General features: G+C 42.0%; 3 protein-coding genes across 6 annotated transcripts in view; 2 read left to right on the forward strand and 1 right to left on the reverse strand.

The window, feature by feature from the left end:
* The first annotated feature begins 11,793 nt into the window (after positions 1–11,793).
* On the forward strand, positions 11,794–17,771 carry LOC126986826 (uncharacterized). Of its 2 annotated transcripts, XM_050843211.1 has the most exons (5): positions 11,794–11,952; positions 12,948–13,199; positions 13,518–13,657; positions 15,153–15,419; positions 15,810–17,771. In XM_050843211.1, the coding sequence occupies exons 1-5, from the start codon at positions 11,917–11,919 to the stop codon at positions 16,675–16,677; spliced, it is 1,563 nt and encodes a 520-aa protein (XP_050699168.1). In that variant the 5' UTR covers positions 11,794–11,916; the 3' UTR covers positions 16,678–17,771. The 2 variants fall into 2 exon arrangements, with proteins under 2 accessions (XP_050699168.1, XP_050699169.1); XM_050843212.1 differs by lacking the exon at positions 15,153–15,419.
* A 1,961-nt stretch (positions 17,772–19,732) lies between these two features.
* Positions 19,733–44,268, forward strand: LOC126986825 (transmembrane protein 214-A-like). Of its 2 annotated transcripts, XM_050843210.1 has the most exons (14): positions 19,733–19,885; positions 21,760–21,902; positions 23,959–24,150; positions 27,006–27,134; positions 27,922–28,075; positions 30,435–30,664; positions 31,903–32,004; positions 34,766–34,877; positions 36,191–36,339; positions 38,737–38,860; positions 41,083–41,179; positions 41,710–41,866; positions 43,094–43,245; positions 43,411–44,268. In XM_050843210.1, the coding sequence occupies exons 1-14, from the start codon at positions 19,759–19,761 to the stop codon at positions 43,547–43,549; spliced, it is 2,007 nt and encodes a 668-aa protein (XP_050699167.1). In that variant the 5' UTR covers positions 19,733–19,758; the 3' UTR covers positions 43,550–44,268. The 2 variants fall into 2 exon arrangements, with proteins under 2 accessions (XP_050699167.1, XP_050699166.1); XM_050843209.1 differs by lacking the exons at positions 19,733–19,885; positions 21,760–21,902; positions 23,959–24,150; ... (4 more) ...; positions 34,766–34,877; positions 36,191–36,339 and adding an exon at positions 36,963–38,209.
* A 4,879-nt stretch (positions 44,269–49,147) lies between these two features.
* Positions 49,148–72,089, reverse strand: part of LOC126986827 (transmembrane protein 104-like) — a 53,570-nt gene continuing 30,628 nt past the window's right edge. For both annotated transcript variants that reach the window (XM_050843213.1, XM_050843214.1), the window contains 4 exons: positions 71,954–72,089; positions 66,467–66,625; positions 65,591–65,830; positions 49,148–54,399 (listed from right to left, as the gene is read on the reverse strand). The exon at positions 71,954–72,089 is cut by the window's right edge and continues 49 nt beyond it. In XM_050843213.1, coding sequence (XP_050699170.1) covers positions 54,214–54,399; positions 65,591–65,830; positions 66,467–66,625; positions 71,954–72,089 — 721 coding nt within the window. In that variant the 3' untranslated portion in view covers positions 49,148–54,213. The remainder of the gene's footprint in view (positions 54,400–65,590; positions 65,831–66,466; positions 66,626–71,953) is intronic.

Raw genomic sequence — 72,089 nt, forward strand, 5'->3', positions numbered from 1 at the left:
TTACACCAAAAAATCTGAATGCCGTACATTATTCATGTCATTATAATGAACGTTGTTGGCAAAATAAGAGCATTCATCGATATGTCCTACAACACTCCATCCCGTGGTTAATAGGAATGCATCAATGCGGACTCATAGGTAAATAATATTTCCTTCATGCAAGAAAAGAGAAGTCAAACAAGTCCAGCATGATGTCATGCTCTCAATCTCTTAATTAATTACAATTAGTGGTGGAAAAGGTTTACAGTTACACACTGCTGCTAATCATATTGTACTCTGCCAGCAGCAAGTACCAAACTTACTTTATATTTCTAATTTATATCATAATACATACATCTTTAGCATGTTATAATATTACATTTACTATATTGAACTTTAAAAGAATAACATATAGCATGTGACTATTGTTTAAGTGGGGAAAAAAATATATTAATTAATTTTCTATCCCTTGCGCTTCCCCGTTTTTTAAATACCGTATTTCCCATCACATATAATGCATTTTTTTTCAAAAAAAATTATTCGAATAATCACCCTGTGTCTTATACGCTGATGATTAAGTTTTGGTAGGCCGAGGGGCTATTTTTACTGGTACGAAACCAACACCCAAAACACTTCCATTTGACATAATAGTTCCCAGATGTCCCCAGAATGAAATATACCGTATTTTGCAGCATGTAAAGCGGCTCACACACATTCCAGGTCCCGGTCCCGATCGTCCCCGATCACTCCCGATAAGCTGATCGGGGCCTGACCAATGGCAAAATAGGCAATATTCCCAGGACCGGCGGCTGACCGCTGGTAAACCAGCGACCATATATGAGTTTCAAAATCTCCGACCAGCGACCCCAGCAGGTCAGCCAACGGTAGACCGCCAGTCTACCGGCAGCAGACCTGCGGCACATCGAAGATCAAGCACGTTCATTGCCACATCCAGTTGGAAGGGTATATAAACGCCCGTCCAGGTATTTTCTTATTATTCCTGCGTTTGACATCGCCATGGCTTTCCTCAGCTCTCGTGAACGTGAGATTGAACTCCTGAAATTGGACGTGGACAGTGACCAAAGTTTGCTGATGCTTGTATATTTAATGGGAAATAGACGGTTAAAAAGAATACAGAAAAAGACGTAGGGCAATGTGGGTGAGGGCATGGATGCAAAGAAGAGTTAATCTGGGTATGTTCGATACTCTCATGAAGGAACTAGAGGCTGAGGACTTGGCAGGGTTCATAAACCTAATGTGCATAGACAGAGACATGTTCCAGGAGATCCTGAACAGAGTGGCACCACACAACATCAAGACGGACACCTTTTGGCGGGAATCTATCTCACCTGCTATTCGGCTCGCCATCACTCTGAGGTTCCTTGCTACAGGTGAGAGCTACCTCAGTCTCCAGTACTCGATCCTTCAGAGTTGCAAACAATACCATCTGCAAGATAATCCCAGAGACATGTGAGACAATCATCGAGGAGTTCCAAGAAGTGCTTCAGTGCCCCACAACTCCAGAAGGATGGGAAACAATAGCCAGTCATTACTCAAACAGGTGGCAATTTCATCACTGCTTTGGTGCCATAGATGGCAAACACATTACCAACTACAAATGTTTCCATTCCATTGTACTCATAGCTGTGGTGGACGCGGATTACAAATTTACTTATACTGCCATCGGCTCCCCTGGTTCAGCTTCTGATGGAGGAGTATTCCTGACATGTTCCCTCCGAACTGGTTTGGAGAGCAAACAAGTCCAGCTGCCAAAACCAGAGCCCCTTCCACAAGGAAACACTCCGATCCCCTATTTTTTTGTCGGGGATGGTGCATTCCCTCTCAGGAATTGGATGATGAAGCCTTATCCCCACAGACAAGCAAGACTTGATCAGAGGTTGTTCAACTATACCATCTTTCAGGGGCACGAAGGACTGTTGAAGACGCTTTCGGGATTCTGAGCTCCAGGTGTGTTGGCAATTTTCATCTTCCTTGTTTCCTGGTCGTTTTTGCATTTTCATATGTTTATAATTACCTCATAAACAGTTTCATATCACCCATTCCTCTTCCTCCTTTCTCTCATCTCCCCTCCTCCTTTAATCCTCTCTCCCTTCCTTCCTCCCTCTCCTAGCTCCATCCCTCCCTCTCTCTCTTCATCCCTCGCTCCTACCTGTTCCTCCTATTTTTCCTCCTTCCTCCCTTGCCAATCTCCAGGTCAGACACAGGTGTTCACTCGCGGTCTACCGCCGGTCTGCCGTCGGTTGACCTCCGGTATTTTTCGACACCGCCGGTCGACCGGGAGCATCCCCGATATCTTTGAAAATTTTAAAGTTGACCGGCGGGTGTCGGCTGCGTCTACGGTCATCAGGGTCGACCGGCGGCTTACCGCCGGTCTACAGCAGGCAGACCGGCGGCCCACCGGCGGTTTACCGACGGTAAACCGGTGACCATATACGATTTTCGATTTCTCCGACCGGCGGCAAACTGCGGCGCATCGACGAGCAAACACTTTCGTTGCCATATAGTTATCCTGCGACCCTATCATCCATACATTTATTCATCCAGTCATCCAGACACTCATTTATCCAGTCATCCTGTCATTCAGCAATTTAGTTATCGAGTTATCCAGTTAGTCATACGTTGATCCAACCACTCAGCCATTCAGTCATCCATTCATTCACCCATCTATATAAATTAGCAAAGCAGTCATTTAGTCATCTATAACTCAACCATCCAACAATTAAGTCATCAGCCATGCATCTATAATCCAGCCATCCAGTCATTTATAAACCAGCCACTCAGCCATTCAGAACACTTGCTCCTTGTACCACTCAACCAACTCCTCCTCCTCTGTGAACAAGTTGATGTTGTTTCGCTCCCGCGAATCATTTAGTGATAGTGTAATCTGGTCCTCTCCCATAACCTCTACTATAACTGTGGGCTGGACATGTTGCTTGGGCGTAGAGAGACACGTACATAAAACTCTCTCTCTCTCTCTCTCTCTCTCTCTCTCTCTCTCTCTCTCTCTCTCTCTCTCTCTATATATATATATATATATATATATATATATATATATATATATATATATATATATATCTTCTCTCTCAGTGACGGTCCAGGGGTGAACGTAAGCCGGTACGCAGCTGTACGCCGTACCGGTAAGGCCGGGTCACACGAGCGTTTATTTCGGCAATGCAGTGACGTCACGAAATAGCGTCGTCTGCAAACCCGCTGGTGGTTACTGGTCACCTTCCCAGCAGAGTGAGCAGACGGACCACGCGTGCCCCATCCCCAAGTCACTACCTGCGGGCAAGTGGCAGGACCTTCAGCATCATTTGTGTTAAGTGATTACGCGAGATCGCTTGAGAATGCTGCGAAGCTAAGATACATCGAAAAAATCAGTGCTTTTGGAGGAGACTGGTAGACTGGCTGTCTAGCTGGCTGGTTGTCTGGTTGCCTGGTGGGTTGATTGGCTGGCTGATTGGTAAACCGACTGTCTGTCTAACTGACCGACTGGCTGGCTGACTAGATGACTGACTGGCTGATTGGTTGACTGGCTGGCTGGTTGACTGGCTGATTTTTTGGTTGGCTTGACTGTCTGGCTGGTCGGTTGACTGGCTGTCCCTCTGCCTGGCCGATCTCCTGTTGCTGACCAGTGATGCCCAGGTAGGCAAACAGGTGAGGACGTGACGACAGGTGAGGGGAGGTGACGGCAAGTCACTTAGCTTACACTACGCACTCTTGGTCACTTCCCTGCGTACACTTATATACTCCACCCAGCACTGAGCTCTGCTTCTGCCCCTCTGTGCACTTTGCCTCCACGAAATTTCCTTTCCTATTGTTGTGCTGGAAGCTTCCCTCGGCGACCATAGGCCTCTAGAAGGCTCCCGGAGAAACGAGCAAGGGGGCGGGGAGCAAGACGAGCCGTCCGCGCCCCGCGGGGCGCGGCCAGGCGCCAGGCGGGAAGTGTTGCCAACTCGCATATATTTTTGCTACATGTTCTTGTGTGATCTAAAATATACTGTAACATTCTAGACTGTACTGTTCTGGATATATATAGGAGAAGAGGGCGAGAGAGTCCAGTCCCAGTCATAGTAAGCTAGTGGTAAGTGAAGAGTCCGAGTGAAGTGTACTACTAAGGAAGAATATTAAAATATCAGAAGCTGTGCAAAGTGTTTACATATCTCCCTCCCACGGAGTCTCCTGACGGCGACACGGAACCCAAGTAATACGTCCGGCATAACACTGGTGTCAGGAGTGTAGCCATTTGTTTTTTCGCCATGGAGACTCGTTCCCAAGCTGCCCAGAGGGACGACATGTTGACTGAACTTTTGGAAGCCTTGAGACTACAGGGGGAGAAACAAGAAAGAGCACAGCAACAACAAGAAAGAACACTCCAAGAACTCAAAGAACAACAAGAAAGAGCACACCAAGAACTCAAAGAACAACAAGAAAGAGCACACCAAGAACTCAAAGAACAACAAGAAAGAGCACAGCAACAACAAGAAAGAGCACAGCAACAACAAGAAGGAACACGCCAAGAACTCAAAGAACAGCTAGAAGATCGCTTCACAGGATTACAGCTACAGCTTAAAGCAGTACAAGATGGAAGTGAGTCGGTGCGAAGAGAAATGACTGATGTGACCACGAACTTGGGACAACGCCTGATAGAAGTGGAGAAAGAACACACAAATCTTCAACAAGAGATGGAGGTGGTACGGGAGACGACACACAAAGAAATATTAGAAGTGCAGGGAAAAGTGAACCGTACTGAACAGGCAGTTTGTGACGTAAGTGACAGAGTGAAGGCCCTTGAAGACTGCTTGACTGGAAACGGACAGCCAGTGCCTGCAGGGGCTAGTTGTACCCAAGATGCTTCTCCTACGCAAGCCCTGTTTCGCCTGAGTTTATCCCCGCAAGAAGTTCCGCCAGCCCCATGAGTCTGCTGGGTTCGCCTGTTAGAAAGAAGCCTCAGGAGTTTGATGGCAAGGTCTCCTGGGAGGCTTACCGCGCTCAGTTTGAGCTGTTGGAAGCTCGGAACGGATGGGATGACCAAGAGTGCGCGGTACAGCTGGCCACTAGCCTGAAAGGGGCGGCGCTGGAGGTCCTTGCTCAGCTCGACAATGCGACAAAGGGCAGCTACAGCGGGCTGGCACAGGCGCTGGAGCAACGATATGGGACCAAGCACCAGAACGAGCTCTTCAGGGTTAGGTTCAGAACCCGCAACAGGAGGCGCGGCGAGTCTCTTCAGGAACTCGCTCAGGACCTTGAGAGCATGGCGCACAAGGCATACCCAGGTGCCACCCCTGACCTGCTGACGATTTTGCTGCGTGATCAATTCATCGATGCCCTGGACAGCCCTCAGCTGAAGATACAAGTGAACCAAGCTAAGCCAACATCAATGCAGGAAGCTCTGGCACGTGCCATGGAGTTTGAGTCCTTTGTTAGGTCTAGCTTGTCAAGCTTCAGGGACGACTCGATTTCTGGCTTTAGGGCACGAAAGGGCGCTGTCAGCGACACAGACAGGTTCCAAGGAACGTGCTGGTACTGCGAGAAGGTTGGGCACAAGGAGAACGAATGCTATAAGAGGAAGAAGGAATATGAAGGTGGCGCTAAGAAGAAGCCCAGGGAAGGACCCAAGTGCTGGACCTGTGGAGAAAAGGGCACTGGAAGAATGAGTGTCGGAAAATGTGCCCCAACGAGGGACCACCACTGGGAAACTAAGAAGGACTGGTTCACGGGGGAAACTACCAGTCTGTCCTGTACATGCCCCGAAGATATCAGTGTGCAGGAGAACCACCATGACAAGCTGCCAAGTGGAGGGCAAGGTTGACGGAGTGTTGTGGCCTGTGGTCGTCGACACAGGCTCGGAACGCACATTGGTGCGGCCTGACGTGGTGAGTCATCGTCGGCTTCTTAAGACGCCGCATCGACTGTGCGGAGTCACAGGACACTACGCAGAGCTCAGAGGCCCAGTGGACGTGAAGTTTGAGCTCGGAGGAAAGGAAGAGTTCCTCTCTGTGTACGTGGCCGACATGGATGACCCCTGCATCCGTATGGATTATCTTGTCTCCCACAGGTGCGAGCTGGACTTCCGCGCTAAGCAGCTGACTGTAGGAGGAAGGAGGGTGCCACTGACGACTGTGAACAAGGAAGACCTGCCAGTGACGGTCAAGCGCACCACCATTATTCCTCCGAGGTCGGAGATGCTGTTACCCTGTCAAATTACGGGTGCCCCCCCGGCTAGCCTGTGTGTGGTAGAGAGTGGAAGTCGATGCCCGGTAGAAAACGGGGTGATTCTAGGCAGTACTTTGGTAGACCCTGCTGCAGCGGAAGTGCCTGTCGTCGTGGCCAATGTCTCCTTCAGCCCAAAGAAAATAAAACAAGGGACCATGGTGGGGTTGTGCCAAGAGATCGACCAGAAACCAAGAACCTGTGTCTGCAGGAGAACCCTGACGAAGCCCCAGGAGGAGCTGCCTGACTACCTGCGCGACCTGTTTGACAGGAGCTCCAAGTGTCTAGAGGAACCCCAAGTGGAACAGCTCAGGGAGCTTCTCGTGAGGAATGCAGATGTGTTTTCCACAGGAGACCTGGACTTGGGATGTACGGACCTGGTAGAGCACCACATCGACACAGGTAGCCACCGCCCAGTGAAGCAAGCTCCTCGAAGGATGGCACCAGCCCGTCGCAAGGAGATAGATGAGGTGATGGATGATCTCCGGCAACAGGGGTTAATCGAGCGGTCCAGCAGCCCGTGGGCGTCTGCTGTAGTGCTCGTCAGGAAAAAGGACGGTTCCCTCAGGTGCTGCGTGGACTACCGAGCCCTCAACGATCTCACCATCAAGGATTCATACCCACTCCCACGGATCGACGACACGCTCGACGCTTTGGTGGGCTCCAAGTGGTTTTCAACACTGGATATGAAGTCTGGGTATCACCAAGTCAAAATGGCGGAACAGGACAAAGAGAAAACAGCCTTCTCCTACGGTCAAGGCCTGTGGCAGTTTAAGGTCATGCCCTTTGGCCTGTGCAACGCGCCGGCCACGTTCGAGCGGCTGATGGAGAGGGTGCTGGAGGGACTTCACTGGAAGACGGCACTCATCTACCTCGACGACGTGATTGTCTTTGGCCAGACCTTCGAGAAGGAGATGGCCGGAAAGGCTATCAGAGGTTTTCGCCCGGTTTAGAGCTGCACACCTTAAGCTCAGCCCGAAGAAATGCTGTCTGTTCCAAAAGGAGGTTACTTGGGACACATCGTGAGCGAGGCTGGAGTACGCACTGATCCTGAGAAGGTGGCTGCGGTAAGGGACTGGCCGACACCCACCAACGTGAAGGAGCTGCGGAGCTTCCTCGGGTTGTGCTCATACTACCGCAGGTTTGTGAAAGGCTTCGCTACGATTGCTGCACCACTGCACCTCCTGACGAAGAAGGGGCCCAAGTTTGAGTGGACAGCGGAAACTCAGGTTGCCTTTGAGAAGCTCAAGGAGGCCCTCATCAGCTCGCCCGTACTCACCTACCCAGACCCCTCTAAACCTTTTATACTGGATTGTGATGCCAGTGATGAGGGGATTGGTGAAGTGCTGTCCCAGGCATGTGCCGACATGGAACGGGTTGTGGCCTACTTCAGCAAGAAGCTCACCCCAGCCGAGAAAAACTATTGCGTGACCCGGAAAGAACTCCTGGCAGTAGTCAAGAGCCTTGACTTTTTCCATGCTTACCTGTACGGTGCAACTTTCACCATCCGCACGGATCACGCTGCATTGCGGTGGTTGAAGTCACTGAAAAACCCTGAGGGCCAGCTTGCTCGCTGGATAGGTAAACTAGAGCAACATCACTACACTATTGTGCATCGATCTGGGCTAACACACGGTAACGCGGACAGCTTGAGCCGGCGCCCCTGCCAACCTGATGAGTGTCAACATTGCCTCCAGAGGGAAAGCGTCCAGAATATGTGCCGCCGCACTACAGTGGAACAGACAGCGGAGGTGCCATGGGAAGACTTGGGAAAACTGCAGCGGGAGGACCGAGATTTGACACCAATTATGGAGTGGCTGAGTCAATCGTCAACGCGACCTGGGTGGGAAGTAATCTCGAGAGAAAGCCCTACCACCAAGAATTACTGGACTCAGTGGGACACTCTTCGGATGGACCGGGGTGTTGCAGCGACGCTGGGTCTCTCATGATGGTCTTGACCACTACTGGTCCACGGTGCTACCTGTGAAGTCCCGGGAAGGCGTCTTGAAAGAAATGCACGACAGCATCACCAGCGGACACCTTGGGGTAAAGAAGACACTGAGTCGCCTGCGCCAAAGGTTCTATTGGGTTGGCATGAGGAAGGACGTGGAAGAATGGTGTCACGCGTGTGAGGTGTGCTGTGCAAAGAAGGGCCCCAAGAAGCGTCACCGTGCCCCATTGCAACTATACCAGGTTGGAGCCCCCATGGAACGGGTGACAGTGGATATAGCAGGACCCTTGCCTCTGACGACGAACGGAAATAGGTACATCTGCGTCACAATGGATTACTTCACCAAGTGGCCGGAAGCCTACGCCATCCCTGACCAGGAAGCCACTACCATCGCCAAGGTTTTGGTGGAGGAGTTCTTCTGTCGCTTCGGTGTGCCTAACGAGCTCCATTCCGACCAGGGAAGGAATTTTGAGTCAACAGTCCTTGCTGAGTGCTGCAAGCTCCTGGGTATCAAGAAGACCCGGACCACCCCTCTGCACCCACAGTCAGATGGAATGGTGGAGAGGTTTAATTGGACGTTGGGCCAGGAGTTGGCCAAGCAGATGCAACAATGATCAGTCTTCATGGGATCAGAAGCTGCCTGCGCTTCTCATGGCCTGCAGGTCTGCCGCCCACGAGACTACGGGGTATTCACCGGCAAAGCTGATGTTTGGACGTGAGCTGCGATTGCCGGTGGACCTACTGACAGGAAGGCCTCCTGGGGAAAGCCTTCCAAGGGACGCCTCCAGTTTTGCCCGTCAACTAGAGGAACGGCTGGAAGAGGTGCACCATCAAGTCCGAGGTGCCTTGAAGTTCTCCGGGGAGGCCATGAAGCGCGGTTATAATATGAGGGCAAGCCACGTTGACTTCAAGGAAGGAGACCAAGTCTGGCTTTACAACCCGCAGAGGAAGAAAGGACAGTCTCCGAAGTTACAGAGCCCCTGGGAAGGCCCTTACACTGTGCTAGAACGCCTCTCCGACGTGACTTACCGAATCCGGAGAACGGAAAAGACCAAGCCGAAAGTTGTCCACGTCAACCGCCTATGGAGGTACCACGGTCCGGGAAACTACACCTGGAACAACTACAGACAACCAGCAGCCGACGAAAACGCAAGGGACGTCCAGGACCGAGAGGAGGTCGACGACGACATAAGCCTTCTGGACCTTTCAGCCGAGGGAGATAACCTCCCGGCTTCGGCAGATGTTCCAGGGACACCCCAAGAAGCGGACGACGACGAGGCGCACCAGGAGACAGACGTGCAGGAGGCACCGAGCAGAAGACAGAGACAACGCAGGCGTCCACAACGATACGACGATTATTATGTTTTTGATTAATTCTCTTACGTTTGTATATAGTTAAGTGTGTGATCGAGACGATCACAATTAAGAGGGGGGGATAGTGTTGTGCTGGAAGCTTCCCTCGGCGACCATAGGCCTCTAGAAGGCTCCCGGAGAAACGAGCAAGGGGGCGGGGAGCAAGGCGAGCCGTCCCGGCCAGGCGCCGGGCGGGAAGTGTTGCCAACTCGCACATATTTTATGCGAAATGTTCTTGTGTGATCTAAAATATACTGTAACATTCTAGACTGTACTGTTCTGGATATATATAGGAGAAGAGGGCGAGAGAGTCCAGTCCCAGTCATAGTAAGCTAGTGGTAAGTGAAGAGTCCGAGTGAAGTGTACTACTAAGGAAGAATATTAAACTACAGAAGCTGTGCAAAGTGTTTACATATCTCCCTCCCACGGAGTCTCCTGACGGCGACACGGAACCCAAATAATACGTCCGGCATAACACTATTTTCTTCCCCTGCTTGAGCGCCGCCATGCGTGTTTACCTCCGCCAGCTCATGTAAATCCCGTTCCAGAGTAATCCCCCGCCACACAGTAAGCTAGGGGACCCGGGGAATACCTAAATGAGTGTTACCTCATGTAATAATCTGATCAGCCTTGCCTTGCCCTCTGACAAAATGAGCACTGCAGAGTCGAGATGAAGCAGACGGCCGCCAGTTTTCCCTCCTCACAGCTGCTATCCACTTCCCCCGCTCTTCTGGTTTCGCTGTAAATCTATAAAATGACACAGCATCTCTCCCATGTCGGTTAGAACATCCAACCGCACAGCATACGTATCCCATGACGAACACACAGAGCATATGTGGAGTCGCCACCAAGGTTTGCTTTGATAAGTGACCACCACCACTGACCACCAAGATGGCCGTGCAGGCCCGCGCTACCCCCGCACCTCCACTAATGACGTCAGCTGCAAAACCTCGATCTATACAGCCGTCTACAGCCGGTACGCAGGAGTACGCTTTTGAAGACAACTTTCACCCCTGCATGGCTGTCTACCAGGCGATAGGATTTGTTTGTAAACATGAAACGCTCGTATTGCAAAGTATAGCTCATTATATTTGGCGGATTTCTAGCGGATTTGGGTACCCAATCTCGCGCATTTTCATCCGTTAGAGTTGGCAGAACTGCCTCAGTGGCTCGCGTTCTCAGTTTCTCACGGGTGCTGGACGATGCGAGTGGCGGTCAGTATCGCATGCACAGGGGTACGCCGTACCGGGAAGAGATATACAACCGTCTACAGCCGGTATGCAGGGGCCAGGGGTACGCTTTTGAAAACAGTACCGGCAAGTATCTAATCTTACTTTCACCCCTGTAGAGACTCACCCATATTCCTCTTCCTCCTTTTTCTCTCTCTTCATCCCTTGCTTCTATACCTGTTCCTCCTCTTTTTCCTCCTTCCTCCCTTGCTAATCCCCAGGTCAGACAGAGGTGATGCATGTTCACTCGCGGTCTGCCGTCGGTTGTCGGCGGTTGACCGCCGGTCTACCTCCGGTCAGCCGGCTATATTTTTCGACACCGCCGGACGACCGGGAGCATCCCCGATATCTTTGAAAATTTTAAAGTTGACCGGCGGTGGTCGGCTGCGTCTACGGTCATCAGGGTCGACTGGCGGTGCACCGGCGGTCTGCCGCCGACCATCCCTGATCTTACAGCCGGTCGACCGGCGACCGGCTTATCGGGAGTGATCGGGGACGATCGGGACCGGGACCGGGAATGTGTGAGAGCCCCTTAACGCGCACTCACTTTCACTCAGAAAATTCCAAAAATTTACTCCTGCGTGGTATATGCCGAAGGTGCAAATTTTGATTGATGTGACTACTTCATTAAACTCTGATTTCGTATGTTTGTTTTTACATTATTATTATAAATTTATTGTGATGCAGAATTTTCTCAGGAAGATGATGATGGTCTCAATTTTTCTTAATAATGAATGGTGGGGTCAGGACACCGGGTGGGAGTGAGGCGTGTGAAGTCGTCGGTTTTGAATGAACTGGGCACAGCCACGACTATATATATACGCGGTGGGCTGCGGTGCGGGCTTCACCCAGCACAGTGCAGGGAGATGGGAGACGCGCAGTCTAGTAAGAAGTCTGTGGTTCCAAGGTTCCACCCTACTTTTTCCCTCCCGATTTTTTTTTCATTCCATTGACAAATGTCAGCTATAAAAGTTAAATGTACCGAACTAAGGCATTTACTAGTAAAAGACTTATTAACAGCGACTCAATAAAAAAATATTAAAGAACAGCAATAAAAGTTCCGTTGCAAAGGTAGCGTCCAACGACGACAATAACAACAGTGGCGGCGAGCGGCGTGTCAGGCCAGGGTCAGCAACGAGGGGGGCGCCCGTGCTGCCGAGGGGCGTGGCGATGGCTGACCCACTCACCAACTACCCGCTGCTACAGGTAATGGCAGGGAGAACTGTACAGCGGCTCCACCCACCTAATTACCCGCTGTCAGAGTCGTGGTAATACTGAGTTCACGTTTTAGTGTCGTGTCTGTGTGTGTGTGTGTGATTTAAGGATGGAATACTCCGTATTCGGTAATCGTATTCGAATACCATATTTGGGTGTATTCGTATCGTATTCGAATACCATATTTGGGTGTTCGTATTCGTACTTGAATAATTGTTGATATAAATCAAAGTATTCTCGTTCGTATTCGAATACAAGGGAAAATTATTCGTATTCTGCAAATAATCTGACGAATACTTCAAAATTTATTTACAGAATTAACAGACGTTGCTCCTAATAACTCTAGCCACCTGGGCGGACGTATAATCGTCGTGTCTCAAGTACACTGCACCGCCACACTGACCACTCAGTCACTGCCTCCTTGATCTGTTATTTTTTAGTTTATGGTTCTAGACTTGCCTTCCCTCCTCACCAACTGAGCTTATGAGACGGGTTTCTAAAAAGGCTTAGCAAGTAACAAGAGTCAGTCTAGGATGACTGTGGGATGAGTCCAGGGACTCAGTCAGTTACACCCAGGCAGTCAGCGAGATGAGTTACAGCATGCATGTATTGGGAAAGAAGAGGACACTCCCAGACTTGAAGTTGTGATTCTTATACCGATGCAGGAATAAAGATCACCATTTGTCTCCACACTTTTTAATCAACACCACCTGCTGGCTAGTGTTGTCTGCAGAATGCAAAGCTGCAGTATCCACTTAAAGCTGACTTACTGTATTTATTTGACTAATGTTTTAAAGGGACAGTAGCCAAACTTCATCATCCTCATGATCAGTGACTATCCAACTCTTCTTTCCTCCATTTCTTTAAAATATTTTCCTTTAATCCTGACAAGTCACACATCTTTAGGTTTAGTTTCTTATGAACAGATTAATAGCCACACTAATGTTATGTTATCCATCTAAAAGCAAATTATCCTTTTATAACAGCAAATTCTGCCAGATGCCTATGAATACCGAATTTGCAAGTTCAAAGTGTATGGGAAAGAAGAAAATCTTGTCCTGCTCAACAAGTTTGAGGTGCCAGTCACTAAATTTGAGGCAACACTACGTCTTAAGATCAAGACCAAGGCAGAGGCAAGGCTGTGGATCAAGGAACTGGAGAGGACGTCTGCAGTCACATGGAGGGTTGACAAAACATACCCAATATGCGGAGGCAAAAAGACACAAAACATTTATCGGGTAAGCTCCAAACAGCTATGGCATACTTTTCATACTTAAAATTACCTTACAAAACTTAACTTTGTTTATAATAACAAGACAACAGAGATTGGTAAGTGATTTTTTTTATGTGTTTGAATGATAATTGTTACTTGTACAAGTAAGAATAATTTAATTAGTATTTAGCTTGTGACTTTATTGACTTAGCTGTACTCCTTTATATACAGTTATATGTAAGTGGTAAAATATGAAAGGTTGATGAGGCATGTGAAGATCAAGAAATTATACGTGCTATTATACCATTGTACTGGATTTAGCTCACAGTGCTGTTTGTTTCAGGTGGACATGAGGTGTCAGCACAGAACTTACTCAAGGTCATCAACTGCTGACAAGAGAGCATCTTCCAAAAATACTTGTTGTCCAGCCAAGATGTTCTTAGTGGTGAAGAGAACACACATGGCAAGTGGAAAAGTGTCACAGTAAGTAAAACAAAGTGATAAACTAGATTCAAAAGAAAGTATGTCGGACAACTAGACAATACACAGAGGTCTCACAGAACATAAGGGCAAGTAAGTAAAGCTTTCTTGGAAAAATGGATTTTCATATTTATAGAAAATTTCACACAAGCTTTGTAAGCTATCTTGTGCTCTCTCTCTCTCTCTCTCTCTCTCTCTCTCTCTCTCTCTCTCTCTCTCTCTCTCTCTTTTTTTTTAAACATCAAGATACTGCAGCATACATAGGACAAAGGGACAGTGAAATTGTCTTCAGGCTAAAGACGACCTCTGTCTTGAGGTCTCCTATCTTAAAGCACTGTCGCCCAATGTCACTAGTGTTGTGTTCAGGCCTCTCTCTCTCTCTCTCTCTCTCTCTCTAACTCACTCTCTCTCCCTCTCTCTCTCACTCTCTCTCTCTCTCTCTCTCTCTCTCTCTCTCTCTCTCTCTCTCTCTCTCTCTCTCTCTCTCTCTCTCTCTCTCTCTCTCTCTCTCTCTCTCTCTCTCTCTCTCTCTCTCTCTCTCTCTCTCTCTCTTTTTCCAATTTATTTATTACTTGCTTTGGATTTGGAATAAACAATCTATTAGACCACACACACACACACGCACGCATGCACACACACCCTAAGCCCTAAGCCAGGATCTCGACAGAATGAGCGAGTGGTCATGCAAATGGGAAATGACATTCAATACAAAGCAGTGCAGTGTGATGGAGTTTGGTAAGAGCAGTAGACAAATATCGGGGAACTACTTTCTGAGTAATGAAAGAAACATGAAAAAAACAGGAAAAAGATCTGGGAGTGACAATAACAGACAAGTTATCCTTTGGAAAGCATATAAATAGGATAACTGGGGAAACATACAATCTTCTTAGAAACATAAAAGCAGCATTTAGATATCTAGACGAAGAAATGGTGAAGAAACTAATGACATCGATGATACGTCCGAGACTGGAGTATGCAGCATTAGTGTGGTCGCCTAGATTGAAGAAAGAAATTAGAAAGTTGGAAAGAATACATAAAGCAGTGACCAAACTACTGGAAACTCTGAGAGAACATACTTATGAAGAAAGCGTGGAGAAATTGGGACTAACAACACTGGAGAGAAGGAGAGAGAGAGGGGACCTAATAGCATTATACAGGATACAAGAGGGATTGGAGAAATTGGACAGGGAAGACCTAGTGGTACGTGATAGGAGTGTGACAAGAGGCAATGGTAAGAAATTGAAGAAGAGCGACTGTAGGAGAGACGGCAAGAAATAGTTTTCCATGCAGAAGCATAACAACATGGAACGGACTTGACAAGGAGACTGTGTGTGCAAAAACGATTCATGAATTTAAAGCCAAACTGGATAATAAGTGTTATGGAGATGGGACAGCACGAGCCTAGTACGGCTCTTTTCCTGTATTTCACAACTAGGTAAATACTCACACACACACACACACTGTTTCATAAGGCATTAGTTGGTCTTTTCCTCTTCAGGTCAAGTGATCAGTATCTACAGGAATTCCCTACCCGAGTGTGCTTGGACTTTCGACACAACCATCACCTGCTTTCCCCAGAATCCTTAAAGAGGCGAGATGTGTCAGAAGAGACAGTTCAGAAGCTGACAGCACTGTATAAAGCTGGCCACACTCCTTTGACGGCCCTGGAAGTGATCAAACGTGAACTCCAGGCTGACTATGGGGATCAGTACGACTTTGTATCATCAGATAGATCCAAGTGCCCTGACAAGCAGTTCTGTTATCGGTAAGGTAGCTTAGTCTGGTTTGTGAGTGTGATTCATCTGATGGAGGTAGAATGATGTGTAAAAATGCTTGTGTTTTATGGCACTGTTCCAGTAAGCAGATGTGTTGAATTTGTGAGTAGGGAGAAGCTAAGGGGATGGTGGTATGAGTAAACATGTGTGACTCAGAGCTGCCAGGAGTAGGAGAGGAGATGGAAGCTGGGTAACTTAAGGTTAGGTGGAACTATAGAGAGAGGAATTGTATAGGAAGAAATGAATGAAGGAGGTGGGATTGATGGTTGGACATGATACAGAGGCAGTTCGTGGCCAGCCTCGTATGAAATCAGGGGTCAGATAATTGATAATTGACCAAGGTGTTTGCTTAATGTGAGATGCATTTGCCTTTTTTCCAGTCTCTACTACAAGCTCTTCTGCCCCAAATCTAAGAAGCCACCAGGGAAAAAAATGTTGTTGGATCTTCAGAGTCACCTCAAGCCTTTCTGTGAGAAGTATGCATCTCAATGTGCAAGTATTGAAAAGACAGAAGAAGACAATGTCATAATTGCCATTTGTTCTCCATCATCAAAGAAAATGCAAAACCATGACAATGAAGAAAACTTAAAAAATGCTAACAATAGTAGCTTTTCAGTGCCTCAAGGAATTCAAACATTAAATGTAGAAAGTTACACAAATCAGCCACAACTCATGAGTGAGTTACACAGTCAATCTGTCAGACACTGCCAGGAAGGCCTTAAGGCTGTCTTTGATGACCTAGTGAGTAAGGTGGAGTGTGAGCCACTTACTTTCTTAAGACCTGTTAACGAGTTTATACATAATTACCAGAGCACTAAGAAAGATGAGTTAGTGAATGCACTCAGGACATTTAGTCAGTGTTCTGAAATAGCCATGGCTGTTGCAAGATCATTGAAATATCAGCAGGGTGGAGAAGGAGGAGGAGGGAAAAATGAACGGACCACAATCATCTGCCCCAAAAAGAGGAAAGGAAATCGTCGGAAGCTAATAAGGGCTCGACCACTCCTTCAGTCGGCAATGCAGGAGCTCAACAATGACTTTGACAGTGAACTTCCTGCCCTGCAGATTGTCACGGAGGACGTAGCATCTCATGAACTCTCCCACCATGAAATATCTGCCATGCATGACATTTCTGAGCATGGCATATCAGTGGTGCATGATGTCACGGCCCACACGCCCTCCCACCCAGACCTCCGCCTCCACCCTGCACACTTGACCATGTGTGCTGACCAGCAGAGAAGAATGTAGCCTATAGGATACAGTATTCTTATATTATCATCATACCTGGTTCCTTTTACCTTTTCCCTTAAATAAGAGTAAGAGGATTCAGGGAAAAAAATGTTGAAATGTTAAAGTTAAAGGTCAAGTTGTGTGTCAACACTATAGCTGCACTTTACATCAGTGTTCATCTTGGTCACCTCTGCCTTTAGCTTGTGGGGGTTAAGAACCACAGGGCCAGTGAGACTTCTGGATTATCACAGTTTACCTTCCCCAAGTTTCCCTGTGTACCCATTTACTGGCCAACCCAAAAGGGGGATGAACAACTGGGCGGGTTGGGTGCCAGTTGCCCGGCCCTGGATCGAACTTGGGCCTATGATCTCATAGCTAGGCATGCTAACCATGGAGGTGCTATGAAAAATCAGGTCACTTTCTATTCTGAATGTTATGTATCACTTGAAGATATCCAACTCACAACAGTTTGATGCAAAGTTTGCCTTTGTGTGCTTGTTCAATATGTTTATTATTCTGGATACTCAAAAGTAATTCTTAGTGCAAATTCACCTTTGAAGACCATCTGTTCCCATGAGTGCCAAAGACAAAAAAACAAACGGGGAACATAATTTTGAAGATTTGGTGACAGTAACATTTTGTCAAATTTCTAGATAATAGGTATAATGGTTTTAATCATAATCTTAATCATGATAAGATATGCATCAAAAGACTATGCACATAATGTATGCTTCAAAGTTTCTTTTGCCTTGGTAGTAGTTTATCATTACTAACACTAACCGGACAGGAACATGAGAAACATTAACCACTTCCTCTTTTGTACTCAGTGGCACTAAACCGGTGGAGGTCTGATGACTTAGAGTTTAGGAAGTAGATGAACTTTCTCATGAGTTTTGTGGCTGTTTTGTGCTGCTCATCGGGGACCAAGCTGAATGGCAGTCACTACCTCAGAGTCAGCCATTACCATGTTTGATGACTCAAATGTTACCTCTTGCTAGTGGTCAGCAAGAGGCAGCACCAGTGTTTCATAATGAAACAAGACTTGTGTAGTATGTAATTTCATATGCAGATCTGATAATATAATAGCATTATTTAAATGCTCATAATCAGAGTGACTGACTTTAATTAGTTATTACCCCTGAAGCTGATAACTACTGATGGCTATGAGTTGTTGTTGTTGTTGGTGGTGGTGATGATGATGATGATGATGGAAGAGATGGAGCTGGGTTCTAGGATGCATTAAAAAAAAGTTCCTGATGTGTGTGGCAATGACAGGAATAAACAGGACAGTTTTAGTACATATAAATATGTCCCTTCATTATGATGTAGGAAGTAGCAAAATTATTCCTGGAGCCACAGACATACTTTTGAAAGAAAAAAAAAGAATAGATAATATGCATTAATATTCCTGTTATAATTTTGGCAAGTTTCTTAGTGACATTGCTTGTTATGCACAGCGTTTTTGTGTTAAGACGAAATGGTAACATAGCGAATGATGGCGCCAGTGAGAGGATGGAAAGACAATTGTGAGTTGGTGAAGGCCTGACGCTGGGCTGTCTGAACAGAGGTTGACGAGGACTAATTGCAACAAGGTAAGAAGAGTACACTAACCAGGTGCATAACTGCGTAAAAGTTGGATGTATGAATCTGAAAGGACGGGGCACTGGAAATTTTGAGGATGTATGCAAGGAACTGAATGAATGGAATCTTATTGTTGTTGGTATAACTGAAACACATTTAAAAGAGTGTAGTGGGTTCATGGTGTTGGTTTGTGGTGGCTGTGGCAAGAATTTGTGTGCATCTCATGTCAAGGTGATCCTTTACTTTGAGGACTTTTGTTTCATGGTGTAGAAGAGTCTGAAGGTGTGGAAGATGGGCAGCCTATATGATCTTTAGAGCTTTGTTTTGTATGAGTTATTAGGTGTTGGGGTGAATTTCAGCAAGGTCAGGAGCCCACGCGAAGTCTGGCATAATCAGTCACTGAGTGTATAAATTATTATAGACTATTATTTGCTTATTAGTAAGTTTTCTCCTTCCTGCCTCAATACTTACTTCTGTTTACTCGTAGTGAGCTTTGATGAAATCTGAGACGCTCTACATAGAAGGCTGTACATGCCTCTGCATTTAAAGTAAGATCGACCATGGTCAATATATAATGAACGTTATACAGAGGAAGTGTGAGGGATCAAGGCGGGTGTTGAGCATTTCAGCTTCTACGGATAAAGACAAGGAAATGCTGGTGTTTTTCTATTAAAACCTGCACATACATCCTTAGTGCATATATGCTGCGCAGCAGTTGAATAACTAAAAACATGATATGTGGAAGAAATAAGGCAGACAAGCTCATTTACGCCGGCATTCTGGGAGCGAGAAATGCAATGTTTTGGGTGGAATTGCTGGCTCCGCCCACCGGCTAAGCTCCGCCCTCCTTACCCCCCCTTGCCTTGCTTCACCTCACAGTGAAGAGCGACCCGCTGAGGGTCACTCCATGTATTATTCCTCCAAGGTTTGGCTAGCGCTGCCAACTTGGCAAAACTTATTAGTCCCGGTGCGTAACGTTTCATAATGTTGCGTAGGTATAACGGGTCACCTTAACGCAGGGAACTACAGATGATCCGACTCCGACAGCAGTCTACCAGTCAGCAGCAGCGGCATATGTGTGATATGGGGAGGAAATTTTTGTTTTGTTTTTAACAGAGGAAGAATACATTATTCCTTCAAGGAAGGGAAGACAATCAAAAAGATGAAAAGTGTGGAAAAATTCGGATTTTTTTTTTTTTTTTTCATTGTAGAGAAAGATATTGTATGCCTGGTATTGTTTTTTTTTTGTGTTCCTATCACATGAGCTGAGCTGCCGATATCGAAGCCTGACCCAATAGGTCACCTGTAAAATTAAAATCAAAAAAGTTGGCGATGATTGAAAGACGAGCCTAAATTAATTATTAAAATTAGCAGTTACAAGAAAATTTATTACACCATTTAATATTTCAATGATAAAACTGCTTTTTTTGGAACATCTCTACTTCATGTGAAATACTGGAAATTATTTAGGTTAGTTTCCTTCCGCCAACAGCCGCGGCCGCCAGTCCACAGGTCAACATGGCTGCCACCGGGGAGTGGGAGCTCGTCAAGAATTCACGGAAAAAAGGTTCTTCTGTCCCTAATGGAAAGCTTAGCAAAGAAGAAAAGAAGAGCTTCATTGAGAAAGCCCCCAAGGTTAATACTGGCATTGTGTTGTCTTTTCAGTATTTAATCCCTTTATTGACACTTCCTATTTTTTGGTGTTTCATCCATTTGGTAGTTTTTGGTTCATTTGAGTGTTTTGAGGCATAATTTGTTGTGCAGATGATTAATAACGGTTAAGATTCGTTTTAGTACCGTGCCTGTATTTCATTACTACCTACCTTATGAAACATCACTTGCTCTTCATATATCTTTTGTACAAACGTTCAACAATCATGGAAACGCTTTCAAAATCCAATTTAAGGACTATTTATGGACAATTTACCGTTTCACCCAACCAACGATTTTCTGACATGGTTCATGTTTTTCTGGTGATAGATGTAGTGAATTGCACGATTTTGTACCTCATTTCCGTCGCAATTGTCTACTTTTCAAGTTTTGCCTCATTTCAAGTTATGCCTATCCCCTGCCCTAATCGATCTTGGGGACCTGTGGGAACACGGGGTTTTGGGGGCGATGTAGAGGGTGGATAGGGAGGATTGTAGGAGTGAAGGTGGCGACTACTGCAAAGCAGTGGTGTGAGATGGTATAGTGATGCCAGATGGCCGCACCACGATGTCAACACAGCGGAAAGGGGAGATACAGACTGCTGATGTGGGGGTTCCACGGGGCCAAGTTCCTCCCTCTGACTGGGTTGTTTGACTTGAGGGCAGAGAGGAGGGCGCAGCGGAGAGGTGAAGAGCTATTCCTGCAGTGTGGTTAAGGTTCACACAACAAAGAACCCACAAGTGATTAATAGACCCGACACGCGAGTTATAGTTGTGTTTTTTTTTAATGATCTGAATGATACCTCTTGCCATTGCCATATTCTGATTTGTGAGTTAAATGAAGAGTTGATTGTTCAACGGTTCTTATTGCTCTTTGATGTAAAACGTAGTGGCTTTCGTATTCTTGATTCCGTGCTTCTGATGGTGTGTTCGTGTTAACAGATTTTGACCAAAAATATATTAATCGAGTCAACATGAAGGGTTTTCTTATTTACCACCTTACCGTCCCCCACGTGCTCGTGGGGCGGATGGCGGTAACACTAATAGCTTCAAAAAAACACTAAAGAAACTTCAAAATATGCTGCTGCCATTGTGCTCAGAAAGTGGTCAAGCAGAAGTGTACCATGCCAAGCCGCTGCAGTCTGTGGGGCAAAGTTACTAATTTAGTGGCAATGGGTTACCAATTTTGCAGTGGTGTGATTCTAATTTACCAGCAATAGGTTACACTAGGCAAGTAGGGTTGACTGGTTAGCTCAGGTGGCTGAGGAGCAGGAAACATAAAATAAAGGTACGGTAATTTGTGCAAAAGAGGTAAGTAAATTGTCTAGTTAAGGTGATATGGATTATAACATTTACCACATCTTGACTTTTAATAGGGCTTGAGTTAACATTTAGTAATATTTTTGTTAAGCATGTGCATGAAGGTATTAAGGATGGGTGAGTAGCATCTCCAATGTCTTGGCCTTGTAGTACATAGGGCAGTATGAACAAAGGTATAGGTGAGATCAAACTCAGGTAAGCATCATCAGAGCTGCTAGTCCCAAAAAAGTTCAGAGAATTGAAAGATAAAGTGTAATTCCACATTATTCATTTAAATTGCTCATGGAGCAGAGGTTACATTGGTTAGGCTGAATGTAGCCTGAGGTGGGTAATGAAGATTTCGGTCACTTAGTCATGATTTTTTTCATATTGTCCAGTTACATTAACATAATCCAACACTATATTGTTGCCATGATTATAGATTGGAAGAGTAACATTAGTCAAATTAAGATTTTTTCTATCATTTTTATTGAAAATATATTTTGTCATGAAACATCATATACATCATAGCTAGCTATGCATATTTATAAGGCTAATAATTTTTCATCAGGTCGTATAGAATCTCCTGCAACTGGGAAAGAGAACCGCAAGCCAAAGGTTACCAAAAATGCCAAGGAGGGGAAAAAGAAGCCTGAGAAGAAACAAAATGATGCCCCACACCAGCCGGGCACCCTGCAGGAGGCCATCGGCAGGGTAAGCACACCAGGACAAGCGTTAGCTGTATCATGGCCCAGTCTGTATCACTTTTTTATTTGTTTTTTCACTTAACAGTGATATTGCCTAGATGTAAACTGTAAACTATGAAGATTTTAATGGGTAGTAATTACATGTTTTGCTGTACTATTTCAGCCTCTATGCTGCATGGTGGTGACAAATAATGTCCCTAGTATATTTCTATTAAAAAATTTCAAGAGATAACGTAAAGATAGTTCTACTAGATGACTGACTTTCTAAAAAAATAATTTTACAAATGAATTTTGGTTCTTTTTTGTAGTTTTTTGACAAGTGAATGATGCATGTTGTGGCAGCAATGATCACAGCTTCTGCTGTCCTTTTATATCCATCAACACCTCATTCACTCAAGGACTCAATTGGGGCATTGTTGTGGCAGAAAGTCATCAGTTTACCTTGGCAGTTGGGGTGCCTTAGCAGGACTGTTACAGTGATTTCCATCAATCCATTTATTCCTATATATCCTATGTATGTTTATGGAGTGTTTCTTGTGGCAAAGTTTCATATTGGTATGGATTGAACATACAGGTTTTGAGAAAGTGAAAGAAAACAATTCAAAACATAAATGTGGTAAGCTTTGTTATTTATTTATTTATTTTTTTTCAATATGCATTACATTTTGCTGATATATACTTTCAATTATTTCTTTTTCTTTTTACACAAAACTAGTTTAATATTGTTTTTCATTGAAACTTGCTTGCTTTTTTTTTTTATTTTTTTTTTTTTTAATGAAAAGAAATCATTTTCAATGCCCTTTTGATAGGTTTGTCATGTGTGGCAGTCACTAAAAATAATTTTAGAAGAGATTGGGTTCAAGAAAACATTTTTAAATACGGGGTCTTAAAGGAAAGAGAAAGTTTTCCTCATTCTTCTCATAGTCTATTGCCCCCTTTCCCAACCCTGGGGTCGCGACCCCGAGTGGGGTCGCCAAGACCTCAAAATATCAAACATGGTGTTATTACATTATAATAACACATATACAACTAAACTAGTGGGGTCGCGGTCATGTCTAGAGGTGCATGATTTGGGTCGCCTGAAAAAAAGATTGGGAACCACTGGTCTATTGTTTTCTCAAATGATTTTTCTCTAATTTTTTAATGTTCAAAGGTATGAACATGCACTGAGGATCTGTTTTATGCATTTTACTGTCAATTTAGGGCTTAAATATGGCAACTGGTCCCCTTGAGGATCAGGGAGATTGTGCATTTGTGTGGTAAAATGCAAATCATGCATCCTCCTTCCTCAAAAGCTGGAGCACCACTGGTTCCATCTGTAGTTCTCAGTGACCCAGTCATCAGTCTGGAAGTCATACACAAATTCTTACAGATGCAAAATAATCCTTAAAATTTTTTTTTAATATGATGCATTATGGTCAGTTTGCTGATTTTGACAGCCTTTCACATGAGAGAGGAAAGTATTTAAATTTCCAGTCCTTTGATTAATGCATGTTTTCAAAATAATTCTCTAGGAAGTGCTTGCTACAGGGATGCTGAGTTTAGTATATATAATTTACACAACCTAATATGTCAAGAGTTTTGCAGAAGGGCAGAAGGAGGGAGATAATTTTACATAGTGACTATGTAGTATGTAGGTATCATGTAAATTTGTATAAGTATGTATGTATGTACTGTGTAATAGTACTGCATGTACCATACTATATGTAATATTTCGTAAGTATGAAGGGAAGCAGCCTGGCTGGCAAGGAGAGAATAGTAAAACTTTAAAATTACAAAATGCAGTATTGTGCAACAAAAGCAGCTACCAGCTGGCAATAATTGGTCCTATATAGTGAATTACCAAAATTCTGGACGCATACGCATCTGTGAGGAAGTCATAATTTGATATCCGCATCCGCAGTTTGGTAGAAACTGATCTGCAAAATATATATATGTGTATGTGTGTGTTTTGAAAAATATTTGTCCTAAAATAGTAGTAACAGTCCCCTTAAAACATGTGGTGGTGCATGCTTGGCATGCTACAACTGGTGAGGAATACTTATCAAACTTTCCTCTTTCAGCTAAATGTGGGACAAATGGAAAACCTTCTGGATGTTGTGAAGTCTCGGTTCCAAGACTCTCCATTAATATGGCTCAAGGACTTGGCATCATACCTTAATGTGCGGGTGAACCCTATCCATGCACCTGACCCCGCATTCCGTGGCCACCCTCCTCTCTACCCCACCTCCATGCTCAGTAGCAGTGTGAAGAATGTAAGTGCTGCATTGCCCCGTTGTTTATTTTATATTACCATATTTCCAGGTCTTGTAAATGCTACATCATCATAGACACATTGCAGCTTATTTTGAGGGGATTTTTTAGAAGAAAGTTCTTGGTAAGCAGTGCTTGATTGGAACAGAAGGTTTATTATTTTCTTATGCACCCACCTTTCTGTTAAAGTAACACCAGAAAATAAAATTTTATTTATTTAATCAGGATAATCCTTGTTACTTTCATTTATCTTTGCAAAGATCAGACCAAAAATTTTCTTTGCTTTGCAAAGGAGATGGGGATTTCAGCAGAGTAGGATTTCAATTTAGTACTAATCATGTTAAGATTATTCAGATAGAGATATTAATTCTTCACAATTTTCTAAAATTTGGCACATAATAAGGAGCTGCTCTATGCAACAGTGAGACAAGTTAGTTAAACAATATTCTGAAAAAAAACGAGCATGAACACAAGAATTTAGAGTGCTTCCGATAAATGTGCAGCAGTTGGAGAGAAAAAACAGTGAAGGGCAGACAGATAAAATGTGCTTTGGGGAGAGCTATTAAAGAATATAGTGTAATCATTGGGGTAAAGAGAGGTATAAGAAGTAGTATCATCCTCCTAATTCTCTCATATGCATCAGAGAATTGGTTGTAGTATGTAGCACAGCAGTTGGAAAATATACACAGAGGAAATGAGCAATATAAAAGATGCATATAGTGTGTCAGGATGGGATGCAGAAATTAATGAAAGCATGCATGAGAGGTTTGGTATGGATGTGACAGGAAAGGGTGTGGATTGTGGTTTGGTTATATAGGTTAAATTGGACATGTGTTTAGAATGAATGAGGATGACTTTGTGAAAAGAGTATATGAGGACTGGATTGAGGGAAGGGGTGTACAGGGAAGACCACCAGTGAAATGAACCAATAGTGTGGTTGAGCATTAGAGAGAAAAAGTTGGGGGGCAAGGGATTGAGTGTACTGAGAGTGCTGGAACAGGGAGGGTTGGAGATGCTTCTGTTGTTGTCACCCCTTGAGGGAAGCTTCCATTAGGGAACAGGATGTTGGAGAAGTAGATATAGTTTCAGCGAAGTCCACTAGAGTTTGTCCTCTTTTATTTTGTGAATATGCCATGGCTTCTCCAGTTACTTTTTTCCTTACTCTCCCATTAAAATCATCCATGATAACATTATAGTCATAGGTCCTCTATTCATACATGACTGATCTTCATAGAACTTCTCAATATTTTCATCAGTATAGCCAAGTGTACACCTTAATTACCTTCAGTTAGTATCTGTAATTCAAATACAATCAATGCCATTTATACTATTTCAGCAAGATCTTTTCTAGATTTTTGTGAAGTAAAAATCTTACTTACTTTCAGCACATGATGCAGACGTCGGCATTAAGAGGAAATGGAAGAGGATTAATCCTCTTCTAAACCTCCTCATCCTCTTCCATTTCCTCTTAATCCTCTTCTAAACCTCTTAAGATGAAATGGAAGAGGTTTAGAAGAGGATTAATCCTCTTCCATTTCCTCTTAACCCTTTCCATACTGTGACGTGTCACCATATTGAAAGGGTTAATGCTCCTGTTTGCTATCCATGGCCTTGCCTCGTCAGTAAAATGCATGATTGCTCTTAAGCACATTTTGTCCCTCCCCAAGCCTCCTTACCTCTTTGAGACCCACAACATTCCATTTGATATTTAACTGCTCCTCCATCAGTACTTACAGATCAGTTTCTATTCTAAAAGTCTGTGTATTGTAAATACAAAAATTTCATTCATTCATCTTTAACAACTGCTCCTAGGAGCTCCCACCAGGGTGTGGCCATGGCAGAAGAGTTTCCATCTCTCTATCCAGACACTCCCTCCTTGCATGCTCAAAGTTTCTCAAGGATCTTTCACCCTCTCCCTGATATACTCTTGCATCCTATCTCTCCATTTCACTGGAGGTTATCCTCTAACATTCCCTCCCTCTATCTCACTCACATACACCCTCCTGGTCATCTTACTCTCCTCCATTCACTCCATGTTGCCAAACCACTTTAAAATCTGTCACTTCACTTCTTCCACCACCACTGAACACTTCTTCCCTTCACCCACGTGACACATTCCAAAACGCTCATACACACTTTCATTACTCATTCCATCCATTCTGCTCACACCACAAGCACTCCTCAAAACTCATTTCCACAGCCTGCACTCTAGACCTCTGACTTTCATTCCAGGCCCATGTTTCACTTGCATATGTGAGGGTTGGTACTATTACTGTATTTCTCAAATCCCTCTTTACCTCCATGCTCACACTTCTGCCATTCATGATACGTCCCAAAGACCCTACCACCTTTCTTCCTTGCAATGCCCTTTTTCTTGTCTCTCCTTCTCTACCACCATGCTTACACATAACTGATCCAAGGTACTAAACTCATTAACCTCCTCCATTTCTTCACAAAGATTTCAATAATCATTTATTGTGGCCTGGTTAATTACATAAGATATTCTTTGCAGCACATGTTCAGCCCTGATTACCCTGATGACCCTAATTACCACTTTAACCAGACACTCCTTTACCTCCGGGTATTAGGGGCCATTGCTTGACAAATCTGGTATTGTTGAGAGGAGACAGCCAATACCCCACATCTGACTTACGGCATTGGGAGGGGGGTGAGGAGCTTTGTCTGGCAACCACACATAGGTCCATACAGTATGGTTGCACCTATTTATAATGACCCTACTAGATCACTGTAGAATGCAAACTTGTTCACCATATCAAGGTGTTGCTTCATAACTTTTTAGTTTTGGCTAATTAATTTTTCCTTGATCCAATTAATTAAAGAATGTTAATCCTTCTAGTTGCTCATCGAGACCTTCTCATGCTGCAGCGACAGTGTGCTGGCATCATTCCACAAGCACTGTGTCACTTCCATGGTACAAGAGCAAGTGAAGGGACTCAGTGTAATTGGGTACAAACTGTTCATACAAGTGAGTCATGATTGTTCCTTTCCCCAATGAATTTTCATCTTGTCATTTTGAGAAAGTAGAGTGAATGATGACATATTATGGAAAAGATAGATGTGTCAAACTTTGTTGTTTGCAAGAAATAAGTTCCAGAACACCATCACCAAGCATGAATTCACAGTTGGTGAATTTTGTTTTCTATGAAAAAAAAAGTTAAATTCATAGACCATATATCCCCGCGTACATACACATTTGTCTTTTTTACCTTTTGATATTAAAACCAATACAAAACACTGCAATTACTCAGATAAAATTTATTTGATCTAATTGGTCCAAATGTGGGTTTGCAATAATAACTTTCTGAACATGTGAAGTGCAGGCTTCCCTTCCCATAAGGTTGGGTTTCCTTCCCCAAATTTGATTGTACAATAACTGACCATTAACCAATATTATTATAAAATTAGATTAACAGACCTGTTTATATTCTTAGCCACTAGAAAATATTGAAATATTAATTATATTAAAACCCCTGACAAACTTATAAGTATTCTTTTTCAATAATTATTTATGAAAAAATATAAAATCAAGAAAAGAGAAAATTACATACAGAAATACAAATTAAATGATAAAAATGTCAGTCAGTAAAAATATTTAAAATATGAAGTTTAAATGTAAAAGGAACATATTTCATGATATGTATAGGCATTTTAATGGAAAGAGTAAGTATTTTTTGCATTTTCATATTTGGTTTTGTTTGTTTGAAAAGGATTGCTGATGATGAAATTAAATGGACTTGTCACCATCATTCCAGATCCTATCCATCCAACACCCAGAAGCAGGCTTAGTCAACCTTCCATTTTACTGTGAACTGCGGCATAGCATTCAGAATCAGACACCAGCCTGCCTTTCCCTGCTGTGGGCTGTGGGGCAACTGGGACATTACGATTTCATCACCGGCCTAAAAGGTATTTGTATATGCTTGCATAACAGTATGAGAGTGTGAAAAATAATGTTTTGGTGTGCATCTGAGTGTTGATGTTCTTAACTCCTTCAACCCCATTTCATAATCTTAGTGTATCAGGTTGTGTAATACAGAAAGTATTACAGAATGTCAATATTCCTCAGCCAACCACGACATCCTGTGTATGTCATGGTGTAGTGCCCTCGATAAGGCATGAAGTCTCATGCGTCATGGTACAGTGCCCACAGTAAGACATGACTTATACAGAAATTCATGGAGCTAAAGGGGTTGAAGTACTTGTTGTGCCATTCTCATTATATGATATTGGGGGAATATTTCCACTTGAAGCACATGAGAAATTATCTATTCAGAAGAATAAAGCATTTTCCCGACAATCCACCCAGGATTCAAACCTGGGCCCCCAAAACACTGGCAAAAGCTTTATCTTTAAGCTTGAATGTATCCAAAGGCTCAACTCTAAACATGGCAAACATCAGACCTGCCTGGACTGGGCAGGTCTGATGCTTGCCATGCTCACCGTTTGAACATTTTTGTTCTAACTGATGCATTTTCTATTTTGAATTAAATGAAAACTACTGAAGCAGTGTAGATATAAAACACATCATTGTTTACTTGAATCCTCCTTCTGCATTATTCAGAAAGAACTAGGTTTCTAAGTGTATTTGTTACATCACAGTGAGTTGATAAAATAAAGTATTTTATGCCTTGCCGCAACCTGGATCAACATACGTTCAAGTGTGTGCCCAGCCAAGACTCCAAGCTCAAAATTCTGATGACATACAAGACACAAATGAAGGTTCCAAAAGGCCATAGGCCTTTTGGAATCCTCATTTGTGTCCTGGACCATTCAATGTTTTTTTTTTTTTTTTTTTTTTTTTTTTTTCCCAAATCAGAACCCCATGAGAGATGTGAGGATCCAATCTCCTGCTCCTACACGGGGAAATCCAACATAAATGGATCCACTGCCAGCCACCAGTGTAGTGGGGGATTTCCACTTCCCAAAGCACATGAGAAATTTATCTTTTCGAGATAAAAAAAATTCTTACAATCCACCCAAGATTTGAGCCTTTACCCCTGAGGCAGGAAGCAGACACTGGTGTTGAGCCAAATGGCATCCTGAGGCTTAAGGCCTTTTTGAATCTTTATTCACATATCAGGTCATTACAATATTACTTATTAGTTATGTTGATAGAAACAGTGACAAAAATCACACACACACAAAAAAAAAATACCATGAAAGCAAAAACAATATAATCATAAATAATGAACAGCTACACGAGCCTGTTTCCTGCAAACATTTCCTTTCAACTTTATTTTCTTATCTGGTCAGATTCTTTCACGGTCCTATGCAGCATCCTTTCACTCTTTTGCCAACAGCAGTATGGCACCTGCAAATAGACCTGCCACCAGACTGTTCCATAGTTCTCACTTTCAGCCTTGCACCCAAATTTCCTAAAATGGAATTCATTTCTTTCATGGATGACACCACATACCTCTGCCTGTCACCTATCCCAACACCAAAACTCTCACTCAACTCCACATTCACATGAACAGAGGTACTTTTATCTTTGTATAAAGATCTGATTCTTTCTAGTAAGTCCCCTCTCATACCATATATCCTCAGGACATTCCAGGATCCCTTCCTGTTAACTCTGCCACAGGCCTTCTCTGGTTCCATAAAGGCAGAAAACACCTTTCTATCCTCTGGGTACATACATTTCAACTATTATTTACATTGCTGAGATCTAATCCACACATTCCCTTCCTTTCCTAAAATTCCCTTGTTCATTGTCTGCACTTTTATTGGTTATTTTAAACATCCTCTTTTTTCATACTTCCATATACCTTTCCTGGCACACTGAATAAGTTAATTTCCTCTAACTGTTACAATCATCCCTACTTCCTACAGTAGCAAAATCATAGCCTTTCTTCAGTGTTCTGTCACCTCACCCTGCCACACACTAGATTACATATCCATGACATCTACTTGACATCTACATCTCCAGCTTTCAGGATTTCTGCTGTTATGCCATCAATTCCATCATACATGACTGACATAGTTGTGATTATGAGCTTAAGCTTGAGGGTCAGGTTCAAACCTTGCTATTTCTTTTAACATTATGTGGGTATCATAGTTAGTTTTTGCAATATCTAAACTTCTTAATGATCTGCCTTTGCCAATATGTTTAAGGAAGTGCTTGTTGTTGCTCCTTTCAACACAGTAAGACACTTCAGGTATAATGGCTGACTTTATGAATATAAATTTTCAACAGAAAATGGTGTAGGACTAAGTTAAATTAGGAAAAAAAAATTCTACTTGACTTTAATGGCACATCTTTCAGTGTGGCTGCAGCTGATGGTACCACTCATTGGGCTGAAGCACTACTCAGCACATGTTGTGGAGTATGGCAGCACGGTGTTTGGTAGTGGCGGGGGTGATGGCGCCCAGGCCTGTGGTGACGTGCTGGGTGTCAGGGAGTTCTTTACCATCCTTGACTTCACCTGGTGCTCCTCGGGCTCACTCACCAAGCCTGTCCAAAGGCAACTCTTTGCTCTCTATCCCAAAGTGAAGGTATAACCAGGTTGATTTTAAGTCAAGTTTCTTATTGATTTAGTTTTTTTGTGTGCGTGGGATAAGGAGAGTCTACTGGCTACAGGAAAGAAGTAAAATAAATCCTGTCACAATACAGGAGTTACCAAAACTGTAAATTTCAGTTTAGTTCCAAAGTATCTATACTTTTCTTGTGAAGGAGTAAGTCTTAAAAAGGAATGAATGCTGAAAGGTAAATTATTTCACAGCTTACCATTAAAAGGAATGAAAGACTTATACATTGGTTGCTTTTTGTGTTAGCAAAAGTGACAGCACAAGGATTAGTTTGAGTAGACTGCTACAGTGGGGCCAAGAGTGGGGCCAAGGAATGCAGTTAATGAGTTTAGAATAGAAGTGAGCATAAGAGTAGCAGGAAAGAATAACAGTAAAGCGGGGGGCGCATGCTATAGCTATGTGTGGCTTCGGTGCTCATCTCCAACACATTGACCCTTGAGTCTGTGGTGGGTTAGAATTCATTACTCCGGGTTACCATAGTTTGCCTTCCCCAGGCACCCTTTTATCAACCAGCCGAAAGAAGGATGAACAGCTGAGTGGGCTGCACACAAGCTGCTCAGGCCAGATTTGAACCTGGGCCCGTGGATTCATAGCTAGGCGTGGTAACCACTAGATCTTGGAGGCAGAAAGTTTAGCAAAGGACAAACATTGTTGCAGATCATGAGAAGCTGAAGACAGTTAAATTAATGAGATTGTATACACACAGGGCCGTATTTTTAAACATTCCCTCGCCCAAGTACACACATTTGACAAGGCTTTTGTAGGAGTTTCAGGCATTTCCAGGGTATTTTATGACCCTGGTAATATTGTGATCCTTCTCTGTACCATGAACCTAAAAGAACACTCATTCTAACCCAATTGATCCTCTCTTTGACCTTTAGAAAGAGTTGATGTGAGAAGCGAGAGTGTTTTATAGTACCGACCATGGTTGTAACTAGCAGAACTGTTGAAGTGGAATCCCCCACACATAATGGAAACAGGCATGGACAAAGCCTTTGTGCATAGTATCTGTGAGGGAAGAAAGAATTAGGAGATCAAACAATGTTCTACCTTGAGGAACAGGTTGAAAATGCTATATGTGGAAGAGAGAGACAGTTGACATTTAGCAGAGATTCAAAGTGAGGATATTTGTCCAGTGTTGTGACTAGTTGATTAGCAGAGAAAGTGGGTGTTTGTCAGTTAATTATCTTCCCTTATAATTCCAGACTGCAGCCTTTAGTTCCAATCCAGAGGTCACGTTAAGAAACTTCTTTCCTTCCTTTCTTCGACGCCTGGATGTAAACATAACCCATTTGTTGAGAGTTGAGGTAAGTACTGCATCATCTTGAATGGTTACCCTTCAGCTCTTTCAGTGAAATATTTGAGGTGGGAGGGTTTCCATTTGCTCTTGTTTATACAATATCATTAAATATTTCTTTTTTTCCCCATTCTTAGGATCCACTCTTTGAATTGCTCTTAATATCTCTTCTTTAATTTAGCTGTAAGTCTGCACTCCCTGGTTTATAAAATGTGAAATTGATGAAGGAGAAAGGAAGTGTTACCCATTGATACTACCCTCGTGCCTTACTGTCCATTTGTGTTTTACGTAAAGTTAGGTTAGTGAAAAGGTTACTTAAACTGAGCTTTACATTTTCATAATAAAAAATCATACAGTTGGGTGTTTACATGAGAGGCACCAGTGAAACTTTTGCTGAGATAACTTTGTGTGAATTAAAGTATTATTTTGATGGAATACAATAGTTTGGTTCTTGAATATCATTTATAGTAGCATTCATTCATCCTAACATACATTGAAATAAGTGTATTTATGGGTAATCCATTCCAGGACCACAGCCAAGACTAAAGTTGCCCCCCAACACAGTAAAGATTGGTTTAATTAATGTGCCCATACCTCATTTCTTATCTTATGATTTACACTTCTGTTGTCATTTGTCTTCTACTAACCTTCAAACCTCATGGAACACCATACGAAACACATTATAGAGATAATAACAGTAATGAAATTGTAATGAAATGTGCAAATCCACACAGTGCCAAGAGATGTAATAACCCATTGTGTGTCCAGTGGCAGCCTAAACTATCTCATTTCTAACCACAGCTAAAATTCAAAATGAGTGTTTACTCTCTTTCCTATGGGAGGGCTTTGATTCCTTGACCCCCATTTGGATCACTGATTAGAAAAGTTATGTCATGTGTTGCAAATTTAAGAGTTTCATACAAGAGTAATAAGTCTTGTACAAGAAAGTGAAGGATGATGAGTAAATTCTGTATATTTGGATAGGAGGAAAGCATTGGGTTTACCATACATCCCAGAATAACTGGAACAATCCTGATTTTCGCTTCATGTCTTGAGGTCCCAGACAGTTGGTAACATTGTCATGGAAGGCCAAGGATTACACACAAGTTGCAAACCACACAAACTGTTTGGTACAGAGAGAGAGAAAGAGAACCATCCTTTCCTCCTCCCACTTTTCTGATGTGATTAGCATATAATAAAGTTAGTAAATTTATGGGGAGACGGTGGCTGAGTGGATAGCGTGACGGTGCCACAAGCTGGGATTTTTCAGTCACTGCCGAGTGGCCTAAGACTACCCACATGCTGTCCAGAAGACCACCTATCAACCTGGACTTTAGATTCTAGGATCAAAGATGATCTCCAGGAGGCAGCATGAGCCAATGCAAGATGGCACCACTTTAAACACTTGCCTTCGCCACAACAGGCTGGGGCTGACCATCAGGCCCCATCAAGAAAGCCTAACAGCACCATAGGCGAATACAAAAGAAAAAAAAAATGATTGCCCATGGTTTATTGTCAGTTCAACCAACAGTACATGTTACTGAAAGTACTACTGAGTGAGAAGTGTGGGTGGAGAAAAAAGAAAAAAAGTGTCATGGTCAATTATATTAATTGTAGTGTATTGAAAATTATTTATCAAGATATTTTCTGTTATTTCTATGATATGCTATAACACAAAGGAATTTAAGTTTAGCTTATATATACCTCCCATTATTATGATCCCTATAAGGTAAAGTTGGGGGCATATGCTATGCTGCATATGACCTTGGTGCTTATCTGTCTCATTGGCTCTTGAGCTTGTGGTGAGTGAGAACTCCCAACTTCATGACTCAGGGCAAGTGATATCTGGGTTACCACAGTTTACCTTCCCCAGGTTTCCCCAGGTACACATGTGTTGATCAGTCTGCAAAGCAGGGTGATCAGTTAGGTGGGCTGTATTCTGACTGCCAAGACTGGCATTGAAATCCAGATCCACTAATTCATAGGTTGGCATGCTGACCACTAAACCATGGAGGTACCATCCTCTTAGTCATAATTTATATGTTTTACATGTATTGTCAAAGATAGATTTATTTATTATAAATTTATATCCCACATGGCCCTATCACATTTACCTTTGCCTCAGTGTGGGCTCAAAATATTAGGGTAAGCTGACTGCATGTCTCCATGGTGTATTGGTGTTAACACTCCCCTTGGCCAGAGCAGTCGAAGCACACCTAACTGCCTCTCCTACATAACTTGTTCATCTTCCCCTTTGGGTACCTGGGTAAACAAGGGAAAGGTAAACTGTGGTAACCTGGAAGTAGCACTTGCCTTGTGTCTCATTGTGATTGGTTCTTACCCACCAGAGGCTCAAGGGCCGAAGAGGCTGAGATGAACATCAGTGCAAATTTCAGCTTTGCATATGTACCCAACTTTACCTTATCTGGAATGCATCTTCATTGAACCCATATTTCAGCCACATCAATGTATGTTATTCATATTTTGCCTAAATCAGGTTTTTCCGTATTCCAGCCACATTCATTAGTGAGACTATCTATTTCATTAGTGTTTCATTCCCTTGTCTGGAAAAGATTATTGTTACAGTTACAGTAATATAACATCCACCTGGCTGCTAGTGTGCCTAGTTTTTGCTTCCAAACTGTTTGATGATGAAAATTAGAGGAGCAAAACTGGATGAAAAAATAATCTTTTTTGTTGTAGTATGAGTAATTTCACTAGATTAACAAGGTTATTAATGAAAAGCAATAATTTTTATTTCACTCTACCAGCTGCTGACATGCTTGGTGCAATGCCTGATGCAGGACCCACAGTGCTGGATTGTGTGGTCACAGCTCTATCTTAAACACCTGGTACAGTCGGCTGTGTTGCTGGATCACTTAGGTCAGTATTAGGGACTGTGGGGATGTGTCTCATAGTTCATTTGTAGGACAGTAGAAGTGGCTATAATCAGATCTAAAGGAGATATTTTTTTCCAGTAATCATATGAAGTTTATACAACCTTAATGTATCATTCATTCATTCATTAATTCATTCATCTTTAATGCCTGCTCCTAGGAGCTCCCACCAGGGGATGGCCATGGCAGAAGAGTCTCCAACTCTCTATCCAGACACACCCTCCTTGCCTGCTCAAAGTTTCTCAAAGATCTTTCACCCCTCTACCTGACATACTCCTGCACCCTATCTCTCCATTTCACTGGAGGTCATCCTCTAACATTCCCTCCCTCTTTCTTACTCATATACACCCTCCTGGTCATCTTACTCTCCTCCATTCGCTCCATGTGGCCAAACCACTTTAAAGTCTGTCGCTGCACTTCTTCCACCACTCCACACTTCTTCCCTTCACCCCTGTGACACATTCCAAAATGCTCATACACACTTTCATTACTCATTCCATCCATTCTACTCACACCACAAGCACTCCTCAAATAACTTGTTTCCACTGCCTGCACTCTAGACCTCTGACTTTCATTCCAGGCCCATGTTTCGCTTGCATATGTGAGGGTTGGTACTATTACTGTATTTCTCAAATCCCTCTTTACCTCCATGCTCACACTTCTGCCATTCATGATATGTCCCAAAGACCCTACCACCCTTCTTCCTTGCAATGCCCTTTCTCTTGTCTCCTCCTTTACCACCATGCTTGCACATAACTGATCCAAGGTACTTAAACTCATTAACCTCCTCCATTTCTTCACCATTCAAAATTATTTTGCATTCTTTTTCACATTCAATTCCCACTCTATATGGGCATAAAAAATCCACGACCTCACTTCTACTCCGCTCACAAACCATCACTTTACTTTTGTTGACATTTACTTTCAGCTTTCTCCTTTTACATACACTATCAAAAACACTTGACCAAATTTTGTAAGTCACTTTCACTTTCTGCAATGAGCACTGTGTCATCAGCAAATAAGATTGAATTCAGCACCCACTTCCTTCCCTCAGTGTACATTTTTAGTCCAACTTCCCCAACTTTGCCCTTCGTTTCTCTCATAACACCATCCATATAAATATTGAAGAACCATTGTGACATGACACACCCCTGCCTCAAGCCCACTTTTATCTCAAAATGTATCACTGTATCACATTCAAGATGTTCATCTGTAGACCTTGTTTAGGGTGGTTACAAGTAGAATGTGTTCTGATGTGAAGCATTGCACTGGTAAGGCTTACCATTCATTTCTTTGCAGGGAGGGAGTGGAAGGTTCTGAGCCAGTCATTAAAAGTCAAGAGAAAGGAAGTGAAGGAGACGATAGAGAAGTTTGCCCAGAGCAACCAGCAAATGTCCCACAAGGCTGCTGCCGTGCCGGGTGTCCTTGAGGCCACACAAGCCACAGAGGTAACTGTCCCACTTTTTTTTTTTTTTTTTTTTTTTATTTTATTTTTTTTTTTATTGATGTTTCATTATAGTGTGCTACTGCTAATGCATTATTGGTCCATATATTTATTTATTTATTTATTTTCATAATGGGAGCAAGTCTTTCAATCTGCATATAGCTCATGTTTATTGGCCTTCAGATTCTCTTTTTACAACCTTAAACATAACAGAATATCAAACATGCATAGTTTTATAGAAGGAACTAGTGAATTTATTGGAGATTCCTTGAGGAGAAATGAGCATCAATCACAATTATTGATAATAATCATAGCACTGGCTACAGGGAGTGTTAGGTAATGTCTATTCATTATTGATTAATTCAATTAGTTACTGCCATAATGATGAAGTTCGTTTACATGTTGAGCATGAAATAGAGGTCACCTACTTGAAGAATGGATCAATTTAGTGGGTAAGGTTGGTACAGAAAGACTTGTGTGGCTTGCTTACCTTGTGGGGCTTCCGTCCCTGTAGCCAAGACATTTTCAGAGCACTAGTAGCTGCTACTCTGACTCCTTCCACACCTGCATTTTCTGTCCCCGATGTGGAAACTGTCTGGTTGTTGTTGAGTGCTTCTATGAAAAGACTAAAAAAGTGCAAGCTGAAAAATATGTATCAAAAGGCTAAGAGAATGTTCTCCTTTGATTCAGAAAGGAAGAATGATTCTCACTCTTTGCCTAAATCTGGAAGAAGGAAAGAAGAGGCAGTGTATACTGATGAGTCTGAAGATGCCCCTATGAGATTCTCATATGTCAGAACACCCAACTCCTTGCGCGGTTACAACGCTATGCCTAAAAGAGCAAATTCTGCAGGTGAAAGCAGCCTAGGAAGTAGCAGAGAGGACTTGCTAGATGTCCCTCTTGTTTTGGCAAGAAGAAAACGGCCAAATGTCTCCAAGCAGCCATCTAGAGAATACAAAAATGGCAACAGTAGTTCAGAAGATTTTCTGTATTATGATTCCGATTACACTGAAGAACCTTTGAGCACTGCAGTAGTAGAAACAGAGGGAAGTGTGTTCAGCAGCCAAGAGAATCTCTCTGATTCTGCACCGAAGTGCTCTGAAAATGTGTCCAAATTCTTACGCCGGCAGAGTACCCCCGATATTAAGAGTAGGAGGACTTCAGGCAGCCAAGCAAGTCTGAACAACCCTTTAGTCCTGGAAAACAGTGTTGAGTTCCACCAGTTCCAAGATAAAGGGAAGGATAAATTAGATCATTTTATGCCAGTGTGTCCCACCAAGAATGAGAAGAGAAACTATGGCAGTTCAAACCACCTTCAGGAGATATTGGAGCCTTCATCAACTGCAGACGAAGGAATAGTGTCTGAAAGCTCACTGTGTCCCATTATTCAGCCTGTCTTATCTGATAACATGTGGCCTATCATGTACAGGGTTCAGATGGCTGTCACCAAAACAATCCGCAGATTAGCAGACCACATAGAAACCGTGAAGGACCACGTTGATATTCTGGAGAAAAAATGCAATAATTTAAAAGTTACTCTATTTTACCTTCAGGAAGATCATAATGCACTGAAGGTTAAGATCATAAAATTAGAAGAACTGATTGAGGAAAGAGGGGGAAAACAGTCTGAGAGTGATGATGATGAGTATTTAGATTGTATAGATTTCATCCCTGTACAAAATGTGAATGCAGAGAGCCTTCCTACAGTTGAGCATACTTTTGAAAACTCAACTGTTGGCAAGGCATTTGGAGGCACAACAAGCATTCACTTATCAGCGGCAGACCCATCTGCCTCCTCAGTGGACTGTGCACAAGATAACAAATTATTCTCAGCAGTCTTCAGTAGTGTCTACAGTGTTGCTGATCAAATTTCTGTAAGTCATAAGTGAACCCAATTCAGTGAATGGTTTCAGATATATTTATGTAAGGGAAATGAGAAAAAGGTTTTGTTAAAAGATGTGATAAATTAAGTTTATTATGTTTTGTTAGTGTGTCTTGACTTTGTAGCTATTTCATAAAGGGTTGATGTTTTGAAGTGTTGTATATTAGACTGCTTTTACTAGATTGTGTAGACTTCATGGAACAGGCTGTTATTGGAGGAAGTGAATAGCTATTGCCACAACAGTGTTATGTTCTAGACCTAACTAGCACAACATGTCATGAAATAGATAAATTTATTCATGTTTCCCATTCACTCTTTCCTTAGCTGGCCATTCTTAGGTAGCTAATAGCTGGTTAATCCCAATCATAGCTAGAACAGTTTCTTGATGATGGTGGTGCTCTATGTTTAATTTGTAAGAGGTAAGCTTTGTTCATGTGTGAGTTAGAGGACTGCAGGAAACCAGGACACTGCAGGGAAAAACAGTGGGATTATTTTTATCAAATTCTTCTTTCTTTCCAGGCACTCTTGAACCAAATGAAGACTGTAAAGGAAAAGTCGCATAGACCAAGCTTGTTTAATTTTGTGGCAGTACTTACTCTGACAGCTGTTGTGTGGGATATCAGAAGTGCTGGCTCTTTTAAAGGTAACAATGATTTATTTGATCTATTTATTTATTCTATTTATTATTATTATTATTATTATTATTTTATTTATTTATTTATTTATTTTTATTTATTTATTATTATTATTATTATTATTATTATTATTTTTTTTTTTTTTTTGTGTGTGTGTGTGTGTTTACCTATTTGTAGTATACAGGGCCTAGCTCAACCTTGGACATTTGTCTCCCAATCTATATTTGTCCAGTTTTTCCTTCATTATATGGACACTGCCCGCTTCAACAATGTCTTTGTTTGATCTATTCCATGTATCCACATTCCTGTATGGAAAACTGTACTCCAGATCCAGATTTATGTCTTTCAAACAAGTTCCCTTTCTCAATTTCTTGCTGTGTCCTCTTAGTTGCCTCCTCCCTTCCATCCCAATTAAATCATTTATATCCAACATGTCCATTCCACTTTTATTCCTGTACAACGTTATCAGGTTTCCTCTTCCTCTTCTTTCTTCCAGTGTTGGTAGGCCCAGTTCTCCAATCTAGTATTGTATGACAGACTTGATAGTTCTGGTACCATCTTAGTTGCAATCCTTTGCATCCCTTTGAGATTCCTCATATCCTTTTCTTGTGTGGTGACCAAACAACCACTGCATACTCTAACCTTGGTCTAATCAATGTTGTTATTATTTTCTTTATTGTAGCCCCATCTAAGTAGTGAAATGCCACGCTAATATTTTGCAGCAAACTATGTGTTTCTCCGAATATTTTATTTAAGTGCTTCTCAGGTGTCGGTGTATTTTGTATTATGATTCCTAAGTCTTTTCCTTCATTCACTGTGTCGATGATTGTCCCTTCCATCCTATACAATCCACATGGTCTATTTTTTGCTTTTTCCCATTTTCAATGTGTGACATTTCATTAAACTCCATTTCCCATTCATTACTTTATTCATGTATCTCATTTAAACCTTCCTGCACCTTATTACAGTCATCATCATCTCTTATTTTTCTAAGCAGTTTGGCGTCATCTGCAAAAATACTCATAAGAACATAAGAAGAACATAAGAACATAAGGAAACTGCAAGAGGCCGGGTGGCCTACACAGGGCAGCTCCAGAATCCCTCCCACTACTCACGATGGGTGAGGTGCAGTTTCAGGGATTACAGGTAGAGGCTTGATCCTCGTTTACCTTCGGTACGGGCGTACGCTCCAGTACCCTGTCTCCGTATTGCATCCACACCTCACTGCCATCGGTCGTCCTCGTCCATGTAGCTATCCAGTCTACTCTTAAAACAAGCTTTTGTCCCTGCACTAACTATGTGATTGCTGAGTCTATTCCATTCCATATCATTCATGTCTTTGTCATGTTACTGCACTGCATTCAGGAACCAAAAAAAGAACCTATGTTCTAAGTATTAACTTTGCAAGAGGTGGCTACCCTCTGTTCAATATTATCCAAAAATATTGTCGACCACCTGAGTGGAGGCGGTGAAAGACTGGAAATGGGGCCAGCAGGACCCCGCTGTGGCCATAACTACTTTTTCTGGTATATCATTTATATATATTAAAAACATTATAGGCACCTACACTGATCCCTGTGGCACTCCACCTGTGACCTTTCTTCAATCCGATTTTTCATCTTTTAACATGGTTCTCATTTCTCTGTCAGGTAATTTTTCACCGATTCTGTCATTTTTCTCCCTAATTCTCTATATTCTAGTTTCTGTAGCAGTCTTTTATGTGGAACTTTATCGAATGCCTTTCTTAGGTCCAAAAATATGCAGTCTGCCCATCCTTGATATTAGATTTGTGATACAAGATTTACCTTGTCTGAATCCAAATTGACTTTCATTTATTATCTTCTCTCTTTCCAGATGGTCCACCCACTGTCTTTTAATTACCTTCTGACACAGTTTACATATTACACTTGTTAGGGAAACCAGTCCTTAATTCAATGTCTCTTGTTTATTTCCACTCTTATATAGTGGGACCACATGCGCCCTCTTCCATTGCACTGGGACTACTTCAGTCTTGATCGAATAACTTATAATGTCATGAAATGTTTCTATTAACTGTTCACACACTCTTGCAGTACTTGGCCAGATATTTCATCTGGACCCATCGGCATAAATCAACTCCCATGGACCATCCCCTCTTGCCAATTTAGTAGCCTCCTCCATTACTGTGCTGGAAAAAAAAAAAAAAAAAAAAAACTGTTTGACCTTTCACATGCACGGTTCTTTCTTACAGGATCAAAGTTGGGGCAGACAATAGAAGGGCTGGGATTGACTCCATACCTGCAGGTCGCTGGAGAATATGCTAGAGCAGCATTCATTCACATATACAGGCAAGGGTAACCTAAATCATAGCCTTTATATATATATATATATATATATATATATATATATATATATATATATATATATATATATATATATATATATATATATATATATATATATATATATATATATATATATATATATATATATCCACCTGATTGGCTAACTGCGATTGGAAATGTATGAATGAGATGTATCCAGTATCAAATATATTATTATGATAGAGATTATTCAATGCAGTAGTTATGAAATAAGTATATATATATATATATATATATATATATATATATATATATATATATATATATATATATATATATATATATATATATATATATATATATATATATATATATATATATATATATATATATATATATATATATATATATATATATATATATATATATATATATATATATATATATATATATATATATATATATTCATACATTTAATGCCTTGTGAATTTGATTTGTAGTTTATAATAGGCAAAGCTAAAAACTTCTTAATGATATTCATGTTTTGCCTGTAGGTGGTGCATGACAAATGTGCCAGTGTACTACAGCCGAGGGTGTGAGCTGGCTGGGCCATACCTCCTCCTCATGCTGGAAAAACTTGACTGGGTGCTTGCCAGCTGCTGGACAGCAATGGACTCAGCAGCCCAGTACATCCCTCCACTGAAGGAAAAGGTATTCTTGTCCTCAAAGTTTGCTATTTTCATTTGTAAGTTTATATATAACAGTTTTATTTCATAACTAAATTAACTTCCTTTACAGTCCTCAATTAATTTATTCATCTTTGGTACTCTTTTTTTTTATTGCCAACTATGAGTATGGTACTTCATAGTAATTTTAAAACATTTGAATCCCAAACAGTATGACTTTGGAGTTTATTTACATTAGCCACACATACATATTCATTGTGTAGTAAATATGGTAAACATATATCGCTGTTAAATCAGGAAAATATCCATGTGGATGCTGTGGGAAGGGAGTAGGTGTAAATTCAGTCTTGTGCACATGTTGCAGGCAGTGGTGCCACCATAGATGCTCAGGCATCTATGGTGGCAGAAATGTAAGCGGAGTGGAGAATTTTACATGCCCAGCTTGTGTAAGGAGACAGCAAGGACAAGAAACTGAGAGGGATGAACTATAGGTGAATGGAAGAAAGCTGGATGAGGTAGAACATTTCTGTTATTTGGGAGATGTTCTGGACTGTGGAAGGGGAGAGTGGAGAGGACAGTGAGAGCAAGAGTGGCACCAGCGTGGGTAAAGTTGAGGGAGGTGCCTAGTCTACTTGTGAATCGTAGCATCCCTCTAAAGAGCAGAGCAGGGGTGTACCAAGCACGTATTAGATCAGTGATGTTGTATGGAGCAGAAACATGGGCTCTAACTTGAAAATTGATGGAGGCATTGAGAGCAAGTGATCGCAGAATGCTGAGGTATATGGCGGGGATCAGGTGACAAGACAGGGTGTCCAGTGCAGATGTAGCTAACAGATGTGGAGTAGAGGACCTGGAAACAGTGTTCAGAAGGGAAAGACTCCGATGGTTTGGACATGTAAAGAGAGCAGGGGATGATACAGTGCTGGGAGTTTTGGAGAGATTGAAGGTAGAAGGAAGGAGACCAGTTGGTAGACCTAGCAAAACATGGAGAAGGTATATACAGGAAGACTTGGGATTGGATGAGCATCGGGCAGAAGACAGAGTAGAATGGAGGAGAGCCATAAAGCATCCAACCGCTCAGGAAGAGTGAAAACGGACGTTAAATGAAATGATGATGATGATTTGTTTGGAATGCATGCCAAATTTGACACATGGCCTTTCTTCACTCTGCCTCTGTGGCAAGGTGGTCACCTGTAATGATGATTGTGCAACTGATAGGAGAATAATATTATATTTACTCTATACATTGCAGATAGAAACTATGCTTCCTGGAGTAACTTCTAATGCAAGTTATTATGGCAGTGTTGCACTACAGTCATTGGAGAATGGGTTCTATTATGTACAGAATGCATCATCACCATACCTGGCACAAGCTCATACCTTTTTATCTACAAGAGTTTTTGTGTAAGTAAATTTTTCTGTGTCAGAAAAAAAATAAAACGAAGTGAATGAACATAAGATATAGGATTGTGGATGAAAACATTGTGAAAAAATCATTGATCATAGTCTGCCTTGTTTTCTCTATTATAGGTGATATGTTTGTTCAGGCTAATGTAAAGTCTATTTCAGGGGTCCCCTTGCACCGGAGAAACTGCAGGAGTATGTGTTTAGCGCAGCAGAGTACATAAGCCAGCTGTACAAGCAGCTGCAAAGCATCATTGTGCAGGCCCTGGAGGAGGCCAACAATGCTACTAAGGCTACTAGCTAAGTCATATATGAGTGTTCTCTTATGATGTCTTCACAATGGGCTTGCCAGGTCACCTTTATTGTGTGGTCCACATCACATTCATAGTTGGACATGTTACCACTACACATTGTAGCTCTAAGTGGGTGACTTCAGTTATTTTGCATTCCAAGAATGAAATCATTCATTTTATTTAATATAAAAGTTTATGACCGTGTTAATCACTGACATTCAGAATCTTCTATTTGGGTTCAAGGTTTACTAATCTTAATTTAAGCAAACTGTTGAAGAAACTTTGCTCAAAACTTTGTATATTTTCTTTTCATTTCCTAAACTGCACAATTCCAGTCTTCATGTGTGTAAGACCTTGCCTCTTGACATGATGTGCTGGAGTGTGTGACATGTGCCTTACTGCCTGCTAGTGTTAGCCATGCCTTCTGCAACCATATATATAATATATATATATATATATATATATATATATATATATATATATATATATATATATATATATATATATATATATATATATATATATATATATATATATATATATATATATATATATATATATATATATATATATACTGCTTTTATTTAAGGTGGGAATGTGATTCTTATTGGTCATAAAGGTTTATAATTTTAAATAATACTTTTTTGTTGTTAATAATGGTATATACCAAAAATAAGTTATTGTATGTAACCGAGTTTTGTTTTATTCTTGTAATAAATGGTCATTACCAGTGGCAGAGTTTTACACCAGGGCGTTGTGTTGTCAGTTTCACAGACCAGCTGAAGGTCATTTGTTGTGATGGAGAGTGTAAGACATGGCCACCAGGCATCCAGGATTAATTGCTGTGTTGTCCACCTTGGTTATTGCTAGACTGTTTGACAGTGCAGACCTTCAGCAGTCCATTGGATATAGAGGCCTGAGCAGTGCAGGACTTTTTAAGGTATGTGAATTGAACATTCTCAGGGTTTTCTTTGAGCAAGTCATTTTACTCTCTAAACTGCACATTTTTACCCTTCTTATCATCTCGTTTATAATTATTTAGTCAGTGCATGCTATTGCTGCTTTTGTTAAAAGAATATATTTTGGGGCACTTTCAAAGCATCAAAACTATTCCAAGGGTGTCAGCCCTTTCAAAACATCAAAAAAATGATCTTTTCAAACCATCCAAAAAGCTGGATCGTATCAATGTATCAAGAAGCTGAAACTGACTGGATGTTATCAAATCATCAAAAACACTAGAAGGCTTCAAAGATTCAAAAATGGATAAAATCCAATCAATACATCCAAAATTTGATATCTTTGCAAAATGTTAAAAACATCTTCAGATCTTAGCAAAAAATCAAAACACATTATGTACAGGCACAGCAGATGAACCACGAGGCAGCACAATAAGAACACAAGATGCATATCAATATCAGTCTTTATTTCAATTGATTTACTTGAACAATAACGTAAGAACAATTAAATTGAAATAAAAGTGTCGCACCTCCCTCTGAAGGCAAGGGATTGCAATTAACCAGCAGCTTTCAAAACTAGAAATGATGCAGCAGTATTTCATATTACTGAATCAATATTTTGAATCGCTCCCACACCTGGCCCCTGCAGATAGGACATGGATACCTTAGAGCTTCAGTACATGGCAGACCCTGTGTGGGCACCCGTCAATGAAGGCCACCCTCTCTTGATGAGGCCAGAGAGGCTGTGGCAAAGTTGGGGGGTGGAAAGGCAGCCGGTATCTGTAATATCAGTGCGGAGCTGCTCAGAGCTGGAGGCGGGGCCACAATCCACAGGTTGCATGCAGCGTTGCCAGATTTTCATACTCCCAGCATCGTATTTTTCAGTTTCTGGCCCCACAAGTAATGCGAGAAAATAGAAGCACATCAGTAATTAACCATTTCAACGGTGACTATTAATGAATCTGGCTATTGGATTGGAGGAGACAGCTTTGGGGTCGGAAATCGGAAAATGGAATAGGCTGAGGACGACAACTGGCAACACTGGTTGCATGCGGTCTTGACTGCCGTATGGCAATCTGGAACCATTCCTCCTGACTGAAAGGGGCTAGTCATCTCTATCAGGAAAGAGTAAGGGTACCATCAGGACTACAACAACTACCATGGTATTACACTGCTTAAGTGTGCCAGGCAAGGTGCTTGCCAATCAATTGCTGATGCAGGTTTGCAACCAGCTGTTGAAGCTGCAGAGACCTGAGCAATCTGCATCATCGGCTAAAACAAGGTCAGTGACCCTTGTATTGCCAACAGATGCTCCACAATGACTGGTCTACAACTCTGTACCCTGTCCATACAAGTGTTGAAAAGCAATGGGACAAAGACACAACACTGCCTCACTCCCACATTCAGGGAAATGAAGCCACACATGCCCACCACTCACTTCACAGCACTGTCTCTAAGGCTGAACTCTTCACTCAAACTTTCTGTAAGAACTCCACCCTGGATGATTCCGAGCATATTCCTCCTACTCATCCCCCCTCTGACTCCTTTATGCCTGTTATTAAAATTCTTCCAAATGATGTTTTCTATGCCCTCTCTGGCCTCAGCTCTCAGAAGGCTTATGGACCTGATGGAGTGTCTCCTATTGTCCTTAAAAACTGTGCTTCCGTGCTGACACCCTGCCTGGTCAAACTCTTTCGTCTCTGCCTATCAACATCTACCTTTCCTTCCTGCTGGAAGTATGCCTTTGTACAGCCTGTGCCTAAGAAGGGTGACTGTTCCAATCCCTCAAACTACCGCCCTATAGCTTTACTTTCCTGTCTATCTAAAGCTTTTGAATCAATCCTTAACCGGAAGATTCAAAAGCACCTTTCCACTTCCAACCTTCTATCTGATCGCCAGTATGGGTTCCGCAAGGGGCGTTCTACTGGTGATCTCCCCTTGCCTTCCTAACTGACTCTTGGTCATCCTCTCTTAGCCATTTCAGTGAAACCTTTGCTATTGCGCTGGACATATCAAAAGCTTTTGATAGGGTCTGGCACAAATCTTTGCTTTCCAAACTACCCTCCTACAGTTTCTATCCTTTATCTCCAGTTTCCTTTCTGACCATTCTATTTCTGCTGTGGTGGTCGGTCACTGTTCTTCCCCTAAACCTATTAACAGTGGTGTCCCACAGGGTTCTGTCCTATCTCCCACTCTCTTTCTGTTGTTCATTGATGATCTTTCCAAAACGAACTGTCCTATCCATTCTTACGCCGATGACTCCACTCTGCACTACTCAACTTCTTTTAATAGAAGACCCACTCCACAGGAACTTAACAATTTAAGGCTGGAGGCAACTGAACGCTTAGCCTCAGACCTTACTATTATTTCCGATTGGGGCAAGAGGAACCTGGTGTCCTTCAATGCCTCAAAAACACAGTTTCTCCACCTATCCACTCGACACAATCTTCCAAACAACACTCAGCTATCACCATCTTCAACACTAAACATTCTCGGTCTATCCTTAACCCAAAATCTCACCTGGAAACTTCATATTTCATCTCTTACTAAATCCGCTTCCTCTAAGCTGGGCGTTCTGTACCATCTCCGCCAGTTCTTCTCCCCCGCACAGTTGCTATCCATTTACAGGAGCCTCGTCTGCCCTCGTATGGAGTATGCATCTCGTGTGGGGGGGGTCCACTCATACAGCTCTCCTTGACAGAGTGGAGTCAAAGGCTCTTCGTCTCATCAACTCTCCTCCTCATACTGATAGTCTTCTACCTCTCAAATTCTGCCGCCATGTTGCCTCTCTTTCTATCTTCTATCGATATTTTCATGCTGACTGCTCTTCTGAACTTGCTAACTGCATGCCTCCCCCCCTCCCGCGGCCCCGCTGCACACGTCTTTCTACTCATGCTCATCCCTATACTGTCCAAACCCCTTATGCAAGAGTCAACCAGCATCTTCACTCTTTCATCCCTCACGCTGGTAAACTCTGGAACAATCTTCCTTCATCTGTATTTCCTCCTGCCTACGACTTGAACTCTTTCAAGAGGAGGGTATCAGGACACCTCTCCTCCCGAAATTGACCTCTCTTTTTGGACACTCCTTTGATCTCTATCCAGGAGCAGTTAGTAGCGGGCTTTTTTTATATTTTTTCTTTACGCCCTTGAACTGTCTCGGCTGTAAAAAAAAAAAAAAATAAATAAATAAATAAAACTCGGAATATAAGTCAGTCGGCAAACCAATGGTCCACACAGGAATCCCACTGAGTCACAGAAGATCCCAGAATGCCTTGCAATGCACTGAAACAAACACCTTGAGATCGACACAGGCTGCAAGCATCCCCTGTTGAAACTCACATCAGCCTGGTAAGTCAACATCTGACCGTATCCTAGCACTTTACGTATTGGTGGAGCGCTGACGTGAGTTTCAACAGGAGATGCTTGCAGCCTGTGTCGATCTCAAGAAGGTATTTGATTCAGTGCATTGCAAGGCACTCTGGGATCTCCTGTGACACAGTGGGATTTCTGCGTGGACCATTGGTTTGCCGACTGACATATTCTGAGAGTGAGTGTTGTGAAGTGTGTGGTGGGCATGTGTGGCTTCTTTTCCATGAATGTGGAAGTGAAGCAGGGTTGTGTCTTTGCCCCATTGCTTTTCAACACTTGTAATGGACAGGGTACAAAGTTGTAGACCAGTCATTGTGGAGCATCTGTTGGCAATACAAGGGTCACTGACCTTGTTTTAGCTGATGATGCAGTAAACCTTACAGAATTGCTGGAGGTTCTGGTAATGGATTTCAAGCCACTGCATGTGGAGGCAAAGCCCTTGGGACTTCAGGTCTCCTGGGCCAAGACCACAGTACGGGTGTTTGGAAGCTTGGTAGATTAAAGAGTAGTCTGTTCATAATGTGGTGAGGATATTGATATCTTGGAAAATTTCATATACCTTGGTAGCATAGTTCAGAACAATGGCGAGTCATCAGGAAGCCTTACAGTGGATTGACTTGGCCCACAGTGTTATGGACTCACTCAGCACAAGTATATGGTGATGTGGATATCTGTGCAGAAGGACAAAGATCCAGAACTTCAAGTCACTTGTGCTGCCTGTCTTATTCTATGGCTGTAAGATAAGGACACTGAACAATGACTTGAAGAGGCAGACTGATGCATTTGGTAATAAGAGCCTTCACAGATTCATGGAATACTGCAGGAATAACTGTGTCAACTAATAATTACTCCGTGAGACTGATTTGAGGTCTATAACCTGCATAGTCCCTCAACAACAGCTACGGCTATATGGGCATGTGGCAGCCAACCCTGCTCACTTGGTATGTCTGTAACCCTGAGTGGAGTAAGTCATGGGGATGCCCACAGTTTGTAGCTTGAGCAGTTGATAGATCCTGCTGTTAGGTACTTGGGATGGGAAGGGGGCCTGCATGGTGACTTCCCTGTCTATCTGCTTGCTTGCCACCAACAACAACTTGCCAGAGTTTATTGTTGACTTACATTGTGCAAAGGAGAAATTAGCAGTTCATCTCTGATGACAAGAAAGGAGATAAAATATAGTATCTTCCCATGATGGTCTACAAAAAATAATACAAAACTTTATTATCAGAGCATATTAGTTGACTTAGGATTCCTGTTGGGGCTATGGAATGACATCAAAAAGTAGCTTTTTACCTTCTAATAATTATAATGATTACACAACACTTAAAAGACTTTCACCATATATAAATGTTTATTCCAAATATGTCTTACACAATCATGGGTTGACCAGTCTTCAAACTCTTTACCTTTCTGTATTCTAGAGTTCCTGTAATATTACAAATGAAATTTGTAAAACAAGGTGAAGTATTGTATACGGTTCCTGCATCTTACAGATGATAGACAATCTCTTAGGAGACATGGATCTGAAACTAACAAATTACAACCAGTAGCCCCAATTATATCTGAAACTATAATGGGAGTTGAGGTTTTATTTTTAGATAGTTTTTGTCGTACTATGAAGCATTCCATAGCTAATGTAGTACCATTTGTTTTTATAGTTTTTAAAAATCAGATTTTGAGTAGAATTATCTAATCCTTGCAAAGATATTTGAAGCCAGTGGACTTTTATTCTTATTACCTGAATAAAACTGAACTAGGTGTTTATCTGCCCATACATTCAAGCATACAATCAACATTAATGTTAAGTGACTATGCCATGGTGTAACTTTAATGTCCAAAATTGCTTGGCAGGGCCATCAACAACTTGTAAATGCAGTTTTCAATTTTCATACAGTACATACTAAGTGTTTTATGGAACTCATCATTAGCAAGGAATTACTTTTCCTTTGGTACTTTTCCTACGTGTGCTTTGGAAGGTTTCAAGTAATACTGAAGCATGAACTTGGCTGATATTAAATGCTTTTAAACATGCATAAATAGTGTGGTAAACAATTACTTTGCTCATATTTTTAACTTTATTTTTGGCACCATCTCTAGAATCTGTGCCATCTTGTGCTCTAAAGCATATTGTGAATGGAAGGATGAACCTTTTTATCCCTTACACTGGTCAGTATGAGTACAGCAGCAGTTTTACCTAAAATCTTTAATTGTTCACTAAATATGAAATCCTGTTTGCGTACCATATTCAGATCAAATATCACCTTTCAACCTTATTACTTAATAAAAAAATATCCTTTAAAAGTAATGGTTCACTTACTATTTTAACTGGACATTACAGGTGATTTGTGCCTTACCAAGGATCATTTGAAAGAATTTACCTGTGTTCAAACAGTATGCTATGGAAGATAATCTTCTAAGATGACTAATATCTAGTAATATAGAATCACTGAACTCATTCGTTCACACTTTCATTCCACAGAGCAGTGCCCTTTATTTCCAATCCTGCTGTCATGTGTGTGTGTGTTAGGGGGGGGAGAGAGAGCTTTGAGACCAGGGATTGGTGTCCTATGCTGGGGAGGAGACGTTATGGTCTCCCATGAGAATTAAGGATTGTAACAATTGTATCAGTAGGGTTATCACACTCATGGCATCCTCCAGCTGTTTGTGACTAGTTCAAGGCAAGTCTTGCATCTCATAGGCACAGCACTCACACTGAAATGAGAAAGGGCAGAGTGTGAGAAATAGATGAAGGGAAGGAGATTAAGTAGCATGGAAGGAAAAGTCCAAGTAAAAATGGTCAGACAATCAGACAAGAGACAGGAGCATGGGACTGGGGAAGATATCTAAGTGTCCTCCCCAGTTCCAGCCTCCTGTCCCCCTTCACTTTTATTTGGACTTTCTATGCTATTTAATCTCTTTCCCTTCATCTATTTCTTGCACTCTGTCTACCATCTCCCTTTCTCTTCTTTCAGTGCAAGTGCTGTGCCTATGGGATGCAAGATTACTTGAGCTAGTTACAAACAACTGGAGGGTGCCATGACTGTTCACAACACTTACTCCTCATGTTTTATTAAGGATCAGATCAACATCTTCTCTCACTTTCTCAAAGGCTCACCATGACAATTACTCACTACTACAGATGCTTCAAGGACAGCCCCTTTAACAAATTAATTCCCAGGTTTCCCTGACTCCTTCGATTGACTGCACTAGTGCACAACCCACTCAACTGCCTATATTCTCTCCTCCATTACCTACCTCTTCATTAATACACATTTCCTTATCCCATCCTGCTTCCTCCCATGTTATAGTCACCCTTGAACCCTATACTCCTAAAGACCTGCAACCCAGACTGTCAACTCCTCTCTTTCCAATTCATTCACCACATCTTATTTTCCCCCTTCTATGTCTTCCCTATTTAGACCTTGATTCTGGAACATTGCTTGAACAAAAGTACATTTAACATTCCTGCACTCACTCCTTACTCAAAACAACACGCTTCCAAAAATCCATCCAACAACAAGCGGGCAGGGTAACCTTCTGCACTTGGTCTAACAGGTCTCATCTAGTAACTGTCAACAGGGAAGCTCAGGCCAAAGTAATGTTATCCTTAAAAGACTTCAACAGGAAACCCTTCCCTGTATCACTTGAAAATGTGTACTAACACTATCATCATACCAACAAATACATGGTCAGGTTCTGATTACTGTTCTGAAGACCTTCATGAACTCACTGACAACTATGATGTCATTGATGTAACGATTTGCTTCAACTGTGCGTCTACTATTCATTTTTTGTCAATAATAATATAGCTGATAACTGTCCCACTGGCAGGTGGGTCAATACTTAGCATAGCAGCACCTATACAAATATCATCTGCAGCTTTTCAACATAGCAACACTCACTCTGGAATTAAGAATGTTGGGAAAATATCTGGTGACTTACCACACATGTACTTCTGACAAAACCACTATTTTAGTCAATATAGCATGAGATTTTCAGTCACTGCACTCCCATTACTCGGCAATGCTATTCAAAGAGATTGCTTTCAAGGTAGACTGCCGTCTTATATGTGATATTTGCTCAACTGAAATAAGCAGTGTTGCTGGAAGTACACAGGCATGTGTCAAGGCCTCCAGGTACATAAATAACTGAGCTGGCACCCAGGAACCTCTTCCACCTGAGGTAGTTTCACAATGGGCCGGATTGAAGGTTCTGAAGAATAGGCAAGCTACCTGGTCCTGTAGTCTACAATACTAACATGGATTACAGAACATGGCAAGAGTGGACAATCACAACACTCCAGGTTTCAAACAAATATTTCCATTCCTCTGTACTACATGAAGCTGCACAGGTACATTAATTACAATTACTATAGAAAAATAGTGAAAATTAATAAGGAATTCGGTGCCTTCTGGCCACCAGGAACAGAAACTGTGCGTTTCATTCGTCTTACTACTGTGCTGACAATAAAAGTTAAGTCCATGTCCCACTTACAGTTCTTCAGCTTCCTGAATGTAATGCTGTTTATTATATATTAGTAGTAAAGTCAATCATATTAACCTTTGTAAATTGTAGAAATATATACGATTACCTTACTTCACTGTCACTAGAATTACTGAATAGCATTTGGCTGCAGATATATCTTGTCTACCTTACAGCCATAACTACTATTTTGAGGAGTTTGAGGTGACTGCATGGTGAGTGTATGATATTTAGAAAATCAAATGGGAAAGGCCTCATCTTATGGCACAACATACAAGAAATAAAGTACTTTACAAATAAAATGGTTCATGTACAAACTAAAGTAAGCAATACTGACATCTTTCTCTTCCTATGCTGAGCAAAACACTTGCCTCTTGCTTTCTTCAGAACCCTTCAAATATTTAAAACCGCAGTAAAACTGCACAGCAAGTAAAAGCTCCTTATTCTATATTTAATGGATTTACAGGTACATGAGTAAATATGATATTTGTTGACCAGAATGCCATGGCAAGAATGCATAAATGATTATTATTCAGGTGAGAGCAAACTAGAAACTTGTACTATAATTATACTTGAGAGTAGTCACAAAAAGATGAAAAACTGAAACAAATAAGGGCACTGGCACTGTTTTGAATACTGCATGATGATATTAAATTTGAACTGAAGAGTAAGATGAAATTGTCAGAAACCAGTCATTGATGCAATTCACAAATATTAAATACAGATGGAGGATACAAATGAGGAAAAGACAAACATGCCATGTATAGCAACTACTGGAAGATAAGACTGACTAACACTTTGATGCCTTAAAAATGATGATGGTATAATTGCTGTGTGGTGAGGAAGCTAAACCTTCAATGTCTGTTGAAAATGAAAATGAGTAATAAAGGTTCTGATATGATGGAGGAGTGGCAATGAGTTATTTCAAGCATACAAGTTAAACTTACTAATGGAGTTAAGGCTGGGAGGATATCAAAGAAATCTGAAAATAAGGTGAATGCATGATGTGAAATTACTGTATGCCTGGAAAAGCAGAGAACATTAGACCATTTCCTTAGAGAGACTTGACAGGTAATGGAATATTACACGTCATGCTAATTCTAAAACCAACAAAAAGTGGATACAACATGTAGTAAAATATATCACATTAATGGGAACCAAGGGAAATATAAATATGCTATGATATATTCTAATCATGACAAGGAAGGAAGATTGGTAGAATCCATCCTAGTCAAGAGAATCAAGCAATAAAATGATACTGAAAGGCATCCTAAACACTGGAAGGAAGGAGGGAGGGAGCTAATAGACTTAGGAAAGTAAGGATTTTGTCTACACTTATAGGAAGACAACTCACATGGCAGACAAATATAAGACTGTCTGAATTGGTAGGGGATATCAGGCAGTCTGCATCACATGTAAAGGGGGGAGATGCTCCAGCCAAAAGAGGTGCCAACTATGGAAGATTTGCTTGCACAAAGATATTGATAGAGTTTGCAAGTGAGATGCTTACTTTGCTGTGGAATGCTTTCCAATTTCTTTTCATAGATCCCATCCAATGTAATGTGCAAGGAAGAAAGGAAGAATGGGTAATAGCAGTCCTACCGAAGAATAAAATATATTTGCTGGTGCAGCAATTTCCTAAATAAAAAAAGTAAAAAATAAAATAAATAAATAAAATGTCATTTAGGAATGACTTGAGCAGACTAACAAGAAGAGGGTGTGAAACTAGACCAAGTTACACCCTGTAGAATGTAGATTATAATAATGTGTTGTAATAACTTAAGAGTCGTACTCATATAAAATATACTTCTATATACAATATATCAACAACTCTGAAAAAATGTATATGTACAACTACAGGGCTGCCTATGCCTTGTATTCCTCGATGAGATAAAGTGTGACAAAGACCTGGCACAGGGCAGCCCAAATACAGATCACAACCAGCCAAGCTGAGTGTTGGAGGGGCGCCGAGAAGGGGTTCTTCACGCCCATGCCGATATGCTGCAGCGTCATCTTCCGTGCATAGTACACCAGCGTCGCTGGCACAACGTACTGAAATGGACAGGCAAGAGTTCAGGGATACGATGAAAAACATTCTCAAATGTCTTCTAAAGTAGAGAGACATATAGAGGCTGGGTGGCTCTGTGGGTACAGTGATTGGCTCACAACCAAAAGGTTGTGTGTTCAGTTCCAACTCACAGCAGCACCTTGGAGAGAGAGCTAGTGTTCTCTTGTAGGCCTAGCATAGTTATATGGCTTTCCCTGTCTAGCTTTCTTAATATATGCATACATAGATGATGACTGGAAGGTCTTATAAAGCCTGCATATTCAGATTTCCATTCACGTTGTTGACCATGACAGGCAGTGCTTAGGTGCAGACAATCCTTGTTATATGTATGGATTTGGTCCCAAAGAATTATGAATAACAATTTTGAAAATAAAAGTTTTTCAATTTAAAAATAAAACATGGACCCTTCCCTCAAAATAGCTAAACATAAGAATCCCTGACATTAATGAATATTTTGAATTAACCTATGCACTGAAATTGACAATCCAGTAATTTGGTTCATCAAGTCCACCCACTATCGACTCCAATGGCCTCAAGAACACCAAACTTGAGATGTCATTCACGCAGACAAGATATGGCAACGTCGCTCTTCCCCCTCAGGTCCCCTGGGCGCGCTGACTGTCAAGCGTCTCTAAGTAGTTTCCAGGTGTGTGTGTGTGAGAGAGAGTGTATGTGTGTGTGTGAAGAAATTCTCTCTCTCTCTCTCTCTCTCTCTCTCTCTCTCTCTCTCTCTCTCTCTCTCTCTCTCTCTCTCTCTCTCTCTCTCTCTCTCTCTCTCTCTCCTTACACACACACACACACACACACACACACACACACATTGCACACAAGGTGGAACTAAAAATGAGAGAGAAAAAAAAATTAATGTAAAATGATGTTTCTAAGCCTTGCATTAATGTCAGGGTGTGAGAGACAGAGTGTATGTGTGTGTGTGAAGAAATTCTCTCTCTCTCTCTCTCTCTCTCTCTCTCTCTCTCTCTCTCTCTCTCTCTCTCTCTCTCTCTCTCTCTCTCTCTCTCTCTCTCTCTCTCTCTCTCTCTCCTTACACACACACACACACACACACACACAAGGTGGAACTAAAAATGAGAGAGAGAAAAAAAAATTAATGTAAAATGATGTTTCTAAGCCTTGCAACAAAGTGAAGCCTAAGGAGGTGGAGGTGGGGCAGTGGGGGGTTAAAGTGGGAGGGGATGTGAACCCTAATGAGGTGGGAGGGAGGGAAAAGAAGGGAGGAAAGAGGGAGGGGATTGGCAAGGAAGGACGTAGGGAGTAAAAGAGATGGAGGAATAGATATGTGTGTGTGTGTGTGTAGTAAAAGAGATGGAGCAATAGATATGTGTGTGTGAGAGAGAGAGAGAGAGAGAGAGAGAGAAAGAGAGAGAGAGAGAGAGAGAGAGAGAGAGAGAGAGAGAGAGAGAGAGAGAGAGAGAGATTTCTCCACACACACAAAAATGGTAATGAAGATGGTGAGTGAATTGAGAAGGGAGAGAGAGGAGGACAAGAGAAAGATAAGTGATTTAGAAGCGAGGGTGGTGGAACTCAGGGATCAGCTGATAAAGTGTACTGAGGGGGTGAAGGTAAGCGTAATGATGAAAAAGTGGAAGTGGAGCAAAGAGTTAGGAAGTTGGAACAGAAAGTTGAGTGGTGGAGAGATGATGCAAAGTGGGAGTGTGCAGAACTTTAAGGAGATTGTAGAGGAGCAGCTAGAAGAGAAGATGGCTGAGAAGGTGGTGAAGGTGATCAAAGAAAATGAGGCACTGGTAAGAGGCACGGTTGACAAAAAGAAGATTCTGTTCGCCGTCAAGGAAAAAAAGACCAAGTAAATCTGTGAGAGAGAACAACTTGAGGGATGCAGTGAGGATGGTCGTGTAAAGGGTACAAGAAGAGGGAAGTGACCTGGTGAAAGAAATAGACGACTGTCATAGGATTGGAAAATACAATGGCGAAAGAGATAGACCAATTAGAATACAATTTAAGGCACAGAGTGAAGCAGAAGAGGCACTGGCAGGAGCTTGGAAGCTGGCGAGAGAAGAAGACACCAAAATGATGTGGCTGAGAAAAGATCTGAATGAGCAAGAGAGTTAAGTTGAATGAACTTAAGAGGTGAGGTTCATGATTTAAATGAGAAGAGATTGGAAGAAGAGAAGAGGGAATTTTTTTGGAGAGTAATGGATATGAAAGTGAGGAAGTGGTTCATAGGGACGAGAGGAAAGAGAGAAAGAATCTAACAGAAAAGGAGGAAGGGTGGAGGGTAACACGCACGAATATAAATGGAATAGTTTCATCGTGGATAAAGTTTAAAGACTATTTGAGAGACAAAGAACCTGATATTGTGGGGCTAACAGAAACTAAGTTGTGTGAACCAATTGAGGTGGTGGGGATTGGAGAAGGTGCATACAACATATGGAGGAGAGACAGAAAGTTAAAAAAGAGAGGAGGGGTGATGTTGATGGTAACAAAAAAGGCATCAGGGTGGAGAAAGTGATTGAGGGTGAAGGCTTGGCAGAGGTGTTGAAAGTGAAAATTGTGAGTGCTGAAGGAAGAAGGAGGCATTATGTAGTAGGGTATGTGCCCCCAAGAATAAACGCATGGGAGTTACGAGAATACGAACAAATGTTACAAGACACAGTGAGTTGCCTGGATGGAATGTTGAGGGAGTGTGAGAGAATGATTATAATGGGTGATTTCAACTGCAAGGAGGTGGAATGGGAGGATTGGCAGACGCAGGGAGCAGACGGGTCGTGGGGAGGAAGACTCCTACAACTGCCAATAGAACATGCTGACTCAGTGGATCAATAAACATACCAGATTCGGGAATGAAAGCAAGGCATCAAGACTAGATCTGGTATTTAGCAAGGAGCCAGAAATAATAGAAAATCTTAAGTAGATTGTCCAATAGTGAAGAGTGACCATGCAGTTGTGGAATTTGAAGTATCAGAAAAGAGAACAATTGACCGAAAGGAGGATCACAAAATTGGGAGATGCAACCACAGCAGAGCCCCATTTAGCGCGAGAATTAAGTGGATGAACGCGGTTGCGCTAACTGAGTAAAGTAACCAATATGTAAAAAATTATTTAGTGCACACGTGGGTCTGACTTTTGGGTTTGATAATTACTCAAAATAATCACTCACAAAAAAAAAAAAAAAAAAAAAAAAAAAACGATTGGCTGAGCTCTAAAAACACGCTTGTGATTCGCTGGGAGTCCGATGACGTCATCGCCGGCGTTCACCCGGTCAGCGGCCTCGCTGCCTTAAAAACAGGTGGTCAGATTTCTCAGAAAGTGAGAAAATTATCTCGGATTGCCAGTTTGGATTCAGGAGAGGGAGATCATGTGTCACCAACTTATGTTAATACTCATGGGTGACAGATTTAATAGAAGAGAGAGAAGGCTGGGGGGATGGAGTGTACTTGGATTTGAAAAAAGCATTTGACAAAGTACTGCATAGAAGACTAATTTGGAAAATTAAAAATAGGGGTGGAGTGTGTGATGGACTGACTTAAGTGGCTGGAGGACTTCCTAACTAACAGGGAAATAAGGACGATAATCAGGGACAGGGTTTCCAACTGGTGCCCCGTGATGAGTGGAGTCCCGCAAGGTTTGGTGTTGGCGCCAATAATGTTTGCCGTTTATATAAATGATATGGTGGATGGAGTGTCCAGCTATGTGAGTTCGTTTGCAGATGATGCAAAACTATTGAGACGTGAATAATGTAAAGGACTGTGAGGCATTGCAAGGGGACCTGGATAGAATATGAGTGGAGTGGTACATGGCAAATGGAGTTCAATCTTGGGAAATGTAAAAAAATGGAGTTTGGTAGGAGTGGTAGAAGATGCAAATATGATTACAAGATGGCAAATGAGACAATATGCAGGAGTGGAGGAAAAAGATTTGGGAGTGACTTTCAGAAAACATGTCACCAGGCAAACACATCAACAGGATAATGGGACACAAACTCTGAATTTGCCAAGGAACATAAGGATGGTATTTGTGTACTTGGATGAGGAGATGATGAGGAAAATAACAGTCACAAAGATAAGGCCAAGGTTGGAGTATGCAGCAGTGGTCTGATCTCCTCACGAAAAGAAAAACATAAAGAAGCTGGAAAGAGTGCAGAATGCCAACTAAGATCAGACTCATGAGGAGAGACTCAATAGCATGGGGTTCACAACCCTGGAGAGAAGAAGAGAATGAGGAGATCTGATAGCAGTGTACAGGGTGGTGAACGGAGTGGAGCATTTGGACAGAGAGGACCTGTGTTTGTGGAACGAGAGAGGGACAAGAGGACATGGAAAGAAGTTGAGGGCAACCACATGTAGGAGAGATGTGAAAAAGTTTAGCTTCCCAAATAGAAGCATTGAGCTGTGAATAGACTGGAGGAGGAAGTGGTCTTTGCAAGAAACATTCTTGATTTAAAGGAAAAGTTGGATAAGAGTGGATATGGAGACGGGCAGCCTGAGCATAGCTCTTTTCCAGTATGTCACAACTAGGCAAATACAACTAGGTAAATTCTCTCTCTCTCTCTCTCTCTCTCTCTCTCTCTCTCTCTCTCTCTCTCTCTCTCTCTCTCTCTCTCTCTCTCTCTCTCTCTCTCTCTCTCTCTCTCTCTCTCTCTCTCACACACACACACACACACACACACACCTGGAAACTATTTAGAGACACTTGACAGTCAGCGCACCCAGAGGACCTGAGGAGGAAGAGTGACGCTGCCATATCTTGTCTGCGTGAATGACAGCTCGAGTTTGGTGTTCTTGAGGCCATTGGAGTCAATAGTACAAGTGTGGACATGTTCATTCCACACTCAGTTTGACTGACCCATGAGGAAGGTGTGGGATGCTCGACTTTTTTGGGGAAAAATTGTGTTTTGAGGAACTGAAGGACAAAGTTCCTTCTTCCCTATTCAGAAATAATGGCAAGAAAAAGTGTTCTGTGGCATCCAGTCTTAAGTTGTATCATTCCTATTGGGTGGAACATTTACTAAAAAATGTTGAATAATGTAGTTATCAGTCTAAGAGAAAAATGATGGAAAAATGATTAATAGTAAGGGATTTAAAGATAGAACAGTCTTGCAGAACACCACTGTTGAGAGGTTTAGAGGTAGAAGTGACTCTACCACAGCAGAAATAGATCAGTCTAATAGGAAACTGGAGATTAAATTTAGTACAGAGGGAGGGATAGGGTCTGTAGGAGGGTAGTTTACAAAGTAGGAGCAAAATGGATCATACGTTGGGGCCACATGGAGAAGAGAAAGCATGTATACAGCATGGTGGTAAAATTTCAATTATCCAGCAACATTCCTATACAAATACCGGAGAATACTTGAATGCATGTCAACTTTTGAGTACAAAAGCATGGTGTATGAGTAAAAAAGTATGCATAACACAAGCACAAGTATTACAAGGCTTGCCTGTATGTCTTGGAGTAGATGGGAACCATGACAGGTTCCAACTTTTCCTCGAAAAGCATTATAGAGTTCAGCAGACATGAAAAATGTTTTGAAGCTCTTAATATGGTATATATGGTAAGATCCAGTCAGAAACATGAATATGCAGGGTGACTAAATTGATGAGCATAGCTGGGCGCGATAACAGAAAACCTTATTCCCGATAACCGATAACTGATAATGGAAAACCTTATCGGTGATAACCGATATTCGTTAACTGGAGACACAAATATAGGCGATAACCGATAACCGATATAAATCCACAATTCCGATACTAGCTAGCGATAAGTCCGATAGGCTAAAACGATACTTTATTGATATCTCAAATAAAATAAAAAAATGGATTCAAATTTTCATTATCTGTATTTTAGAAGACTTACAAAACCTGAAAACCACACGTTGACACGTACCAATGGACAGTAATACTAGAAACGCCTGAACTGGTGTTGTGTTATTTGGCGTCGCCACCGTCAAAAGCTGATGCTTTTTTTTTTTTTTACAAATACTGCTCTCGTGAACTGCGCATGCTCAGACCAGCAAGCGTAAACCTGTACAGTCTCACAAAGCTTTTTAACCGTAATTAAGAGTTGCTGGAAGGGTGAATCAGACATACAGTACCACAACCACCATCCCTGCTGTTTCTAGAATGACACTCTGTACGAGTTGTATTTATATGTACAGAGTGTCGTTCTAGAAACAGCGAGGATAGTGGTACTGTATGTCTGATTCAGCCTTCCAGCAACTCTTAATGTGTTAAAAAGCTTTGTGAGACAGTACAGGGCTTAGCTTACTGGTCTGAACATGCGCAGTTAACGAGAGACCAGTGTTTGTAAACAAAAGCGCCAGCTTTTGACGATGGGACACCAAATAACACAACACAGGGTGCCTTCAATACCATGGCATGCTCACAAATGAATATGGAATATCAAATCTGAGGCAGTGAATAATCATTTGGGGGCCAAAGTTAAATGATTTTTCTCTTTAATATATTGATTTTTGAGTCTAACATAAAACATAACTTAGGAACACAAAGGAACACAAAGGAAGAACAAACAACAGCAGACCTGCTGGTCCTTACAAGGTTGTTTGTGACAAGCTACACTAACTATCTAATCAAAGGTGGAAGATGAAGGACAGCAAAGGCGAAGGCTCCTCCCCACCCCCCCCCACCCCTCCAGCCAAAGCTGGCAGGAAAGGAAAAAGAACCATGCAGCATGGAAAAACTGCTTGGAATTTATGTAGGAAAGAGGAAAGAACTACCATTACTGCTACCACTAACCGGGCGATAAAAGCAGACAAGGACACCAGTATTCGAAAGAACTTAACGTTATTACGACAATGTTGCTGGTTGGATTCAAAACACTTGTCTAATCTATTCTTGAAGGCCGTAACTGTTGTACTATCAACGACATCACAGGGTAGAGAGTTCCAAACATTAACAACTCGATTGAAGAAGTGTTTAGCTTCGTGCAATGAGAATCTTTTACCGCTTATCTTCAAATTGTGATTTCTTCTTGTTCTATTTAATTGATCAATTGTAAAGTAATCTTCCGCATTAATATCACTGAATCCTTTAAACATTTTAAACACTTCTATTAGATCGCCTCGCATTCTTCGTTTCGATAGGCTGAATAAATTTACTTCTTTACTTCCTTTCATATTGATGCTGAATGTGATTGTTCGGTGACCGCTAGAACTAAAAATTGGACCAACATTTACTTCGTTAACTAGATCAGCTGTCGTTGAAAAGATAAGGTCAAGTATATTATTTTCCCGAGTCGGTTTTTGAACGTGTTGATGCAAATCACTTTCTAGTAAATTTGTGTACAGGTCGAACCCTGTATGACAGTTCAACGGTTCACCCCATCTTTTCACTGGCAAGTTAAAGTCCCCAACAATTACTGCCTCGCAACTGCTACTTGTTTCTAATAATAATTCACTTAATGCGTGGTCGATATCAAGAGTCTGCCTTGGCGGTCTGTAGATAAGTCCAATTACTATTTTACGAGATTTATTTTTTATTTCAATGAAGACCATGTCTACATTGGTTATAATATCTGTTTTCACGGATACTGGATGGAGAGAGTTGTGGATATAAAAGATAACGCCTCCACCCTGTCTGTTCTCTCTTTCATGACTAAAGATTGTATAACCCGGTAATCTATATTCCGCAATGAAATCTCTATTAGAAGTGTCTATCCAAGATTCTGTGACTCCGATGATGTGATAATGATTTGTAGCTGCGAGGACTTCTAAGTCTTCAAATTTGTTACGTAGGCTATGAGCGTTTACATAGCAAGCTTTAATGTGATTCGAGTCGGGAGTTTTGCGGGTTGAGTGCACCCTTACGGTGGAGCTGCTGGTGTTCTCGCCTCCGCGTTTTTTGGCTTTCGAAGAGCCACTTGGTCACAGAGCAGCCTCCCGAAATGGGCTGCTCCAACAGGGTTTAAGTGAATGCCATCAGGAAGGAACAAGTCTGAATCGTAGTAAAAATTGTTCCACAAGTTAACAAACTGGACGTTTTCTTGTGAGCAAAGGGACTGAAGTCTGTTGTTTGTGCTGAAGGCCTTACTGTAAAAGCTAGATTCAGCACCGACCCTCGGGAGGATTCCTGAAATTATGATGTTACCGGCATCCGTTTTACGTTTATACTGCTTGATCATGTGGCGGTATTTCTCAAGCAGTTCCTCAGAAAGGGTTGTCTTTACATCATTTGTCCCCGCGTGAATGACAAAGAGGGTGTTTCGGTCGGCATTTCTCGTGACATCATCGCACGCTGCGGTGATGTCGTCCAGTCTGGCACCTGGATAGCAGTAACGTTTTCTGCGGCCGTTTGATGAACGACCACAGAACTCAACCAGCTGGCCACGCACCATGGAGTCCCCAACTAGGTGAGTCTCGAACTCATCCTCCATGGTGTCTGCCAGCACCTGGAACCTATTGAAGGTAGTGGGGGTCAGTAAGTCCTTGGTTGCCTGCTTCGGTTTGGCTCCATTCCTTACAGGTTGGAACCCGACATCCTGTGAAGCAGGAAGAGAAGCGTTAAGTGGGGCAGGCTGGAAGTTGTCCTGTGAGGCAGGCTGGGAGTTAGCCTGTGAAGCAGGCTGGGGGTTAGCATGTGAGGCAGGCTGGGGTCAGCCTGTGAGGCAGGTTGGCGGTTGTCCTGTGAGGCAGGCTGGAGGTTAGCCTGTGAGGCAGGCTGGGGGCTAGCCTGTGAGGCAGGCTGGGGGTTAGCCTGTGAGGCAGGCTGGGGGTTAGCCTGTGAGGCAGGCTGGGAGTCAACCTGTGAGGCAGGTAACACGTCCTCCCGTGAAGCAGGAGGGTCATCTGGAGAGGGCACAGTCTCGGTGGAGGGCCTCTCCACCATCGATGGTGGAGTCACTGCCACATTAGTTAAAACAAATTCCTGAAGGGCTACAAATTTCTTTTCAAGATCATTGTGCTTGACTTTCCATTCAGTCACAGCCTTCTGAAGATGTAATCTTTGAACGCAGAGGCGGCAAGTTTTACTCAGCTGGAAGAACTGAGCTGCAAAACGTCCGGGACAGACGTCACACTTAAGGTTCGAAGGCATTGTTAGAAATTTAAGCGAGTTAACAGTTTGGGCAAATTTTAAAAGCGCTTTCGAAATAACTTAAATTGTGACCATAAATTGAATTGTATAAAAATTGTGCATGGAAATTAGATACTGCTGTGTTAGATGCCTCCAACACTGGGAGTTCGCTCCCACAGGGTCTTGAAAACGCCTCAAAGACCAATCGCTTGTCCTGAGCCTCGGTCACGAGAGAGACTTTCACAACCCGGCGTTTTAATGTTGATGATCTAAGTATGAAATCTCTTCACCGAAGATATTTTATACCCCGAAGTTTTTTCATACAACACCGAGCGCCTGGGCCAAGCATGCGCAGTAGGGAGGGGACAACGTTTTTTTTCTTTTCTTTTTCTGAGAGTCAGAAAAAAGTAGCGATTATCGCTATTTTGGTTACAAAAGTAACGAAGATACCGATATATATTTAAATAAGTAGCGGATGGCCGATAACCCGATTTTGTTATCAGCGATAAAGTATCGCGATAACGCCCAGCTATCTTGATGAGTTAGCTAAATAATATGTCTTTTTGTGTGACAGATCTTTATACAAGATTGTTATGAGTCCTTGTATGTACCTAGATGTGATATAAAGTAAATGAGCTGCCCTCGTGGGATCTCATCTCTGAGTTTGTCAAATTTAACAACTTTTTTTTTTCTTTTTCTTTTTTGACTGGACAACCTTTGTCCAAGTTGTGCCACTGATGAGTGCATTGATTGGGAAAACAGTATATCTTGATGTGTTTGAAGAATCTTGTCTTTTTCAACTTCATTAATTTTCATGTTCCCTACTTACTCCCCCAACCAATGCAAACATCTATTTCAATCCTGTCTCTCCCTTTATTGCCCTGAACACTGCATTTATGCCACCTCCCTCTCTCCTTTCTTTTAGATATGGTAGCCTCAAGTTTTCCAATCTTTCTTATATGTTAAGTTTGTCAGGCTGGAGAATCTTGGTTGCTGTTCTTTGTATTCTCTCTATCTTGTTTCTTTTTAAATGGGGACCATACTACATGGTGGTACATATTCCAACCTGAGGCATATCAAAGCCACTATCAGTTTCTTCATCATCTCTTCATTCTTGTAGTGAAATGCCACTCATGTTTGTCAACTACTTATAAGTCTGACAATTTTGTTCACCCGGTAGCAGCAGGGATCATGTTTCTTAATGGTCCCTCTAAGCAAGAAAAATGAGAAAAAATCACCCCCACACAAACCATATCATAATACATATCAAAGCATTTGTGATCAGATTATGTATCATCTTTTTTGGGGGGGTTTATATCATGGCACAAATTTGTCCCGTCGCCTCTACACGGTAAAGCCACAAATTTGCCCCGTCGCTGCTACCGGGTTAATGTGTTTTCAGATGATAATACTTCCCAAGTCCTCTCCTTTCACTTTTATGATTTATTTTTATTTCCCAATGAATAATTCAGTCACAGCCTCTTGGTACTCTAACCCATTTCCAACAACTTTCACTTATTTTCATTGAATATCATTTCTCACACCTGGCTCCATTCACTACTGAGTTTAGTCATCATATGAACTCCACATGTCAACTACCCATTCCCTACTTGGGCAGGGAGGGAGTCGAGACTTCAGAAACAAAAACTACAAGGAGTAGATCACATTTCACATTCAGATGCCATAACCCAAACCCTCATTATAGGCTGTAACTACATAAAAAAGCAAGATATTTAAATTCAAAATGAATTAGTAGCCCCATTCACACTAAAATATTTTCTCATAAAGATAATGCTTTCTTGATACAGTAATTATATTATGAGAATGTAGATTAGTGATTTTGTATAGAGGCCACATGAGTCAAATAGGAGGGCAGGGAGCAGTAGGGAACCACCAGTTAGGTGGATCAGCAGTGTTGAAGAGGAGAGGTGGGAGGGAAGGTTCAAATGTTGCAAAAAGGAAGTGTATGAACAAGGACTACTGGAGACACCTGCCAGAGGGAACAGGGAATTGGAGCTATAAGATACATGTATTCAATAATTGCCAGTCACATAAAAAAGTATACTTTAGATTTATGATCAAGAAAATGGGACACTTCTAACCAATAAAAATTGTTTAACTTTAAAAAGAGGAGTTCCTTAAAGATTAGTCCTGAGAAAAAGTCTCGGCTCACCTGAATGAAGGAGCCAGCATAGGCCCCCGTGATTCCCACAAGGATCTCAACATCGGAGGTGGCGAGTCCTACGAGTGTTGGAGGGATGATTGCAAGCAGAGGGAAGAGGCAGCGTGAGGTGAAGAAGGAGTAGCGACGGTTCTCCCTTAGACACAGACTTTTGAGGTTATTGCGGAGCGTGATCGCAATGATGGGGAAGTTGGTGCTTAATGTAAACACTGGGAACATAAGCAGGAACACCTGAGAGTGGGAAGGTTAAAACACATGAATTCTGATGAACGTGAGCGAAAACATTAGTGATGGAAAGAAAAAAATTATGTGACCTCACAAATGCAACAAAAAATAACACTGAGAAATGGATGGTATGAGATACAAACAATTGAAAAAGGGCACAAAGGAATATACTTAATAAAAACACCTGAGACAGGATTTGGGAAAAGGAAGAATGAATACACAAAATACTGCATGTGAAAATAATAGTACCTCAGAGGGGGTAAAGGGAAGGATGAAATATATTGATAGCTAAGATTACAGGTAGCTGAAGAGAAACAAGAGTGGAAATGGGAAGGAAGTAGAAGAGAAAATCTGACAGGGGACTCAGGAAGGAAGGAAAAGAAACCTTAATTGTCAGAGAATAACTGTGTTAAATCAAAAACTCATTTTCATGAACATTTACTCCTATAAGTGTAACCTAATTTTGACTTGTAATAAAAAAGGAGCAAAAAGATGTTAACTTGTGTGCATCAAAGCTGGCTTGAACAAAACTTCACATACTCAAAATAATGATTTTATTTACATGCATGAAAAACAACTCCATCTGCTAGTCATACACTAAAAGTAAGAGAGATCATCCCTCCAAGAGGCTCAAGACAGTACCTGCAGACTGTAGACGAAATTGGAGTCAGTGCCAGTCTTGCATCGGTCTGGCTGGAAGTTGAGAGTGTACAAGTCTTCCAGGTGAGCAAAGGTAAAGATCCCAGTGAATGCCAACAGGTAGTAGAACATCAGAATGAGAAGGTAGTCAGCTGCCAACAACTGCAACAACAAACGATAAGTTCCATGGCTAGGCATCTCAAATCATGTAGTGGGTTAACTTGTATTATCTCTCAGAGGAGGAGGAAAAATATAAATGTGAATGTGCTGCTTTTGAGATACAAGCTGAGAATCTCCACAGCCAACTGCCATCTGTGTAATCATCACATTAAATATCACATAATTTTGAAGTTTCTCATGAAATCAGGTCTTTATTAAATCCTACGATATCATGTTATAAAAACCTAAGATTTACTGGTGGGTTGATATAAAAAATATTAAATGAGTGTGCCACTGTTATTCAAACTGTCTTATAAATACAAAGCATGCAAAGCCTTGTAAAGAAGACAGTGACACTTACCACAGATACTATAAAAATACATAAAATGCAAATTGCTGCATTATGAAAATGGCAATATATGGCACACCTAGAATGATTTGGCTTAAAGAGATGTCTGCTAAACAAAAAAAACATGGCACAGACAGTGACAGTGATCAGAGAAGAACATAAAGTCAGCAAATGCCAGTTGCCGTATACAGGGCAGCTCTTGTTATATAGTAAGTAATGTCATGCCCCGAGATTTTGTATTTTCTCTTTTTCTATTTTTCCTACACATCCTCTGCGTGTATCGAAACACACGAGAAATTAATCAAGACAAGGTGAGGGTATTCACCGGCTGCCTGGGCTGGGATTGAACCCGCGACCAACGTGACGGGAGAGCCACTCCTTACCGAGATGTCCAAAGAGGTACCCCTCTGGCTAAATGGGTTATGGGAGGCTCGTTCATCAGGCATGACTTTCCCTCTATGTAGATTAATTTCTGTGTGTTGAGACTGACCCATTTTGGTGCAATATTAAACTCAACAGAACTGCAGGAGAGGATACCCACCGCTATGCCACCACTGTCATGCCCTGAGATTTTGTATTTTCTCTTTTTCTATTTTTCCTACACATCCTCTGCGTGTATCGAAACACACGAGAAATTAATCGACAAGGTGAGGGTATTCGCTGGCTGCCTGGGCTGGGATTGAACCCGCGACCAACGTGACGGGAGAGCCACTCCTTACCGAATTGTCCAAAGAGGTACCCGTCTGACTAAGTGGGTTATGGGAGGCTCGTTCATCAGGCATAGTCGTCGCACTACAGTAATAGCAAGATTGTTGGAAATATTAACTCATCATCAGTTTGGAGAAGTGATTCATACACACACAACAATACTATCACTGAGTAAAGAACATTGTTAGGTCGTGGTAAATGTATTTCCTCTTTATACAAGTGAGGACAGCCAATCATGGTTTTGTTCCCATATCGCTTTCCTGCTGACATCAAGCAGGGAGGCGGTGGCTGATTGTTCATCGTCCGGGCGTGGTGAGCCTGTGGACCTGGATGAATTCTCCTGGAATTATGTATTTTTTTCCAAGATATTGTACGAGAGCTATCAGAATATGGGTCGTGTATGATACGATAGCTTACTTAGCTTTCATTATTATTACATTGGAATGTGAGTTGCCTATATCAGGGGAAGTAGCCTATTGATGCACCGTGCTGCTCCATTCTTGTGTGAAGTGGTATTTTCCACACTCCAATCTCTTCCCTCTCCTGCGCTTCTCCCCACAAGCCTATCTACCCACCAGTACTAAAATAAGGGAGTAAAATTCAATGGATACATAAATGATCAACACAGTACTGCATATTTCTTGTAAGTTTATGTATTCACCTCAAAATTATCAGTGAATTTATGTTTGTCTTTATGCACCATTTAATTCCCCTTATGCTGATACATGATGTTTATGTTTAGCTTCATGGATATTTTCAGTAAAGTTTCAAAATTGGTGCTCACGGCATTCCCGGATATGCCTCAAGACATGCTCTCAGCCCGGCCATAGCGAAGGGGTTAAAATAGAAGATGGTGGACTGTCATCACTGCACACAGCACCTGTTGTGTAATTGTTTCAGCTGACCAGCTGCTTGTACTTATGTTCCCGCTTTCATGAACTGTTTGATATTTTTATGACTAGACTGTTATGGAAAGGCATGAATTACTGAATAATTTCCAGTTGTATGATACTTTTCAGTGCCCAGATAGATGAAAAGAAAATGGCAAACGTTTAGTCACTACTCTATGATCCTCTGTATTCTGCAGGTCTTTGAGTAACATGTTTTGACTCATCTTTCATATTTGTTACAATGTTTGATGTTAAAAGTGTTTTGGGTCATTAATTAGAAGTTTCATATATTTTCTGACCGGGTACAATCCATAGGAACCGAACTCTTGCTTGTGTCAATTAGCCTATGGTAGTCATAGGGTCGTATTATGAGACATTTCGCCACCCAAGAACACATATTTGACAAGGCTTTCCTAGGAGTTGTGGGCATTTCCAGGGGTAGTTTTATTAACCGTGGTGGTAGTCTGACCCTTCTTCTGTACCATGAACCTGAAGAAACACTCATTAGAACCCGATTGATCCCCTCTTTGACCTTTAGAAATAGCTGATGTGATATGGCAAAGTGTCTTGTAATACCAGCCATACTCTCCTAGAGCCTACCAGCGACATTTTGTGAGGACTTCATGTATACATACGAGTCCAGACTGTAGGAATAAGTAATGAATCAACCATTATAATTATTAGTCAAGTGAAAGGTGTGCCAGTTCTCTGCTAGTGGCTCTATGGTGGAGGAGGAGACAATTAGTGAAGCTGTAGGAGAGGGAGGAGGGTAAAGTTGGGGGCACACGCTAAAGCTGCGCGTGGCCTCTGTGCTATCTCAATTGCACTGGCCTTTGAGTTTGTGGCAGGACTCAGGACTGGTGGGAAATCTAGGTTATCTCAGTTATCTCAGGTTTTCCCAGGTATCCTTTCATTAACCAACCTAAATGGGAGGATGAATAGCTAGGTGGGCTGCACACTGACTGCCTGAAACCCAGGCCCATAGATTCACAGCTAAAAGTGGTAACCATGTCACCACAGTGCAGTTGGTGGGAATCAGTTGATAATGGTGCACTCAGTTTAAAATGCCCCATGAGATAAAATTCATTTAAAGTGAATTCTGGTGTTTCTTGAATGAATTAACCCTTTCCTTGCGCGCGGGACGGGACGCGACTATCCCCTCAGGCGCAGTCAGGCAGCCCAATGGGGGTCTCTCTTTTAACCTCTGTATCTCAAAAACTATTCATCACAGCTAAAAACCAAAAACACCATTGGAAAGAGGAAGTCCAGATCTATAGGAGTCGTTTATGTATGCCTCTCTTGCCAATGTACATGCATGTTCAGGGAGTGTTGAGTGTTAACACTTATGTTGGTGCGTGCAGGATGATCAGCCATATTGAGAGAACTGCAGACATCTTTCCTTCAGATTCTGGCAAGGGAGTATTGCCAACTGCAATATTTACAACTATTTGGTCAAAGAATCAGTCAGGTGATAGGTGAAGCTATGCAAAAATGCCGCTATATTGGGCAAGAACATCCACCAGTTACTTGTCTGTAGATTTGCCGCGCTGGGCTGATATGATTTTCCACCAAATTTAGTGAAAAACCCACTCGATTGGCAATCCTGTGTTGTGAGAATTAGTGTTGGAACACTTTCGCACGCAGGAGATTTGAGTACGGGCGGAGCTCACAGCCAGTGTTTAGCACCATCAGCAAATACGCCTAACGCTCGCTGTGAGCATTTAGCAATGAATGGGTTAAGGGTAATAAAAAGTGATGTTTGCTAAAACAAACTGTTGCTGTAGCAATGTTCATAAAGCAAGGTTCCCTGTGTATTCATGAGTTCAAGGAATGCTGGAAGCAATTTTGTAGATTATCACAATCTACTTTACATGGTACTGTAGGGCCAAACCATCACTTGCAGGCAACCCAATGTCTACTCTTATCCCTAAATTCAAGCACATACAATGCAGGGCAATTTTTAAATATAGTTTAGGGAAAAAGCTCACTTTATATGCAAAAAATATAGTATTTAACCCGGTAGCAGCGGGGATCATGTTTTTAACCCATAAACTGCGCAATTAAGATTCGGGAATAGCTCCTGGGTGTGCAATAAATGGCAAAACAATAACCTGCTGGAAAACAATTTTTAGTATTACAACACCCAAGAGAGACATGTTGAGCACCAAACAGTGCAAAAATAATAATAATAATTCACCTAATGTGGCAATGATGGCGGGATAAAGGTTGCGGATATGAGGCAACCTTGGGAGCGCTGGTAGTGACGGGGTAGATAGGACGGTGGCAGAGGGAAGATGACACACACCACAGTCACGTCTGAACATTCTCTTGCCACTAATTATTCATTCCAGTTACAACAAACAAAATATATCACAGGAAACATCACTGTCAATTTCGATAATCAACCTCTTGCGCATCATTATCAAGAGGCCAGTCATTAGTCACACCAGCAATATTCTTGTCAAAGTTTTATGAATGTCTGGTACAAATCTGATCTATCAGACCAGACGAATGGAGTACGCGTTGTCTCGCGTCTCTGAGGCTCCTGTTCTCCCTCTGCCTCCCCCTCCTCTCCCACACCAGCTGACACCCCTCCCTCACTCAGTTCATTAGCTGAGTCTTCTCTTATTCCCCCACTGTCGTTTTCCTCATCTTTCTGCCACTCTGAATCATCAGACAGTGATGATGGTGTCAGTGAGTGACTAGGCTAGCTAGTAACTTTCCGCACTGTTGGAGAGGCAGCGTGTCTGTGACCTTGAGCGCCAGAAGCATGCTCACGCTTGCCACGCTTCCTCAGACCAGCTGAATCTGATGGTTGTATGCAATCCGAATCACTGTCTCTTTCAAATTTGTCTACTACAATCTTTCTCTTTACCCCCTCCCATGCCTCCCCCTCAGTCATGACCGTAGGAACTATATGAGACTGGTTGGCATCAGTAGATGACATAATTCTACTCTCCATAGCTGCTAAAGAGCAACTAATATGACGATGGTGACTACATGGTGCGAAAGAGGGATGATGTTCCCACACGAGGTTCATTGGAATATACTTTGGCATCGCGGGAAATATAAATATTCACCTTAGAACATGTGTCATTTTAAGATGTCTAGCGCAGTCTAACTCATAGCATCTTGAGATGTCTGGCGCAGTTTACGGGTTAATGGTCCCTCTAAGCGAGCAAAATGAGAAAAAATCACCCCTCACACAAACCATTTTATAATATATATCAAAGCATTTCTGATCAGATTATGTATCATCTTTTTTGGGGGGTTTACATCATGGCACAAACTTGGCCCGTTGCTGCTACATGGTAAAGCCACAAATTTGGCCCGTCGCTGCTACCGGGTTAAGGAATACAATATGTGTCTCTCCTAAACACAAACCTTGAGAATGGATCTCTTTTCACTGACAGGGGTGATGAGGGCAGGCAGGGAGTGGTGGCACATGAAGCTATACACACACACTCCAAACAACTGTGGCAACTTGGTGACATCAGCAGGGGGTGGATGTCCCTTCCCT

The sequence above is a fragment of the Eriocheir sinensis genome, chromosome 63 (assembly GCF_024679095.1).
Source record: "Eriocheir sinensis breed Jianghai 21 chromosome 63, ASM2467909v1, whole genome shotgun sequence".
Lineage (NCBI taxonomy): Eukaryota > Metazoa > Arthropoda > Malacostraca > Decapoda > Varunidae > Eriocheir > Eriocheir sinensis.

Coding starts and splice junctions, on each gene's coding strand:
- LOC126986826 (XM_050843211.1), top strand. CDS start 11,917: ATGGCTGACCCACTCACCAACTACCCGCTGCTACAG. Junction 13,658..15,152: donor GCAAGTGGAAAAGTGTCACA/GTAAGTAAAACA, acceptor TTTCCTCTTCAG/GTCAAGTGATCAGTATCTAC. Junction 15,420..15,809: donor GACAAGCAGTTCTGTTATCG/GTAAGGTAGCTT, acceptor CCTTTTTTCCAG/TCTCTACTACAAGCTCTTCT.
- LOC126986825 (XM_050843210.1), top strand. CDS start 19,759: ATGGCTGCCACCGGGGAGTGGGAGCTCGTCAAGAATTCACGGAAAAAA. Junction 28,076..30,434: donor TTTCATCACCGGCCTAAAAG/GTATTTGTATAT, acceptor CACATCTTTCAG/TGTGGCTGCAGCTGATGGTA. Junction 43,246..43,410: donor TTATCTACAAGAGTTTTTGT/GTAAGTAAATTT, acceptor AGTCTATTTCAG/GGGTCCCCTTGCACCGGAGA.